General features: G+C 41.3%; 1 protein-coding gene across 2 annotated transcripts; it reads right to left on the bottom strand.

Moving 5' to 3' along the window:
* Nucleotides 1-15,792: 15,792 nt before the first annotated feature.
* On the bottom strand, nt 15,793-42,396 carry LOC137279147 (leucine-rich repeats and immunoglobulin-like domains protein 1). Of its 2 annotated transcripts, XM_067811624.1 has the most exons (8): nt 41,920-42,360; nt 30,636-30,769; nt 21,286-21,499; nt 20,846-20,875; nt 20,321-20,362; nt 18,940-19,230; nt 18,550-18,573; nt 15,793-18,251 (listed from the first exon to the last, which is right to left on the bottom strand). In XM_067811624.1, exons 1-8 carry the CDS (start codon nt 41,975-41,977, stop codon nt 18,136-18,138), a joined length of 909 nt encoding a protein of 302 aa, XP_067667725.1. In that variant the 5' UTR covers nt 41,978-42,360; the 3' UTR covers nt 15,793-18,135. The 2 variants fall into 2 exon arrangements, with proteins under 2 accessions (XP_067667725.1, XP_067667726.1); XM_067811625.1 differs by lacking the exon at nt 20,321-20,362 and having other exon boundaries at nt 41,920-42,396.
* Between the last annotated feature and the right edge of the window lie 29,693 nt (nt 42,397-72,089).

The raw sequence follows: 72,089 nt of genomic DNA, 5'->3' as shown, positions 1-72,089 counted from the left end.
ACCCGAAACGGACAGTGATGTTTCAGACAACAGGTTTTCAGACATGATTTGTACCACTCATGCGTCATATTTGGAGATATTCCGGATATGTCTTCTGTTGAATTTTTGGAAAGCTTTGCTAAGTCTTTGAATAAAGTAATCTTGATGTAAAATGTTGCGGGAGAGTTGTAGGATGATCTTTGACATGTGTGCAGAAAGACAATGCCCGTCTGTACTACAGGGGTTATGAAATGTTTGAATCAGAGGGCGGAGCGTTTGGCTGGAATGCTAACATCTATCGGTTGTGGAATAATGTAAAAACACAATCGGAGAACCTCGTTCATCTTGTGATGGTTGTTGTTGATGACGACGACCATCATCATAATGATGATGATGATGAGTTCTAACTATAACACTTTTTATTAGTACGATGCTTTTTTACCTCAGTTGCATTGCCCTTCATACCCCATGTCTCCAACATCACGTTTTGCGCAAATTTCATAGGAACATGTCTTGACAAACTGCCCATAAAAAATATATTTATTAAGTACCAGCATACTGCAGATTTGACGCAAGTACAGTCTCCACAGACTATCTCTATAGTCGTATTTACAGCATGTCTACAATCTGCTGAAGCGGCATGGCTAGACATGCCGATACCCCCATCTCGTCAAACTGGGCTGTTCCTAGCGAGACTGCTATTATCGAAGAGGTGACTCTCTTTAAGTACCATCATCGCAACAGACCGAAGTAAAATGAACCGAGATATATTTATTCGATACCTTAACCCTTACGTTGCTAGCTGGTTACTATCCCAACTTATCAGGTCCAAACGTTAAGAAAAGCATAAAAGAAATTACTGAAGGATACAATAACCGATACCATACCACGTGGAATAAGGAGGGTCGTTTATACCAATCAGACAATGATGATGAGGCGGATACCTACAAACAGCGATGGACCAGGAAATGGTGAGTGTATTCCATCCACCTGGGGGCAACTGTCATAAACACATGGAGCGCCAAAGCAATATCAACATAGGAAATATCGATGGCCGTCAACCCGATTAGATAAATGTTAGACCGAACTGATGGTCTCCTAATGTCATTTTTAAACCGAGCGCTTAGCTTAAGTTTCTGAAAAAATAGATCTCTGATGCATATATATTATGATCAATAGAACATGCTAGATTGTTCCTTACAATTTGACAATATGCAGAGAAAATGAACTATGTAAACGTTGAATACATCCCTCTTGTCATGGAGACTTATGGAGAGTACCATGTCAGTCAAATATGTCCACATAGATCCAACTATATACTGAGTCAAAAAAAGAAACTTCACATTCTTTCTTCATGGCACTATAAAAGAAAAAGAGATGGTAAGATGGTTGAATTGTTATTATTGCATTGCTGAGATCTGTGTGATGTACTCGATACACTGACAATGCCACAATCAGCTCCATTAGGCTACACCGCCGTTCCAAAACATTGGTATACAGAATGTCAAGTCACAAGAATAAAATTGGAATGGAGATTGGCAGCCCGCAGCCGATTTCGAATGGTCTGTGAGGACAGTCGACCTCTAAACATCTCAGCCCTGGTTCGTGTAGCCGACAGAAATCTGCCACGTAGGTGACGTAGGACGATCTGACGACCCGACCTTGGACGATCAGAAGTGGTGCCAATTTGTTGAAGACGACCTCGCAAGTCAATAACTGATCTTCCCGCTGTCAAAGGCACGTTCACGTTGCATATTTGACAATCGTGGCATTTTGAGTACTCTTAAGGCCAATGCAAACACGTGCAAATGAAGAAAACTTCGTTGCGAAGATCACGTGATCGAGTGCACGTGCAAAACCTGATTTGGCACCAGCATCATTTGCACGACGAATGGATGGGTTTTGCAAACGTTTCGGATACTTAGGTGTATCATCACAGAAAAAGTAGTCATTTTTAAAAATTACATTTTGTGAAGTTTCTTTTTTACCTCAGTATATATGAAACAGACGAAACATCAGCGGTTTTGTGGATAGGGTTAGGTGGCTAGATCAGTGGAAGGGACTTGGCTGTTTGATGACTGGGAGATCATCTATATACATAAGGCTTCAGTTTGATTCTGGTCATAAGTATTTTGTTTTGACTTTGCACGTTGAGCGTCCGAATCAATGTTCATGCATATTCATAGAACATGGCGAACTCTGCTTCGTGCAACAGAAAACTTGAGCTGACTCGTCTGGATATAAACCGTCAATTACAATTTGAAAAACATCCTCACGAGGACTACTCATGTCATCGGTAAGAAGATGTTATATGTGGTCTGTTCCGATGACCATACAAAACGCTGAACCCATCGAAAAAACACTCTCGATTTAGGAAACATGCGTAGAAGACAAAACAGGAAGCAAAATGCCATGTGTAAGTCAATAAAGACAGCATGGTGTGGTAGTAACATAAACAGGACATCTATAGTAACGATTCATTTCCATGTAGGTTGGCTTGATGTCATGCGCCATATCATATTGATATGTAAAACTATTAAAGTACTCAACCCGGGCCAGACAATCGAGTCGCTTTTTATGACAGACGTGGGTTTCTCAAGACCAATTCTAACTCCAGGAGACCCTATAAGTCCTCAATATGTTATAGGCCATGAATTGATAACATATGTACTGTTTGCAATGACGACCATTTTGTTAATGATTAGTGTTAGGAGAGTCGGGGTGCTAGACTCACATTACAAGCTGAAGGAATACCGCCAATCTCCCCTCACAATGGCGGAAGTCCTCGCGTCAGGGTTCCCAGGAGGCTCCGTGTATACCACAAACTTCAAAGACTATTATCATTACACGACAGTGTACACAGTTAATCTTTACCCTCCATGTGTTGGTGGCGTGTCGACGTAATATGGTGCCTTGCTATCCGAATCCCATACCGTCTCGGAATACAAATTCATCGTGGGTCAGTCAGTGGGTATTCGTGTATCTTGTGCTGCCACTGTGACGTCGTGGGTCAGTCAGTGGGTATTCATGTATCTTGTGCTGCCTCTGTGACATCACTGAACCAGTAAATAACAAGACCTATGCAACGTGACATGAATGTTAAAATTTAATAAGATCATTCCATAAATTAGACGTTTGCGAGTCTCATCAATATAAATAATTGCAGAACAGTTTCGTTTTAACCTTTATACACTCGAAGATGATATCGGCTGAATATGGCGACGAATTTCTTGCTCGGAAAGGGTTAAGTGGCTTACGTGTAATTCACTTACACGAAATGAACCTTTGATTGTGAGAACTGGAGACTTGGGCTACATTTAGAAGTCAAAGCATGCAATTTGCTAGATGGGCCGTAACCCGCCCTGTCGTCAGCCGTTTATCTGGCGGTGTTGAGAGTGGTCGGTTTGGAGTCCAGCGTTAGGGGCTCATACCCGTTATCAGAGGGAACATTTCAACACGATTGTTTTCTTTGCTCAACTTCATTTCGTAATGTCGAGACGTTTCGCATTGATGCGTCGATCAAAAAGCAAGTATCGATTTGCATATATGTGAGTCGCTTTAGTGTTGAAGTCAGATTTACAGCAGTGGCCCGGAGAAGAATGTGATCAGAAGATGTTGAAGCAGTTTTCACGAACAACTGTTTAGTTACTCTCCCGAGAACAGGAGCTGTGAGCCGACTCCTGGCAACTAACAGGGGTTGTGTGCCTAATAGATTATAGTAACACAAATTCAGTTTTGATCATATTTTAGAAAATTGTTTAGAAAAACGTTCGGGCTAGTTATAAAGCACGCAACACAGTTGTCATCGTGTTTTGGTGAACACATCTGGAATCCATTTATTTTGTTTCACGACCAATTTGAAAGCTATTTTTTTCAGACATAGTTTTGCTCGGATGATTAGATCTCCACGTTTCTGTCCAGTAGAATCAACGAATGAATGTGCTCCTTCACACTGAATTAGACAAGCTGCTCTTTCTAGTCCAGTTCTTTATTATACAAAGATGCCTGTGTTAGGACAAATTGAAGTTGAAATAGATTATCTGTGAAAAGTGCTGGTTTACAACACTCCTCCCAAGGTAGTACCAAGTGTTTGATATCGACAAGTCACCGACAATCAGTAGTTACAGGGGATAAGAGTGACAGACCCAGACCTTATTTACCGTCCACAGGGAGCAAGCTCCAAAACCGATATTACCATGCTACCTTGGGGATTGATCTTCGCTCTCACTATAGCTGGTCCTACTTAGGTCGACAACGTTGTTGCCTTGACCTTCTGCCTCCCACCATGCTAAATGATGCTAGTTGTACCGCCCTGTCTTGGTGTATATGTGGTTAGAGGGAGAAACAAATTTTTCTCAAGGCATTATACGGACCCTATTTGTGCGCCAAGAAATACCGAATTTCGGAATTTAGAGAATCTGAAAAAATAATCTACAACTAATAGCGATTGTTTAGATGGGTGATAACCAGTCACCATAACTTAGAGATAGCAGCGAGTTCAGATGAATAATATCTGGTTTAAGGCTACTCTTGGCTGGCATGTTTAGATGCATGATTACTGGCGTGTTAAGATAAGTGAAAACTTACGTGTTAACATAACGTGTTGAGATGAGTGACTGCTAGCGTGTGTAGATGCGTGGTAGTTTGCGTGTTTACAAGAATGAAGCTAGCGTATTTAGGTGCGTGGTAGCTAGTTTGTTTAGATGCATGGTAGCCGCGGTACTAGCGTGTTAATTAAGATACGTGGTAGCGGGCGTGTTCAGATGAAAGTTGGTTTCCGTTTGAGAATGTTAGCATTCCTGGTGTCCATTCCTGGTATATTGTATCATCTTCACTTTCAAATTATGTACACTTCCTGATGTCTACGACGCCGTATTGTGTGTCCTTCCTGGAGTCTAGTGCCACTGTCTTGTGTGACCTTCCCGGTGTCTCGTGCCACCGTCTTGTGTGCCCTTCCTGGTGTCTAGTACCACCGTCTTGTGTGTCCTTCCTGGTGTCCAGTACCACCGTCTTGTGTGCCCTTCCTGGTGTCTAGTACTACCTTCCTGTGTGCCCTTCTTGGTGTCTAGTACCACCGTCTTGTGTGTCTTTCCTGGTGTCTAGTACTACCTTCCTCCGTGACCTTCCTGGTGTCTAGTGCCACCGCCTTGTGTGCCTTTCCTGGTGTCTAGTACTACCGTCTTGTGTGCCCATCCTGTGGTGGTCTAGTACCACCATGCTGGGTGCCCTTCCTGGTGTCTAGTATCACCGTATTGTGTGCCCATCCTGGCGTCTAGTACCACCATGTTGCGTGCCCTTCCTGGTGTCTAGTACAACCATGTTGTGTGTCCTTCCTGGTGTCTAGTACAACTGTGATGTGTGTCCTTCCTGGTGTCTAGTGCCACCGTCTTGTGTGCCCATCCTGTGGTGGTCTAGTACCACCATGCTTGGTGCCCTTCCTGGTGTCTATTACCACCGTCTTGTGTGCCCATTCTGGTGTCTAGTACCACCGTGTTGTGTGCCCATCCTGGTGTCTAGTACCACTGTCTTGTGTGCCCTTCCTGCTGTCTAGTACCACCGTCTTGTGTGTCCTTCCTGCTGTCTAATACCACCGTCTTGTTTGCCCTTCCTGGTGTCTAGTACCACCGTCTTGTGTGTCCTTCCTGGTGTCTAGTACCACAGTCTTGTGTGCCCTTCCTGGTGTCTGGTACTACCTTCCTGTGTGACCTTCCCGGTGTCTAGTACCACCGTCTTATGTGCCCTTCCTGGTGTCTAGTGCCACCGCCTTGTGCGCCTTTCCTGGTGTCTAGTACTACCGTCTTGTGTGCCCATCCTGTGGTGGTCTAGTACCACCATGCTGGGTGCCCTTCCTGATGTCTAGTATCACCGTGTTGTGTGCCCTTCCTGCTGTCTAGTACCACCGTCTTGTGTGTCCTTCCTGCTGTCTAATACCACCGTCTTGTGTGCCCATCCTGGTGTCTAGTACCACCGTGTTGCGTGCCCTTCCTGGTGTCTAGTACCACCGTGTTGCGTGCCCTTCCTGGTGTCTAGTACCACCATGTTGTGTGCCCTTCCTGGTGTCTAGTACCACCATGTTGTGTGCCCTTCCTCGTGTCTAGTACAACTGTCTTGTGTGCCTTTCCTGGTGTCTAGTACCACCGTCTTGTGTGCCCTTCCTGGTGTCTAGTGCCACCGTGTGGTGTGCCCATCCAGGTGTCTAGTACTATCGTATTGTTCGTCGTTCCTGGTGTCTAGTACTATCTTCATTTCCATTTTGTGTCCCCTCCCCGGTGTCTTGTATGGCGGTGGCTTGCATCCAGTATTTCGTCAAGATTCTAACTACATGCCCGGAACCTATTTCACTCAGCGCTGCTGGTCTTTCTTAGGGGCACATTTTGAGAACATAATTAAGTGAAGAAAGACTACTCCTCGACAGGAAATAACAAGACACACTCTCGGTTATCAGACATTGAGTCTCTTTAGGGTATTTTTGTAATTATACTTTTCCATGTAAAAGAATGTAAAAACACGAATTATTTGCAAATCATGCCGCCCTCTTTTACTATCCAAAACTTCACGTTTTTGTAGCTTGTAATTTTGTCTTTCTTCTGAATGATGTATCGATGTGTTCCCATGTAATTGAGGATCTTGTTTCTGGGCACAATCAATCGTCTTGCAAAACTATCAGCTGGGCACGGAAGGACTCTCATGAGTATCACATTGGCTATTTCCATCAAACCAGCATATTTCTTACAGGATTCTATTTCAAGGATGACAGAAGAATTGTAATCTGGGGGGTTTGTGAAATTTAACCACTACACGTGTAATGTAACCGCTGCAGCGCTGCGTCGATGTACGCTTTATAAAGACTGTTTTCCTACATGGAAATAGTCTTAGATTTGTACAAAGACATACAGCTAGTCAGATTCAGCAAATATATATTCCAGGGTGTTGGACATCTCTGAATATGTACGTCGGCATCCTTCACGCCGATGTTTGAGTGGTATGTACTGTCGAGGTAGGGAAACGTCAACACCAACACAATTGTCAGCAAAGAGGAGACGCACCAACATAGACTAGTCGACGACAACTGCTATCCGTTAACATTGAGTTTCGATTCGATCTCAGAGAAGTTCAACATGCATCAGCTGTGTAGCCTAGAGAGAAGGTCCGTGATTACTTCGCCTGATAGAATACACATTGCCTTGGGTGGTGGAGGCATTTAAAGTATCACCGTCCTTTATAGTTCATTGACCTGCTTGAGCGTTATGATGTTAACGTATTATTTGGCGCATGATAACACGTCGAGTCGTGAAGGCATTTGGAAACATTTTATTGGCCCTTGTGCCCATAATGACAAATTATTTTATTGTTGGCATTAATGCCCATGACACGGCGTGTTACACGTTTACGGTGTTGTGTAAATCAAATTATTTTGGAATCGATTCAAACACAAGAGTTACTGTTTCAGTCTCAACTGTGTATCAACAGTCCTTCAACAAGGGTTGTACGCAATCTGATATGCTGATATGAAGACAGGCGTAGTTATCAGTTCAAGGTATGTATGGCTCTCGTTAAATGTTTAATACTTAATCCCACCATCAAATCCTCGCGGGAATTTCCGGAACTTATTGAAACTAACCAAGCAGGAAGGAATGGATGGATTGAAAACTGCGATACACGTGATTTGTTCTCGCATACACCCCAGGACAGTTGCTGCTGCTGGTGACATATATGGACTACCGCGCGCCAAGGTCAATGTGACTCAATATGCAGGAAATATACAAACGGATTATTTCCTGCATTCCACTGGGTTACAGAAGATGATCCCAACTTTGTCAGATGCTGCGACCTGCGACTTCTCTCCTGCCTACAGATGTATCCTTGTATGAATTTCAGATAAAAAGATATTAGTGAAATCGACTGTTTCTCGTATATACAGTTTAGTTTTTCATGTGCGCACATGTACATAAGCCCTGAAGGTGTAAACAATTAAGTTATAAGCTTGTTGTGGGAACATTTGTCTTCACGAACATGTATATTTCTGTCAATGACAGTCACAACATATGACGTATGCTTGTCGACTCGGTCCAGTAGCAGTGAAATAGATCTCATCGGAATCCACTTAGTAAATGAAGCTCAAGCTGTGCGTACATTATCAACCCAAGCCAAAAAAGAAACACGAAAACGATCGATCCATATTTGAATATAGCTGTGGCACTCTACTTTCTCGGCTATGTAGCAGAATTTGAACAGGCTGGATGTACTGATAGAGGATTGGGTTACCTTTGTGTTGTTAAAAAATGTTGTTCAATGTGTAACAGTTCTCATTTCGTAAAACAACTGTAAAACGGGGTTTTATTGGTCGCATTGAAGGTTTCAGGTTGTAATGGGTTTATAGTTTATTTTCACGTGCCGCTTAGATTTAATGTATGAAGTTAGTTACAAGTCAATGTTCCATGTTTTCTTCCTGTGTTGGAACAATGTGTTCTGTCACAAAAATCAACGTTGATAAGTTCTCATATATAGATTAAACAAAGACTCCTGCCACCTGGTCCAATTCGATAAGCATTGTCTTGTCACAAACCTCTATAGCATTAATTTCTGTTATGATGTATTCTCTTCAAGCGAATGCCTTTATCACCCGTGTTAAGTATTTCAGTAACATGTATCGTGCACACTAAATGTTAAATGTTACAACGTCGTGAGAGGGAAACTGGTTTCTAATAACAAGCTTGTTCTTACAGTAACTTAATGTGCGTGTTGAAGTTGTGTGATCTGAAAAAAATGTCAGGGCCACAAAATTACAAGATTTTTAGGCAGACATCTGAAGCCATTTATCACGTGAACACTTGTTTTGGCGTCGCATGTGTTTTGACGGGTGGGTTTAATTGCACCAGCATTTTTGCGAGCACCTGCTGTTATCACTATTTGAGAATGATTCAGATGTGCTTTTGAATTTTATTCTGGTACTGGTATTCTGTTACATAATATGCAACTCGAAGTGGGCGGTTGATCACTCATGACTACCTGTGACTTAGCTGTTGGCTGGACACCGTGTGGAACGTCAGTTGGCGAGTACACGGAGAAGCGTTGCTCCCTTGATACCGATCGAGCTCAAATTTCAATATCATGAGACATGGGTATTATACGGAGAAAGGATTAATTACCAATTCCCTTAATAACATGTCGAGTGGCGCGGTGGCAAGGCCATTGACATAGGGATAATTCAAGTGCACGCACCATCGATCACGTGACAAAACACAACTGTCACCCTTTGTCAAAGCTGATAATATCCACTGTTCCAGTTGTCAGATGTATTTAAATGAGCGAAATTATCCACTATGAATTTTTATGATAATAACAGTTCCGATGATTAGACATTTGAGAAAGTTTAGAAGTTCTTGCTTGATCACGACTGGAGGTTCTTCACACATTTATCACACTTCAAAAATCGAACGGACAGGATCTCATTCAAATATTCCTCATGGAAGTTATCGAACAGAACAATTGTTGGTTTATTTTCACTGTTCCCGCAGCACCAAGAGCTGGCTGGTCGGACGCTGTGCAGTTACTTGAGGGACTGTGAAGACTGGGCGCATGCTTCCATAACATCTTCAACGAATTTCTCAAATATGAAACACAGTTTTTCCCGATGGTCATCTCGTGTTGCTAACATCCGGACATGTGACTAGTTCGTACATAACTTGATTATTATATTACTATTCGTATTTGCAAATGCCAGAATAACTCCCAACTCATACCAATACAAAACACCATCTGGAGGTTATGATGTAAAAAAATCTTCTAAAACGAAAATCTTGAGTATTTCAAACGTATCGTAGTTTCGAGAGAGACACTGTGTTTTTGTTAATTTGATCTATGTCCGAAACAAAGACTTTGATAAACGTGTTACATATTATTTTCGTGAAGATTGACGTCTCGCAGTGAAAATCGATTTTTCTTTCGTTCAGCTTGTTTGATGGACTTAGACCGTTGGGAAGGCTTCATGACATCACGATTTACTATAACAAGTCAGTGGGAAATGGTGTAAAGTGTAAAAGTAAAGTATGAGACTAAAAAGATCTATGCCTTGGGGGCATTCGTAATAGCATTAATTTCATATGAGAAAGAACAGAGGACAGAGCCGGTTGACGCAAAGACACAAGGGGCACGAGGCGCTATTAGAGTAACACTCACGACTACTGAACACTAGGAAACCTCTAGTGCTAACGATGGGACCGTATACATATGCAGATAAAGGTCAACAACAGCATGAGAACTGGCACTAAAATTATCAAATAGGTACAGTGGAATCGTTCAGAATAGAAAGAAACACCTGACAGCCACATATCTGTCAATTCTTTTATTGTGTTTGGCCATTTGTTAAGATCACTTTGTTACTGTCACCTTAAAGTCATACATTGCGCCTTCCTTAAGCTCGACAGGATTGTGAAGATACATGCTAGGATGGTTCAACCGCCATCTTGAGTAGTAGCAAATAACGATGTTAGAACACCGAGTAGAACAAACAGCTTAAGATTAGCCATTGAAGAACTATAGTTCCGGTGCTGGTGATATAGGAAACGTAAAACAGAGCTTCACTGGGGAGAGATTAGTGCAGAAATGAGCAGAAATGAGCCTTAGACTTTTCAAAGTCCAAAGTGACTTATTTAGAACACACCATGACTTTATGCAAATTAGTGTGCGATGAAATTGCATTACAAAAAGTTCTAAAATCATATTTTGAAATTAAGCTTGGCTTAATTATAAAGGACAGCTTACGATAAAAAGTAATAACTTTAAGGCTGAAACTATTACATTTGTAACAACCATAGCGTCTCACTATCACTCTAAAAAGAAACAGGCAGGCCGGAGGGGTCGCCTCAAAAGCAAAACTTGGACGGGTGTAGCAGACGAGTATTGGGTCGGGCTGGGGTATAGAGGTATATATGATAATCCCTCAGGGGAATTAAACTATGGGAGTATAAGGCATGATGTCCAGTCCTGACGATCTTCGGTGGTCATGCCACCTATATATTTAGGGACATTTAATACGGTGCTTTTCTATGAGTGTCAGGTATCATACTCTTTTACATATCTGAACATTAAAAACAGGTTAATTAATATATGAGTCATATTCAGCACACATGAAAAATCACAAAGTATCTTTGAGATGGCCTCCTTGTGCCTGTAGGCAGCGCATGCATTTCCTGCCAGGTGAGGTGACGGGTCCGTCATCATACCTCAATACAGAGACTGTATTTTTCACAACGTGTCCAATGACCTATACCTAGAGTTACACAAACCGTGTTTCTCTGTCATGTTTGTTGTGGCCTGTGAGCAGAATTACAAAGATCGTGTTTCTTTACCATGAGTCCCGTGAACTTTACGTACCTAGAGTTACAGCTAAAGATCGTGTTTCTTTTATGTGTCCGTTGAATTGTACGTGTCTAGAGTTACAGCTAAAGATCGTCTTTCTTCACCATGAGTTCAGTGAACAGTACCTATCTTTACTGAGTTCGTGTTTCTTTATGATGTGTCTCATGACCTATACCTAGAATTTCAGAGACCATGTTTATCCGTGTGTCCAATGCCTGTACCTAGAATTACAGAGATCGTGTTTCTTCACCATGTGTTCAATGACCTATGCCTAGAATTACAGACACCATGTTTCTCCGTGTCCAGTGCCTAAAGAGATCCTGTTTCTTATCAAGAAACACACGTAGATAAATAAAGTAGTTTAGGCAAGATGCTGCATTATCAATGCTGCGTTATTGTGTGTTCAACTACGATTCCTTTACTTAATGTGATTTGTTTTGCCTTCGTAGCGTTGAGCACTTTGAAAAGAGTATGTATTTGCATACAGGCTGACTGACTGACTGTGGATGATGTGTAGAGCCATGTGTCATGTGGTCAGTTTGGGCAATGTGTAATGTAGTGGTTGTCTACATATGACGCAATGTAACGTTAATATGTTTATGATACCTGGAGATCCGATTGCCAACTCTTATAAGGCAAGGTACACTGTCTTAACGCCGGAGTCTGAATTAACATTATCGCTCTATATTTTACATCCCGTGCTGATTCATGATCCCAGGGAGTACCAAGAAAAGTCTCTCATTTATACATCTCTGTATATAACGTTCTAGAAAGTATTTTCATACATAAGTGAACAAGCACATGCCTCTCATTTCTCATAGCATCAGTAACAGAGATTGTGTGAAGACTTTTTTGCAATAGTTATTTTTACTTTCTTCATAATTATCGTCAATACTGCTACTGCACTTGACTTTATTTTTTTAATGGCAACATGTTCTGTGAATGTATGATGAGTGGTAAACCAAGCTGATTTTGCATTACATTACGATAATGGGGGAGAGGGGGGTGTGTGATAAAACGTATAAAGGTATTTTATATTTAGGTTTTGTATTGTGCGGTCCTTAATATATAGTAGGTTCAGCTGTTAGGCTTAAGGACCAAACCGTTCAACTCCTAGATGTACAAATACACACACCCTCCACAAATATTCAGATATTTCTGCGAGCAAACAGATGAGATCACATGCACTCTCTGTACGTTACACAACTTTGATACACCGTGCTGGGCTATCTGTTCTTTCATCTTGCCATACTCCATCTTCGTCAAATGTCTTCTTACATTGAAACACTTCCGTCTATTTTGGTCGACATGCTGACTCATGCACGTCTGAATACTGGTGCTGTACCTTTCAGACCAACAAAGAAAACTTAATTTCAGTCAAAACTATCCCTGGCGTAAATTACCAATAGGAACAAAACTCAAACACTGCGTAGTAAACGTTGCATCTTATCAATACTTCTATGTTGTAATCACTGTACAAGATTGTCTTAGATATCGGCATGGCAATCATGAATTCTGTTCTGTTTTGTTGCATAGGTTCTTGAGCTGTATTGTTGGGAGGGGGGATGCACTCTGTGCGCTACGTGATTTGTCTGAAGACGACGACGGTAACTACACGTAACTACTCTCGCTCATCCCTGTAAACTTAACGGATCTGTCACGAGATTATATCACTTCTTTTGATTTGATTTTAATACATGCTTCTGGTGCGTATGCGAGGTATTTAGTTCACTTGCTTCTACAGAAACAAACATAATCGTCACGGCCAATAAACCTTGTCCTGATTTCAGTCTAAATTAAAGATAAGAAGGTTATATTCATCACTTTCGGCAGTGCTGTGCAACTTCTAACCGTGAATTTGACATTGTTGACTGCAGATGTGGATTATGTGATAAATTTATTTATTTATTTATTTTGTTTTGTTCTTTTTGTGTAACACTACTGAACAATACCGGGGTGGGACGATCCGCTATGAACCGGTTCTTCCACCACCAGTCGCCACAGACGGGACAGTTTAGTGCACGTGCCTTTCGGTTGTGATGACACACACGTCTGAATCCCCGTATATCCAAAGCCATGTTCGGGAAAATGTCATATGTTTATACATTTATACATGTTACCAGTGCAATACACCCTAGGTGCACCTACCAGGGTTCAGCTAGACTGTACTTGTAACATCTTGATTAAATCAAGTTTTCTTCCAAACGGCAACACCAACTTTGTTTAAATGATGAAAAATAATGAAACATGATTTACTTGTTAAAATTCTGTTTGTGTACTGAATACTTCAGGTCCGTAAACCAGAATATACTGAAACTCATTTGTGTTGGATATTAAAAGGTATGGCCACCTCGGGGCGGGTGTTCAACCAACTCTATAGCACATTGTAATCCCATTTAACAGTCACTTCGATTCCCGCATGTCGAGAAGTGACAAGTGCGCAATACATTCAGGAATTGCCACTACTTGAATAATTCACAGAAGCAACGGTTCTGTGTACAGATACTGCAATTTCAGCTGCATCTTATGGAGGAAAAAACTTTGAGCACTCCTTGTAATAACCACTTGGTAATCTCCTGCATCAACGTCAGGCATATTTCAGTGTCCCTGGCAGCTGGCTGACAAGGTTAACCGTATGTTCTGGAGAATCTCGGCATCGCACATAATATGTAAATTAAATGTTTACATACTGATACCCGACATTAAAGTCCCACCTCTTCTACCTGGAGTGTAGGGCGAAATGGATGAGAGGGTGATCACCGTGTGACAGGATTGGCACAACTGGGTCTTTTTAACGTTGCATTCGGTAAGTGATGCCTGTTGCCTCCATGCTTGTAATGACATGGGGAATCATCATACCAGCGGTAAGGATTAAAGCAATTTGGAACCATTTGCAACGACACTAAGACACGAAAGTTGAAGCTGAACCTTGAATGGTGAAGCTAGGTACTCGTAACACAACACAATCTCGCAGGTGCGTAATAAAAATGTTGGCTGCTGGATCACAAAGTTTGAGATGGTATATGATCTATAATGACCTATTAGGTGTATGTGCCAGCCCGTTTTCTTTCCTGACAGTATTTAACTACATTTTAAAAGTCATGGACAGCCAGTGAAGTACCCTGGTTTACACTGGTATTGCCTACTGTACAAACCTATGGTAATTAATGCCGTTTATATACCAGACAAACAATTCACACCTCATAAACAGTGTACCTTCCAGGCATGAAGCTACTTAGCCGACTTTCGCCCTGTTCTGTAAAACATGATTACTGATCATATGCTAACAACCTGTTTCCATTATCTATGTACTCTATGTCCAGGCCACACTGGATGTATTTTGACAATACACTGTAGACAAATATCATCACTATTCTCAGAGCCTAGGCTGCGACGGTGACAGTTGTAACAAATGATTGAAGACGCAGACCTCGACCTTGCAGAACCCCTTTAGAAACGGGCCACGTATCCTGTGTCTGCAGACATCTCTTAGTCTATGCATCAAGATCACATGTTCCCGGCGGATGAATTAGTTGTACAGGCATCGAAAGCATGTGCTGAACACACACAGCTTAATTCCGATCCAATTGTCATCAAAAAAGCTTGCTTTCCAAGCAAATGCTCCAGAGTGCTGATGTAGCAGTGTACCTTACCGGACGTCGCGTGTGGCATAGCGGTAATGGCTTGAGTAATGATAGATTTTCAAGAAGTGACTGTACACAATGGCAAAGTTGGTCTCGTGGGCATGCAATCGAGTAAATATACATTAGAAACTATAACAGCATTAGGCACAGGAGGGTACTAAATGTATCGTTTTTGCAAGAAACTTCAGAAGGTTAGTTAGTTCAGAGCGTAAATGTCCTTGCGTCTGCACCAGGAGAATGTGATTTCTATAACTTTCAGTTCTTTATTCAAATAAGACAACTGACGTTTATATATCCAGGCCGGCACTGCTGTCCACAGATCACCAGTGATGTCTGATATCTGCATTCAGCAACATCATCATCAGATGCACAATATAAATAATTCCTGGGTAATTCCATTGTATGATGTATTATCCGATGGTGGCAAGGGGCATGCATTAACATGTCTTTGACTGGCATTCTAGAAGTTGGATAGATGAAGAATAAGGACTATTTTTATGGATATACAAGTTCTTTATTCTGTACAGGCGACGTTTTGATACAGATTCCAGTATCACTTGCTTGATAACGAAATTGGAATCTATGTGGAAACGTCGTCTGTACAGAATGAAGACGCAGTACATCCATAAAAAGAGTCCTCATTCTTCATTTATTTACATAGGACTGACAATGTGTCACTTCTAGATCGGCATGTTAAGGCAACTGTGCACTGCGTTGTTGATTGTATATATGCAAGGCCATGCAGCTGAGGGCCTTCGCTGCCTCGCAGTAACAAACACACGAGCTGGGTAAATACAGAAACAACATCTGTCCATTTCAAATTTTATTTTCAGTGTATGACAACTCGAGTTTTGATGAGGATATTTTGTTTCTATCAGCAACATGTGTGACAATCGAGAAGGTGAATGTCACAATGCATACTCCTTGAGCACTGAGTGGACTAATAATTATTCAGCTGCATGTCTACAAGTTAGATTATTGTTACAATTCAGCTTAGTCCAGGCCACACATTTCGGAATCACGCTCATCGGCAAGTAACAAACAAAAGCATTGTTTGACATTTAAAACTCTTACGACACAATATTCGAGATATTTAAACCATAGAAGGAAATCATTCCTTGAGGAAATCATACATTTTATGTGAAATCCTAGATAAAAGGAGGGTATTCTAACCGAAAAAGAAACAGGATTCAAGCACAGTATTCTTAAGTTGTCAATGTCCACTTGGTGGATATGGCTGTATCGGAATATACGAACCATCCACAGAAAACCGTATGTGGCATAGCACACAGCATTAATGTCATATACTAAAGTCGATACTTGTGACATTTCGATTTTTTCTGATAGCGAGCGTGCTGCAGTTTCACTACTATTATCTGAATCAGAACACCATCAGCTCGCGCACACGCATCACATTCCACAACCCTGTGTTGTAGGAGGCCGGTTTTGTGATATACATGGAAATAGTACACTGTCTGGAAGTGTTGTTTTTTATCTGGATGGTCATGTTCGGATTATTTCAAGAGACGCATCAGTAATAAATATCGCGATACAGAGCACATTCTCGACTGCTGATTCACAGACGGCACCGGATATACCATTGGTCAGAGAATCGATCAAGTCAACTCTCCCTGTTGTGAGCCTCACTCTGCCCATGATCACTGACCAGGAGTCACACAGACAAGTACATAGTTTCATATATACACATTTGTCTACGTTGTAATACTGTGGTATTTTATCGGCGCAATGACAAAAAGACAATAAATTATAAAAAATGAAAGGACATGTAATGACTGAAAGACAGACACAATGTATATGACGGCTCAACCACTAGTTGGTCTGTATATACAAATATGCACTTTGTCATCGAGTTCCAAATGGGGTCGACGTTGTTGTGACAGTGTAAGTATATTGGCATCTGTTATCTGGAAATGTCTGGGTTTGTTTCTGTTTGAAGTACCAGTATCTGGAACTATCCTATCAAATATTTTCGTAACCACCTAGACATACTTGGTACATAACAAAAAATGGGGTTGATATGTCTCACTTGTTATTTATCGTACAGGTAGAAATATAAAAGAAAAACGTAATTTGTCTATCTACGGTACATATTCCAATTTTGTGTTTGACCTATATCCCGTGTAATGACAGCTTGTGAGGCAGTGTAACAGCTGCTTGACGGGGCTATGTGTGCGTGTTAGATTCTATATTTCTGATTTGGTTATTCACCTTCACAGCAGCACTGTTTATGAGTTGACATCAGAGGTCGTGATATATCTGTTGGAAGCTCTATATGCTATAAATAGATCGGGTATTCCATGAAGGAGTCTGCGAGGTGACCTCCATCTGATTGATATGGAAATGTTTTGTAGCTCAGCTACACCACGACTGTGATATAGTCATCATGTCTAATGTTTAAGTATTGGTCCGTGAGGAACACCACGAAAACACTGAGACTTCCATTGTCTGAAATATTGCCGTCTGGATCATAAGTGGAAATCATGACATTTCGACGGCAAACATAAGTTCCCAATAGATGGCCGAATATAATATAATTTGAACGCTTGTTCTTGACGTCTTCGATGACAATGAGTGTCGGCGTGCAATCCTTCTAGCTAAGATTATGCCAAATTTCATGTCGAAACCATCACTTAAATTGTCTGGTATATGTCAAACGTAAATATGTGTACAATGACGGAAACCTCTCTGTTGTGTTTCAAATATTCTGTTTTTGTCAGTCACATGTCTTGTAACATAAAGATGGCGGCTCACTAATGTGATGGCGACACACTGACCTGATACACGACACATGTTTTGATCAATGACTGTACATGGATAAACAGGAAGGCACAGTGTTCATGTTTCATATTCAATATTGGAAGGTCTACAAATTCACAACGGCGACGACAACCAACCACGTTTCATGTCCTGGCTGACAACGTCTCATTTGAACATGACGCGTTAAACTTCCGTGACGTCACAGTCCAGTCACTTCAGGCACTGCTGATGACAAGAGAACCTCTCTTCTATTCGAACATTTTTCACGGAGTATATCTCTGTATTATACATCCAGGTGTTTTGTACCGCACGTTTCACAAGACAGCGAAACCAAGTTTTACCAGCGACCAGCAACTACAGATAATTGTCGGTATCACGTTACTGTCGTCCACAGGGTTAGCAAGTAGACCAGAGTAATCAAATCACCACACATAACCGGAGCTGTCGAATCTCCCGTAGATCCAATCCAATTGTATTTATCTGATTTGTCTGCAACGGAAATGACAGTAGTTGAATCGATCAACACAATAGATTGAAGGCAACGATAGGTGTACCATATGGTTTAACAGCGATCACTAGTGGGACTACCTTCAGTTTGTAATAGCAGCACGCGAAGTTAAGTAATTGTAGACCACATTCTACTGCAAGTCAGTCACACAACTCATATTCTCCACCCATCATGGCATTTACAAGTAGACTTAGAATCGAGGCAAGTGATACAAAAAATCTCTCAAGTTGAAAATTAATACTTTCATTGCAAAAAAGATCTTTGAACGTTAATACTCACGTCTTTTGACGTTGTTTGTATGCGCTGAAAGAAGAAATAAGGATCAGTGAAATACATATTATGGTCAAATCACAAAACCCCACATAACGGTTAGCTTGAGATTGAAACGTGCTTCTAATAAAGAGTAAAGTGAATGGCACACTTGACATTTAATATTATCCACCATTTGAAATTCAAACCTGCATTGTTTTCATCTTTCATCTGGGGAATGTAGTGCATATTTAGACATAAATCTAAGGTGCATTTTAACCTTTGAATTGCCATGTTTATTGACAATAGAATACATTATGATAGGCAATTTAAACTGGCTATCCTTTGTTGTTGGCCTCTCGATACATGCATTTCTTTCCGCCAAGTACACGGCGGTAAAAAGTGTGTTTTCGTTATTACCATTCAAGACATTGACCCTTAAACTGGTGATCTGGAGTCCCGAGGTTCGGCATATGTAGACCCCTGCATCATTCATGTCGGCGTTCTTGATCTCAAGAATGCTCACAATTGTCTTTGTTGTCAAGGAAACGCGTTTTTGAATAAATATTCCGTTTCCATAATTGGTGGAAAGTTTATCCCCGTTTTTAAACCAGTCCAGATCATCGGGTGGATGCTCTTCGCCCGTGGCGTTGCATGTGAGGTTTATTTTCTGACCTTTCTCCACGTACTTCTCTCCGCTGATGCGAATGTCTGAAAAAACACTGTATCGTGAATATCCAGAATAGCAAAGACAATCTTTTATGAATACAATAAGTGTCGTGGTATAGGTATATTTTGGGCAGTCTCCTTCTTCAGCCAAGCGACCGCAACCATGCTTCTTATGACGGTACCTGAAAGTCGCAGGTTTCCTGATCACAGGTTCGCTTGTCGTTGCAGTAATGCATTCGAAGGCCAAGCTAATGTAAAGGTATGGTATATATCTGACACAACTTTGCTCGTGTAATACTGTAAAACACAACAGACTGAACGCATGCTACAGGAGAGAAACTGATATACTACAGGACAGAAACTGATATACTACATTAAAGAGACTGATACTACATGACAGAGACATATATACTACAGGACATACTGCCCTGGACCTGGGTCCCGCACTTTGTAGGTATATATATACGCTGAACAAGATTACTTTGTCTCACGAACACGCTACCAACGAGGGTATGCGTATTCATGCAGAGACGGTAATCGATGGAGAAAAGTTTCAGTACAAGCCATGCAAATACTACTTACTGGGCACCACATGGGACAGATGATATGTGGAAGTAAGGTTGCCAGTGCTGTAGAGACATGAATACAGTGTGGAAAGGAGGAGGGGAAGAAACATGAGCCTTCGTGTTTGGTACAACGGTGTAACAGTTCACCTAACTGCAGATTTGCTTTCTAAGTTTACACTTGACAGTACGTGCGCCGTAATAACTGGCCACGTACTGTGAAACAAGGCGACAGCAACAGCTGAGAGCAGAATATGAACTATATGCGGTCTTCTTTTATGAGACGATTACATGAATAATTATCTTTCAAAATTTACATTTGGTGTTAAGAATGTGGTGAGTAGTTCCTGTGACATTCTACGTAGTATACAAGCAGATGGTTCCGTGTGGATCACACATGTAGGAATGTGACAACACAGACAAACATACACACGCACACCGTGCCCTCTACAGGCCATGCATAATAGCATGCATTAGATAGTACCACTGTGGGGATCCATGCGATGGGAGCTACTCAGTAACATAGCCAGAGAGATAATCCACTACTGTTTAACATGGGAGAGAGTTACCGTAAATAACACCACTTGTGTTTCGGTGTTTTCGTGCTTCATCTGAAATCAGCGTCAAATTACTGGTGGTCATATTGCTGAACAACATTCCTGATTCTTGACATATGAATCCATTATTAATGCAAAAGCGTTCCCTACATGACGTGTGTTCATTGCTCTAGTTTCCTGTCGTTATTCTCAACATCTCTGATCACATACTGATGGCGTCTAAGAAAACTATCCATATACTGGCCCAGTAATTGTCACTGCAGTGTAACAAAATCCCTTCGGTTAACATGAATCCCTGTGTGACAAGTTAGTGTCATTGTGTTCACTACAGTTTAACACAAGCACAGGCAGTTGTGGCCAAAGACACGATCCCAGCACAAGCGTACGTACCTTTAGTTTTTGTCATCAGTATATATTTGATTAACTTCCATGTACACCTCTCCCAGGCTACTGCACTGGTATTATGACAGCGTTTAGATAAATGCTTATTAGTATAACTAAAATATGAACACAGTGTACTGTTAAATGCTGTCTCACCTGGATTTCCGCTGTGTGGTGTCTCCGACACTGAAAAATAATGTTCCGAGGTAAACTTTGTGTCGCAATCTACGAAAGAGTTCATGTCATAGGTTTAAGTATGTAGTAGACCTCGACAAGAGACGCTGGAAATGCCAGAGGTACCAAAGATATTATCATGGTAAAGGCCATCTGACGTGGAGGAGATTTCTCCCTAGCTTTATTTGCAATTGAATAATACAATGTGTACAAGGTACTGTGGTAAAGAAGAGCATATATGTTTCCACATTATGTTTAAGTCATAAACGCCTGTGTCGTTGGAAGACAACATCGTATGAGGCAAAACAAGCGGAATGAAGTGCTTTTTTAATGGTTACAGAAATGGCATATCCTTGATGAACTAGAGTGCCTCATATAGATGGGACTATGAGCTAGAGGTAGGGACACTGTAACCGACTGACCTTCCACTGTGAGGTAGACATGGTGACGGAGATGGCGGGCCTGGGAGCTCACCTGGCACTCATACATGCCTTCATCATCAACACGCACACGTTTTATCAACAGATTCCAGTTCTGATGAAGCGGAGTGTGCTCTATCATGACACGCTTGTCGTCCACAAATGTCCGCTTACCAATCGTCAGCGGGTTGGACTCGGACCCTCGTCGCCAAATGACCTGCAATTCAAAATGGAAACATTGGATTCATTTCATGAATATACAACCTGTACAATCACAAGTGACACCGTGACGTTCTTTGAAAGGCATTTCGAAGTTAGACGACCATGAATTTGTGACACGTTTAATGAATACCAACTTGAATTGTTGAATGTCGGATGACCATAGATGATCACCAGAGAGTCCTGCGCGTCATCTACTATGAAGAGACAAACTCCTGAATATCACGTGATACCGCCGCTATTCTCAAGTGAATCCCCTATTCCACGTGGCCTACACCCGATCAAACTGCCTATGTCAACGTGGTTAAGTCCAGAGCAGATCTAAGTCCGATGGAAGTGGTGAGTGTTGAGTTGTGGGTTGATGCAGACAGCGATAGGTACGCCGCCCAAGGATGTGTCATGGGTGGCAAGCATTGGCGGATCCAGACAGGGATCCCCCTACCTCCCTGAAAATGACTTGATCACATAGACAATGACCATTGAAGGTATTTTTTGCTCCTTAGCGAAGCCACAGTGGGGTCCAGGGGCATCAAACCCCCTTCTGAACCCAAAACCAAACCCCCACCCCACCCCCGCAACCCCAACCACCCAAGCCAAACAACATCCCGTCCCTTTCCCTTCACACGCCTCCAACTCCACCTCCCCTTCATAATACCTGTGTCCGCCAATAACAAGTCTTTACTAAGTGACTGTCCCAGTAAGTTTCCGTGTCATTCCCAGGAGGACGACAGCTGAAAAAGGTATTATTCGTTGCCACAGTAACCGTATCGCTAACAATCGTGTGACATCATAATACTACGCTTCCAGAGGCGGAGTTCGAAACCGTTCGATTAGCTGGGTTTTGAGTTCACGAAGTAGACATTTATTTAACCAGCTTCCACAAACTGATTTAAACTAATTTATTCATGGGCTCGTTTGCATACTCAACATAAGCATAACTAACCATTTAACCAGTGGCACTAGATTGTAATATTTCACTAATTTTCAAAATCCAGTCTACAGCCATGTTGTTTACATGTCATATAGTCGGTAGCGAGCTTCCATATAACATATAATGATATTTTGTACATTCAATAAAGCAGTAAGATAAATACGTTGTATGCTTCTCTCTCGGGTAATACAGTCTGATGTATGCCTCTTTTGCTACAGTGTTATTCCTCGTCGACCGGCTCGGGTGACACTGCTACAAAGACGCGTACATCAGACCGCAATACCCTCGAGTGAAGGCTACATCTTATTAAGGGATTGTGCCAGTGACAGTGATTCTCTCCCCCCCCCCCCCCCCCCCCCCAAACAGAACAAACGTTCTGTCTATGTTAACTATTCCGTCCATGGCACAAAGTCTTGGGCGCCTGTCAAAGAAGTAAGAGCAACGACAATTGGTCGAGCACTGCCGCTGTTGACTGCACCGAAATAGTCCGGGATAGAACACTGGGTCGTCATACATACAGGTTCCGCCCCTGCAGCCGACAGCATATCGCCTCTGTACTGTCACGTACACCTGAGAAACACTTTGCCAACATGAGACACACTTTGACATTGGTTTAGTAGCCAGTCGTGTTAATGAGCGCAAGTTGTCGGCCTTTCTTGACCAGATCGACTTCTGTCACAATGACATTTGTATGCAAATTTGAGGCTGTAATATGCAGCGTACTGACTGAACTGAAACAGCAAGAGCTTTGTCCGAATTCAAGCATGCCAACTGCACAGACTGCATGTCCAAACCCGTTTAATTGAGTTTAAAACAATATGACAATTTTCATCGTGTAAATGAACAACCATGTAAATTTTCTACTGCAAATTTCGAATTTTAAACCAACATCGTGAAAATGCACATCGTGAAAAATACTTGCACGAAACTGACGTAATTACACAAAATTCATAACGTGTTTAAAGGAATCATCATTCTCTAAATCGATATACAATCATACAACTTGGATCCGAAATAATACCGGTCCAAACTTGAAATTCCCTACTCTTTTTCAGAGTATACAAATGCAGTCTCCCCAACGAAAGAAAGGCCACTGTGTGTTTTTAAATATTTAATACTTATACGAATAGTTTTAAATATATAATATAATTTCCAACCAATAACACTAAACACTGATCTACTGATTCGGAAGAGATAACGCTAATCTACTGATAATAATGTTCAGGAAACATATACCATGCTCCAGTGACGTCTTATTTGGCCATGAAAAGTCAAACGAACACACAGAAAATGTCACTGTCATAAACAGTTGTGAACATGTAAACATAAGTGAATCTACCTGAAGGCCCTAATCTACAATTTTAAGTTTTATCATTGCGGTGAGGTGTATACAGGGTGTTAATGGGTCATGTGTTTTGTCTAAGGACTCGGTGACACGGAAGATACAAAACTCCGTATACCCCGAATCATTAAGCAGCCTGAAGTTAGCAGCGGGTTCGTGTTTCGTTATTCGCTTTTCGAATAACGAATATCGTGCTAACAGCGGGTTCGTTATTCACACGCTCTACATGGAATCTCTATAGTAGTTCTGTCATGTACACTGAACCTCATGTAATAACACACTGCGGGATCCATTCACACGTGTACCAAATGTGCGTGAGGTGTTTATTATTCACAACCTCTGAATAACGAAAACCTTCACTGCTTTCATTATTCGATGTATGCCCATCAATTCCTTCAAATATGACATACAAAGTATGCCACACCGTATGTACAGCGGGTTCGTGTTTCCTTATTCGCTTTTCGAAGCTAGCCGCGGGTTCGTTATTCAAATGTCCTACATGGAATCTCTACAGTAGTGCTGTTATGTACACATAAACTCATGTAATAAAACATTGGGACGTATATTCCCAGGTAGACCAAATGTGCATGAGGTGTTTAGTTATTCAGAACCTGCGACAATAACGAAAAACTAATTGCACCTATGTTCATTATTCAATGTATGCCCGTCAGTTCTATCAAATCTGAGACAGAAAATATGCCATAGTACTGTTTAGTTTTTCATTATTCAGAGATTCTGTATAATTCAACAGCCATGCACATTTGATTCACCCGCAGTCTTATATTTCACGAGTTTATGTGTATATGACCGAACAGCTATAGAGATTCCATGTGCAGTGTTTGAATAACGAACCCGCTGCTAGCATGTTATTCGTTTTTCAAAAGACGAATAACGAGTAACGAACCCTCTGCAAATACCGTAGACTGTCATTGTTTGACATTTGATAGAACTGGTGGGCATACATTGAATAAGAAACCCAGAGCTGCTAGTTTTCCATTGTTCAGAGGTTCTGAGTGATAAACACCCCATGTACATTTGGTACACCTGTGAATGGATCACGCTGTCTTTTACTGCATGGGGTTCAGTGTATATGACAGCACTACTATAGGCATTCCATATACAGCGTTTGAATAACGAACTCACGGCTAGCACGTTATTCGTTGTTCTAAAAACTAATAACGAACCACAACCCTCTACAAATACGGAAGACTCTATTTGTCTTATATTTGATAGAATTGATGGGCATACATTGGATAACAAGCCTAGTTATGGTCCGTTTTTCGTTATTCAGAGGTTAGGAATAATTAAAGACCTCATGCACATTTTGGTACATATGTGAATAGACGCCTCAATGTTTTGTTACATGAGTTGATGTGTACATGACAGCACTTCTGTAGAGATTCCAAGTAGAGCATTTGAATAACGAACCCGCTGCTAGCACGTTATTCGTTATTCGAAAAGCGAATAACGAAACACGAACCCGCTGTAAATACGGTATGGCGTACTTGGTATGTCATATTTGATAGAATTGATGGGCATACATCGAATAGTGAAAGCAGTGAAGGTTTTCGTTATTCAGAGGTTATGAATAAAAACCATCTCATGCACATTTAGTACACGTGTGAATGGATCCCGCAGTGTGTTATTACATGAGGTTCAGTGTACATGACAGAACCACTGTAGAGATTCCATGTAGAGCGTGTGAATAAAAAAACCCGCTGTTAGCACGTTATTCGTTATTCGAAAAGCGAATAACGAAACGCGAACCCGCTGCTAACTTCAGGCTGCTGAATCATCATTATACTACACGGAATTCATCTTACCGAAAGTTTAAATCTCCCATTATGTAAATACATGTATATAACATTAAAACAAACTGAATTTCAATCATATATTTTATAAACATGGTACTGACAAGCCGATCCAAACCACTGGTTAACGATTCAATGACTGCCGTGGATGCTTATCTTGTTTGGTTTTTGTTTTGTTTTTTCTTTGTTTGTTTTTTTGTTTTGTTTCCTTGCTTTGTTTTTTCTTCCATTGGCGGTGTATAAATGATTTATTCCCACTCGAAGAGACTTATACCCGTTTTAGCGGTGCACCGGGCATAAAGGGTAATTTGTTCAGGGTCACATGAACAAATCACAGAAGGATATTCTTACATGAGGTAGGATGACATGTATTCCAAAAACACGGGTAGACTAAAAACATACACAATCCTGTGTTCACGACAAATCCCCTATTGACCTGAAAGGTTGGACAGTGAAAGCCAATTACCTTCAGCAACGTTGATACTGAAACTGTTGAAAGGGAATCGTGTTTCAAACAAAGTTACCATTAGAATGAATGAAAGCACGATAACATGGTAGTTGGGCCCTTTGGCTGCATTGACTTACCTGTCTTAAGTCAGTCAATTCAGCAACAATAAAAACTGTTTAAAAACTAAGTTGCGCGGACACATCCTGATGTGAAAGGAACTCGTCCGACATGCCTCTCGAAGATGCACCTGCATGCCATGTGTTCGATGACTCAAGAATTCCATCACTTCCTGGATGCAGGTACGCTTTTTGAAGATACATTCCTCTTTTACAATGATGTAAGTTGTGCCGTCAAAACAATTTTGTTTATTGATTAATGTGATAACAGTCGTCACACTGTAATTAGGACCACCCCTCAGTCAAGACGCAAATACTTAATACTGTATACCCGAAAGTAATATAACACCTTAATTCAAGCTGACAAGACAGTTGTTGTATTCCCACCAGTGAGATTACTGCAATATTGTGTGGTTTTATCATTGATGCAAAATTAGTTTTAGCTAGATGGGTGGAACACCGGATTTTCAGATAGGTAGAACACCGGATTGATAGATGAGTGGAACACGGGGTTGCTAGATGGTTGGTGTATTGAAGTACTAGATACATGGAAGTATGAGTTGCTAGGTGCGAGGAACGCCGGGTTGCTAGACACTTGGAACACCAGGGTGCTAGACTGGTGGAACACTGTGTGTTTCCAGATGGGCGAACAACGTCTGTGTTGTAGGGGGAAGATAACCAGGTACTTTAGCTGGATGTTGTAAAAGTATTCAACAATCGAGTGGCAAATAAACATATGCGATGATGGACATTCTCACTGACACGTTGTTAACATGCCTAACAGTGACCTACGCTTAAACAGATCAGCGGCGCAGTCCCTCCCCGTAATGGCTTTGTCTGCACCCTGACAGGGAGAGCAGTGTGGTTTCCAGTGGTGATCTCTAAGACTTTCCCTGTCGTCAACGATGCGAGTCTAAGCGCTACTCGAAATCTCATGGCAGTTTTATGGAACTAAAATCTGTCTTGAAATAGTATTGAATGAATCAATACCAAATCATTTCTCTCCTCCAAGGTGACATGCGCCATGATATTGTAAATCTTTGCATACACTAATAACATTTACCAAGCCGCCTCTTCTATCACAAATACAAACACAGACTGCCAATAAAACAACACGGGACTACAAATGAGCAAGCAATGCTATTAAGAGGTCCGAAATGTATATGACAATCGAGAAACTCGCATCCAATCATTCATCTGTGTAGATCAGGAACACGCGTGACCTGCAATAGGTTGATAGACATGGCCCTATCATTGTCCTGAGCTCAGAAAGACCAGACTTCCTGACGAGTCACTGAAGGTATTGGTAAGCGAGCCTGTGCAAGCTTTAGTGGCTTTAGGGTGCAGTGGTCTACTTGGTACTTAATCAACATTGGTCTGAGTGGCATAATGAGTCTGTAGTGTATAATGACTCAATAGCCGACTGACAGTACTGGAACGTAGTGAAGAGTGACATTATTGGAACAGTGTCCTGACTGACAGTACTGGAACAGTGTCCTGACTGACAGTACTGGAACAATGTCCTGACTGACAGTACTGGAACGTAGTGAAGAGTGATAGCATTGGACCAGTGTCCTGACTGACAGTACTGGAACGTAGTGAAGAGTGACATTATTGGAACGGTGTCCTGACTGAGAGTACTGGAACAATTTCCTGACTGACAGTACTGGAACAGTGTCCTGACTGACAGTACTGAAACAGTGTCCTTACTGACAGTACTGGAACGTAGTGAAGAGTGATAGCATTGGACCAGTGTCCTGACTGACAGAACTTGAACGTAGTGAAGAGTGAAAGTATTGGACCAGTGTCCTGACTGAAAGTAATGGAACAGTGTCCTGACTGACAGTACTGGAACAGTGTCCTGATTAACAGTACTGGAAGAGTGTCCTGACTGACAACTGGAACGTTGTGGAGAGTGACAGTGCTGGAAGAGTGTCCTGACTGACAGAACTGGAACAGTGTCCTGACTGACAGTACTAGAACGCTGTGGAGAGTGACAGTATTGGACCAGTGTCCTGACTGACAGTATTGGAACGTTGTCGAGGGAGACAGTATTGGACCATGGTCCTGAGAAACAGTATTCCATCGTGCTCTAGACAGTACAAACCGACAATACAGTGCTGGAGAGTGACAGTGCTGGAACAGTGTCCTGACTGACAGTACTAGAACGTTGTGGAGAGTGACAGTGTTGGACCAGTGTCCTGACTGACAGTACTGGAACGTAGTGAAGAGTGACAGTATTGGACCAGTGTCCTGACTGACAGTATTGGAACGTTGTGGAGAGTGACAGTGTTGGACCAGTGCCCTGACTGACAGTATTCCGTCGTGGTCTAGACAATACAAACTGACAGTGTTGGAACGTTGTCGAGGGAGACAGTATTGGACCATGGTCCTGAAAAACAGTATTCCATCGTGCTCTAGACATTACAAACCGACAGTACTGGAACGTTGTCGATGGAGACAGTATTGGACCATGGTCCTGACATGCAGTATATATTCCGTCGTGCTATAGACAGTATGGAGGTGTCAAGGTTTTGGAACGCAGTCTAGGAAGACAGTGTTGGACCATGGTCCTGACATGCAGTATATATTCCGTCGTGCTATAGACAGTATGGAGGTGTCAAGGTTTTGGAACGCAGTCTAGGGAGACAGTATTGGACCATGGTCCTGACATGCAGTATTCCATCATGCTGTCGACAGTGTTGACTGAAAGTATTAGAACGGAGTCCAGAGAGACAGTATTGGACCATGGTCCTGACATGCAGTATATATTCCGTCGTGCTATAGACAGTATGGAGGTTTCAAGGTTTTGGAACGCAGTCTAGGGAGACAGTATTGGACCATGGTCCTGACATGCAGTATATATTCCGTCGTGCTATAGACAGTATGGAGGTTTCAAGGTTTTGGAACGCAGTCTAGGGAGACAGTATTGGACCATGGTCCTGACATGCAGTATATATTCCGTCGTGCTATAGACAGTATGGAGGTTTCAAGGTTTTGGAACGCAGTCTAGGGAGACAGTATTGGACCATGGTCCTGACATGCAGTATTCCATCATGCTGTCGACAGTGTTGACTGAAAGTATTAGAACGGAGTCCAGAGAGACAGTATTGGACCTTGGTCCTGACAGGCGGTATTCCATGGTGCTATGAACAGTACAGACTGTTGCATGGTAGTGCATACTGACACACGGACTATAGAAACTGACTGTATTGTATTATGGTCTCGTCTCACAGTGGTGTTGATCAAGTCTTTTGTGTGACGTCTAGTTTTGAAGTGAGTATATATGAAATGCTTTCTCCCAGTATCCCTGACTTGTGGTGTTGAAGCAAGTCATGTATAAAGTAGCACAGTATGGCTGCATATAATCTTTCTCTGACGCCGAAGTTGTTGGTATATTAATGCAGCGTAACAAAGCACCAAACAGTCCCGGTAATTTTACACCCGTGTACAATGTTATGCATGCGGCCGCTCACACAGTCACACTACATTATCGATCTCGTGTTAACGAGAACGTCTAACAACCACGTCACGTGACAATCAACTCTAAATGAGATTTAATGATTTAGTATAATTTATATTTGTATTTCCAACGGGTAATTCGCATTACTTCACTTTATTACTTTGTGAACTGGCCATCAAGTACTACCACGCTGGCCCGCACTTGCTGCGAAGCTGGGATGCAAATGTAACCGTTGGTGGTAACAGTCTATCGCCGAATTATGACGGGGCAAGTTTAATGAGGATCTTTACCCTTCAGCCGGTGTTGTCTCATTTGTTATTGTTTAAAATGTTTCAAAGTTTTGCTTAATGTGGCACGACGTTGATACCTATGATGTCTGTTTCTAGTCAACTATTTGTAATTTACAGTAACACTTAATAATTGCACATTCTATTTCTGTGTATGCATTTATAGATTTGAGCGATTATGTTTCCTTGAGAACTGTTCATGGATGTTTACAACATGGATATGATAATCTGATGGGTTATGCGTAACAATGGCAAAAATGCCACGTGCAACACATTCAACCAGTAGTGATAGTGAGTGAGGCAGTCAGTGAGTTTTTAGTTTTACGCTGCACTCAGGAATATGCCAGCCAACCTGTGACAACATTCATTGCCACGAACCAATCTAGAGTGATGTACTTATAACCTCCTTTATCCGGCGAGTTGGTTGTTTCGTACATGAAGAGCTTGTACATGTAGATGTAACACATTTTACATTTTAGAGTACACTTTAACAGTAAAGGGGAAGTCGCTTGGGTGGGTTAGATGGCTAACTTTGCTAAGATTATGAAGAGTAAATTGAGAGGAAGGCACCAATTGAAGGGCATGGAATTAGTTTATATGTGTACAGGCGCGCATGTGTGTGTGTGTGTGTGTGTGTGTGTGTGTGTGTGTGTGTGTGTGTGTGTGTGTGTGTTTGGAACAAGGTGACATTGACTGCAGGATGTGCACAAACATTCTACTCAATGTCTTCACTTACCTTTTTGGTGCTCAAGTTATCGACCGCACACTCCAGCCGGGCAAGTTCTCCAACTTTAAACGTAAAATTACCCTTTGTTGGGATAAATTTCGGAAGCGGCACAAGTGTGGTCCCAATATAATCAAGTCCGATTGCTGCAAAAATAGGACACAACTGCATGTTAACAAACACAGTAACAAAATGAATACGAAGTGTGCGATGTATGAATAAATCGTAAAGCAATATAAAATTGTATATGTTTGGGTAATTACGGTAGACACTGGGAATATAACATGACACAATATCAGTACATGAAGTGCAAATTATATCCAAATTAAATTCGTTGTCCATAACTGAATTACAACAGGCATATGCGTAGGTGCAAATCAATACCAAGCCATATCCCATCGTGTATTTTCAATCTCAGGTTTAAAATAATATTTCGACACGTTTTATTCATTATGGAATTTGCCTCAGATTCTAGTTAGTGTAGAGTAGTTTACGTATATGTTATATCTTGAACTAAAACATATTGGACTCTCCACTGTTGATAGCAACAATTCTAAACTCAACAAGAAATACCTCTTTATCTCCCCCACATCACGAGGAAGCTACACCCCCACAAGACCATGTATAAACATTAAAGATCTTAATGACACACAGTTAATTGTTTAAGAACATCAGCATGTCATGCGATCAGAATGCATCTCCTCAAGCTAACCAGTATTATTTCAGAAATGTACTACCAGCACCTATATCTCGAGGATGGCGTCCACACATACCGTACAAAATTCCATTGGGAACCTGTCGCACGACATTTAAAGATATTTTACTTGGAAATGACTGAGCAATTCCAGTTTCCTTTTACCAGTTTCCACACCACATCTCATAATATTACAGCCGCATTGGTTGTACTTGAGTATCAAAGATCTTCAAGAAAACAGAATTGTCGATTATGTCAATTTTAGTGAGTCTTGTGGATATTTCTGAAACTGCCTTCTCATCTCTGCTTGATAAATCACCGATGTAGTTAGCTAGTTTACCTGCAGGCTAAAGAATCAGACTCGTGTATCTGTACCTCTTTGCTCTTACAGAACCAAACCACTTGTCGAGATGAACTATTCCCTTTCATTCTAAAACATCTTCCTAATAAGAAACACTAATGAAATCCCCATATACATGTCTGTAATATGCTTTAATATACCTTCTTATATATAATCATAATTATAATGTATTTCGACACAATATATGTCACGATTACAGTTACACTGACACATATTTCGAGTTTTCTTTAAACACAATGGCCGTTAATTAAGTAAGAAGATCGATATACACAGGTTAAATAGAGGGAGCCCCATCTCGTGTCCCTACAAGAACTGACATTTAGTAGGCTAGAGAGTGTCATACTGCAATCTGTAATATTACAGTAATTGTAATGAAGTCTGGGTGAGATAACCAGCGTTTGATGGTAGGGATAACGACCCCTGTAATCCTGGTCTGTTGACGAATCTCCCTGAGACGGGCTTGTGTATGGCTTGGGACTATGTATGGCTTGGGGTTGTGTATGGCTTGGGGTTATGTATAATAAGCAGGTGCGCCGATCTCGCTGTGGGTTTCAGAGAAATGTGGCGAAACTGATTTTCATATATCACACGAGACATCAGCATTTGTTACGCGTTGATCACCATGCATGGAATAAATTTGAATCCGATAATGAACAAAGAATCTTTTGTCTGCATGAGAATGTTTGAATATCACACCATGGTTTATACATTACTCAAAGAAAGATTACTCACGTCCACAATTCTCGACTGAATACATTTCACCTCCTCCCCTTCCCCTACCTGTGAAGCATATTGATACCTGTATTAAAAATACCATTTCTATTGTCACTAACAACCAAACCTGTTGTGCATGTATACAGTATGAAGTTACTTAGTATTAAGTATGTTTAGTGCACATCTTTTTGAGCTGGAAGTTAAGTTTTTATAAATGCGTCTTTTTTCAAAATGTTCAGACTTGAATAGAACAAACTTCACTATAAGGAAAGTCTCTGCGGTCTATGAATGTCTTGCCCATTATTTCTACAAGTTTGTATTTACACGTGTATTTTCGTAAAGAGGCAAAGGAAAAGTGGCTTCACAATACAAAATAAACAACATATTCAAATAAAGTAGATTGTGTTTATGAATATATATTAAAGGAACATTTTCTCAGCGGAAATCAATACATCGTGGTCTGAGAGCTAATCGTCTGTAAAACCGACTCATGATAAACTGTTAGAAACGAAAAGGATTTGGCATCTTGTAGTAAAATCAATTCTAATTTATTTTTTGTGCAGCTGAAAACTTGATCTTCTGTTTCTATTTCCGACAGTGCTCAAGACCTAAGTTGCATGTGGGCAAATCAAACTGTAAAGTTGTGCGCAGAAATTCAATTTAAAGCCGAATTCCCCCTGTAGTATAACCATTGACAAGATCCACCTGTTTCAGTAATCATTATGGAGACCTCCGTGCTATGATCTACATGTATATACGAGTGATGTAAGGGCCCTGCTGCTGCTCTCACCTAGGATACCTGCAGCATCACCACACTACCAAAAGCAATGGAAAAACCCAACGCGTCCATAAATCCACAGCCTAAAACCATTCCCTCGCCGACCCCAAACCCAGCTCTCAATTTCAGTAATGACAAAATTGAATACCAATTGTAAAATGTTCTTGCAGTGTTGAGAAACAGTAGCGCGGCCGCCGCCACGCCGTTCTTTTAGCCACGAGGGAGGACGTAGCCGTTTACCCCAATCGATACCGATAGGAAGGGGAGCTAGCCTTTTGCTCTCTCTCTCTTCAAAGATCAGAGGGGACTTGAAATCTAGTCGTGTTAATTTCACAAGTCAGCTGATAGTTCATTAAAGACGAATTGTGGAACTGAGGCATTAGTCAGTGTCCACAGACATTCGAGCACCTCCGATATAAAGTTTCGGGTTACCATGAGCAATTGGCTGCCCGTTATTGATTTCTCAAGAAGAATACGGGTCCCTAAACTGGGCCTCGCATTGCAATAAAGAAACTTCTTTTTGTTAGTTTGGTACCGTTTTTCACGAGGTGTTTGTTTTCGCTTTTCGCCGTTACTGAACCCCGCTGTGGGCAAAAATATGGATCTCTATCTAGACTTGGAAGTTGAAAAGCATCGCGGTTCATGGTAACTACCGGAATAACAGGGTATCCGTAACTGTTTCGGGTCTTTATGGAACAAACCACAATGACGATAAGAAACATATCATTGAATGTCAATAGAGGGTTGGATGGGGGTGCGTAAAGATTAAATATTTTTACCAGGGTTTTCTTTAAACTAAAATTTCATTGATCTTTTTGAGCGAAACGTCCTTCTGCGAGAGTGACGGAACACACAAATGTATATATAGTGTCAAGTGTCTAATTATTTTAGCTGTGTATACACAATATACAGAAGAACACCGCCGCTGGGAATTGTTTGCTGCGCACCCAAGTCTCATTCAGCGTTATTCAAGCTGAAGGAGGGCAATAATCGCAGCTGGACCAGACCATCAGGTGAATGGCGTCATGGACATCATGCATCAACCAGGTCAGCGAGAATGACCATCCCATTAGTCTGCTCTTGCGGCATGCATAACAAATTCCATGCCGGACTCCTTCTCTGGATATTTCAATCTCTCTTTATCATTCCTTGAATAACCTTTGCTCCTCTCAACTTCCGGATTAGACAATAATCGACGAATGACGACTGTATGTTTAATGTCACCAACATATTATATAGCCATTATAACACAACAATATGTCATGTTCCTCTCAATCAGAGATTACAATATAGCAAACAAGCCTCAACGTACTTATAACATACATTTTGATATTTGTCATTCCAAGGCATAATGGTCACATGTGTAGTTATAATTCCGAACAAAGTCCGCGGCCTGGTTTACGCAGAGGGGGACGGGGGTCAACGTGCCTTCCCGCCCAGTCGTTCGTTGACCTTCACACTAAGGCAGCCTCATGCGTTCCGTATCGAAGGAGGGATTGTCGAACGGTAAACGGAGAATACACTAGTAGTGTGGATAAAGGGTGTGTAATTGAAATGTCTGATTTATCAATGTCTTTTTTCGGAGATCAAATTGGACATTAATGGCATGATAACAAAAACCCAACTTGTCAATATCACACGCCAAGACATGGTTTAGCACTCATTGCGATTTGCCTTCACACACAATTCTAACGAAACCGAAACAGAAAACACAGTGCTTGGTGTTGTTCCAACTGTGAAGAGTGACAAGACCAAACCTAATGAGCTCAATAGAGTAAAAGCTTGTGTAGAATCAGACCGACAATTGATTGCTGTGTATAATACGCGCGTTAATGCATTTGTTGAGGTTTTTATCTACAACCTATAAAATGTTATTCTATGTTATTGGTTTTTCGTAGAGCCTTTGAATCCACGACTAAGCCAAACATGTCACCTTGTTAGTGCAATACCTGGTACTAATCGTAATTGTATTAGTTTAGGAGTAGTTACTGTACATTTACCACAACATTAGCTGTGAGTGGTGTGTCTAAATATGCAGCACTGCTATTGGTAGTACACTGTGGGGGCTCCAGATACAATATCCCATCACAAAACCATCATAACACTGCAGTGTAGCTGTAACCTTACACACATGTGTGTGTGTGTTTATGTGTGTGTTTAAGACAGCTATTACACGCGCCTTACACTAATGCATTCATTCACACATGTACCTCTGTCGATTGTGTAGTTATTTTTACCAGGTTAAATTAGTTTGAAATTCTTTTCTATGCTCGACTTAATCTAATACTCTCGCGGAGTTCCAGCCGAGCAGTAGGCATCTCTCCCGTACTGAACACATCTCTCTGAAACCAGTCATGTTCTGGGCATCACTATAATCAGAAGGCACCTGGCTACAACATTCAATGGGATGTGATCAATGTTTCGTTGAAAGAATTGATCGTTGACTATATTTGGAAGGGCGGTTTATTTTGAAAAAAAAACACCCATAAAACCTGAACTTTTGGGGGAACTTTTTAGTACGTATTTACTAGTTCTTTAAAAAAACGACAAAACACGTGCTTACAAGGAGCGATAAAAGTCAGCTGAATTGACATGCTTCCCGGTTCGCTGTAAGCAAGAAGTTGATAACTTACAACACACCTTTGAGACGACTGTCTGAACTTTCAAGCAAAACAGCGACTATCTTCAACAAGGGACCATGAAATATGACGTCATACACTGCCACATGTGACGGGCAGCTGATTGCAAAGGGACACTTTCCATAGCATACACTTCAGGAAAGGTTTCAGGAAGAACAGATATGAATACAAAAAACGCAAACACCCTTCACCAATCATATATTTCAATAAAAATATATTTATACAGACGTAACGATTTCTGCTTTACCTACGAAGTTAAGGGATTTACTTTAACAAATGCCTCAAACTTTAACTCCTGTGGTTTTCGAAGCTGAGTGGTTCGATAACGATGGTCGTGTAAAAACTGGGCTGTACGTCACATCGGCATTATCCCAGACATATAGTGACGAGATCACGTTTGCATTGATTACCGTTCTATACGTCCATGGTCGAAAATATAGTTTTGTCTCAAAAAGATTTATTTTCATTTCACTACCATTCTATAACAGAAAATGCCATAGCACAAAATAAAGAAGGAAGCAATTCGTTCTTCCCTTTTCAAAACTACAATTTAGGTTACATGTCAACTTCCCTCAGGTGATTTACGATCAGATGTCTGCTTATACGGGTACACAGGTCTTTCATATCTCGCAACATAATGGGATTTCCTTGCAGTCGAAAAGTCCACACAGTCCGGCAACACATGCTTGATGGTGAACACCCCATCGACTCACTGGGGAGACCCACCTCAGTACGTTTGAGTAAGACAGCTGACCAATACAACATCGTCGTAAAACTACCTCATCGCGTCGTAAATGACACCCCAAGTAGGTATAACCAGTTGTTGGCTTCAGTTAAGCAAAAGCAAAAAGATATGGCTACAAATGTATAACGTACGTTTATGCATGAAGTGTATGGTCACACACGGCCGCTCAAGTCAGTGAGTGAGGCATTCAGCATTGTTGTCGTATTGTCGCAATGTCGTAACAGTAGGTGTGAAACACAGGTTGGTATATTCAACATATGTCATATTTGGGATTTCACTTTCTTAGTAATGGCCTAAAGCTTGGTATAATGTCGCGTGGTCGTAACAGTGTGTGTGAAACACAGGTTGGTGTATTGTCGCAATGTCGTAACAGTGAGTGTGAAACACAGGTTGGTGTATTGTCGCAATGTCGTAACAGTGTGTGTGAAACACAGCTTGGTGTATTGTCGCAATGTCGTAACAGTGTGTGTGAAACACAGGTTAGTGTATTGTCGCAATGTTGTAACAATGTGTGTGAAACACAGGTTGGTGTATTGTAGCTATGTCGTAACAGTGTGTATGAAACACAGGTTAGTGTATAGTCGCAATGTCGTAACAGTGTGTGTGAAACACAGGTTGGTGTATTGTCGCAATGTCGTAACAGTGTGTGTGAAACACAGGTTGGTGTATTGTCGCTATGTCGTAACAGCGTGTATGAAACACAGGTTAGTGTATAGTCGCAATGTCGTAACAGTGTGTGTGAAACACAGGTTGGTGTATTGTCATATACGTAACTTCTGAACTAACTTACTGTTCTCGTGACCTGAAAAATTATGTGAAGGTCACCAAAATCGATTGGATGAAACTTGGTTTTGCATGTGAAAAAAATCAAGTGAATGGTACTTGAGATATCTCACGGACACAGGTAAAACGTTAAGTCCCTTCATAACCTTGAAATGAGATCAAGGCCAGGGATAATCTACAGCTATATATATAGTCTCACTGCTAATACTTTTTCCCTCAATGCGCGCGGCGGGGTATTAAAATATACTCACTCATCTCATACGACGGGTGATGCAACAGTTTATTATTATTTGTTGAAGCGATCTGGTTCGACTGGTGGCTACAATGAAGTGTTCTGGTTTGACACAGAAGTCACGACTACGCCTCTTTCCTAGTCTTGTGTGTATCAGTCACTGGGACACAAACATACTGAACACAGTTAAAACATTTGTCTACAATACAGGTTTGATGACGTCATCTTATATACTTAATATGATATTGATTAAAGTACGAAAGATTGCATATTAAAGACTGAATAGTTCATAGAATCAGCAAATAAAAATAGCACTTGTTTTGTATTTAAATTTTATGAATTATCTCTGAATAAGGAAAATAATTCCCATCATATGACTGCATAAACAACTTGATACAGCCGTAACATTGGACCCGAAGGTCAAGGTAGCTCTCTGTGCTGATTGAAAAATTAACAACAACCTTTGCCTGTTCACAATATAACCTGGCCTTTATGAGCAGGGATTTGTGAATCAGGGACTTTTTTATCAGTGGTCTGTATTAACGTCTCGAATAATGTTCAGCATTCACCAACAGAAGGGTTTTGATCGATTGAAATACAACATGAGTCGTGTCACATCTCAAGTTTGACTGTACTTCTCAAAGTAATAAGAAACTTGTTACAAAGTTAAAATATGACGTTACATCAGATAAACAGGGATCAAAACTGCCGATATTGAAACCACTGTAAAACATCTTAGGGTTTATTTAAGCAAAGCAGATCATCTTATAGTCTGAATGCAGATGTTGGTGTGCACGTACTAAACGTTTGAGGGTTCACTTTACATTCAGGTGGGAGAGGATAAAATTCATGTTGACAAGTGTCTACAGTTTTAAGTAGCAATTCCGAAATGATAAAGTTGGCCCATCCTGTGAATAAAATACCTCATACATAGAAAAAGACAAATGAAAGAAACCAAAACTGATGCTCACTAGCGACTGGGGACGCATACTCTGACGTGCATTAGAATATTCTGATTTTCTCCAGGCGGCACCTAATGTTCCCACATGCACATACTCCCTTTAAGAAAGTAGGGAGTCTTCATTTGTTTTTATTTACGATTAAAATATTTAGGAGATTTATCGGAGTCAATCAATATTGATATGATATTATTGAAAGTTTTGAGAGTGCATCACCATTTGCACTTCCTTACAACCATAGTTATTTGAAAGACCAGAGAACAACCAGTCTAGAGTATCTGTCACGTATAGACCAGAAGTAAATCTACATTGACACACAATCAGGTACCATGTTTACCCTGCCACCAGAGAACAACCAGTCGAGATTATCTATCAAGTCTAGACCATAAGTAAGTCTACAGTACCTTCATTATCGGCTATGAGAATGACAACCGCCCCCAAGGTACTATCCGGATATGACAAGTGACAACTGCCTTTAAAACGTTATCGGGGATATGAGAATGAGCACCACCTCCAACGTATTATTGGGATATGAGAATGACCACCGCCTTTACAATATTATTGACCACCGGTTCCCATTCATCACCATAGGCAGGGAGCAGGTATTGAGATACGTTAGGCTTCTATAGACAGAACACGTCCTTGCGTTTTGCTCTAACCTCATCTGCATCCCCTACCGAACACAGCAGCCCTGGGGAGGGACAGCACCTTTAAATCCTTCCCGTAATTCTATGATTAATCGTCTTTGGTTCATTAGCAGCTCATCCGTGTGTTCCACATGTGTTCAGTAGGTGGTGCTGGCTGTAGGCTAATAAAGTTGCCTCACTGAACACCTCAGGGAAGCGAAGAGCTGCCGTCTACAAGGCATACATAACCAAGCTGTATGTGGGAGAGGACAGACATACATGTAACAGATGTTCGGTCGGCTACTACCTCTGCTGAAATACACCGGTGTATTGTGACCATGGTCTCGTGGGTCGGCTACTCCAATTTTAGTAATGTCTGTGAAAATGTGAACAACACTGAGAAGCAAGACTTGCCATCCTATCATCATGTGGATGTTCGCTTCCACACAGGCGCGTAATGAACCGATACTGCGTCCTCAACTCAATAAACAATAATTGAACATCACAGCATCAGACCCAACCGAACAACTTCTGAAAGTAGGTAATTACATGAAATGTCAAGACACAGGGAACGGATTCCCCAGGTGATATATTGTTCCCCGCCACTAATATATACTTGACCCAGGAACCTCTACCAATCTACACAGATCCTATGTAAATGAAGCTTTTCATGCATATCAAAGTGAATTTAACATTCAGTCAGTTTGAGATAACTGATGAATCGCTTATCAAGATGCGAGGTACACATATATTGAGACAGAGGCATGCTTCACTAACTTGACCCCTATATCTGGTAAATAAAACCGCGATAATCTATTAGCATCTCATCTGGCGGCTAATCTCTGTTGCCCACTTCTGACTAAGATGAATGTTCCACCATGGTCCATAATTCCAAAAAGATTGTCGTTTTTTGTTCTTAATCAAATATACGGCGACTTGACAAATTGTAAATTAACGTAAATCCCGACTACAAGCCATTCATTTCCCCGATCTTCACTCAATCTGCACACATTAGACAGCTATCTTTTTTTCATTTGTAGGAAGCAAGAGTCATTACTGAATAACAAAGACTGTAAGCCTGACAAACTGATGTATAACGTCGACAGAGGCACGCGAACAAGATTCTATATTTCATCGTGGTTGATGGTCTGCAGGCTTACAGAAGATTTCCCTGTATGTTCCAATTCTTCTAGGCCGTCAATACTGAGACATCTGTCTATGACGAGTTCCAACATATCGGTGATAACATATGCCTTGTGGCACTCCGCTGCATACATTAAAGGCTTACAATTCCATGGCACTATTTCACCATAAAAATAAAAGGACATTTTATCACAGAGAAAATTGTTTACAAAAGACCCGTATTACTACTAGTTAAATATGTACGCAGGGCATTTATATACATATGTAATTAAAACATGCAATTGTTAAACTTTATATTGAAACGTGTCCAGATAAACTCAGATAAGAGTCTGCGTTTGAGACTTCCGACACGAGATCTGTGATGACATGGTCAATGGTAATCTAAGTAAAACATTAGAAACTTCATAAGTCATAAATGGGATAAATGAAGCATTTCTTGGTGAGATTACAGCCCCATTGTGTAGCTCTGCGGCTCGGATAGTAAGCAAGCAGTGGTGTATTGCTCTTGTTATATACCTGATGAGCATTTTATGAACGCTCCTGTGACAGGGATGACGTCGATGACGGCATGTCGCCTGACATGTGCTTAATGACCGCGACGTGTGCAGAGAGTGGCCCTAGCGGCGAAGGTACTAGTCGGTTGCAGCAAACTTTACTTATTTTACAGGACTGCTATCTCTGATATAATTTCGGTATTTCCGTGAACTGATAATGGTGTATTAGGACTCAAGTCTCGCATGTTGAGCGAGAAGGTAATATGAGGAAATCCTATTATTTCAGCACTAGACAGAACTAATGAGATTACGGTAGTAAACAATGTAGAAAATGAACATAGTTGATGTGTTGTAATATCAGGTAGACCCTTTTACATGTCTGGGCTTCGTGGGGTAGAAAGGAAATTACACGATCACATTCAAAATCCGTTATCAGGGTTGCTAGCGATGTCGAACACAAGCTAACAGGATCGCCTTAACGCTTGGCGATCACCTAAGGAAAGTGTCCCCCCGCCCTCTGAACGATTTCTCTATTACATTGGAGGTCTGTAGTTCAATATTGGACAAGAGTGCTCTCGCAGTAACCGTAATGATCGCAGTTCAGGAAAGTCGACAACAGGAGGGCGGAGGTTGTGGTGGGTATTGACAACTAGTTGACGTCTCCACGAGAATTATCATCGTGTGTTGTATCCAGCAGAATGACCGGGAAGTCCGTATGATCAGGCGGATTATTACCATCCGGTCTGTAAGCTATACATTATGGAAAGTAGGTTTAAGTATACATGACTGTTAATGCAGTGGCCTGCATATTACTAGCTAACTTGAGGCCTGGCAAGGATGAGTGAGTTTAGTTTCGACTAGTGCGTGTCTTTTGTTTGTTTCAATATTACGTCGTTTCCCACTTGTTTGATCTGCAACAGCTTGTGTACAACGCAAGGTAATAAGCAGTTTTATCTGCTAGTGGCGGAATATAGTCACTGTACACATGGCAGTCATAAGTTAGGTTAACAAAACAAGCAAATAACTTTTAACATAACTTAATAGACTGGAACTCTGACAGTGCAACATTCGTGACAAAATGCGATGTGGGAGATAGCTGTTTTATAAGTGATATTTACACAAACATACCTGTCACTTGCTCCAAAGCATATATTACTAGTATCAATCCATCAAAGTGTAATTCCATCTTGATGTGACTCTCTAGAGTGAGTCCCACGCCTCCGTCATCATCATCATCATCATCATCATCATCATCATCATCAACAACAACACTGAGAAATCAACTTCACAAGGAGCGCTGCCAAGATAATCCCTCACAGGTATCCACTGCGTCTATTATCCCGTTTGCGGAGCTCCGCCGGCAGGTGAGTGAGCATTCCCTCGCTGCCTCTATTACTGGTAAGTCGAGGATTCCGTTTGTGCCGCCAGTAATTAAGTCAGTTTCGTGTAGCGTTGACTGCTCGAGTTTACTGTATGAGCAGTGGGGCCCAATGATACAGCGCGCGGCGATCGGGTAAAGGCCATACCTCAAGTGGCGACCTTTTAAGTCGGTCTAAAGCGGCGACTGATCTAAGTTACTCGCGCGAATCGTTCGTATCTCAGAATAGGCGAGTCCAAGTTTTTATGCGGGGGTGTTACTTCAGCGACTCATAGCATTTGCAAATACCGGTCTGATGTTCGTTGAAATGTCAACACCGATTGATGACAATGCTGTTGAAGTCCTTTAATTTTATGTAACGAGTTCAACATCCTCTGTGAAGTCCTTCCATACAGTACAAGGAAGGTGGAGTTTGGATGGAATTATTAAGAGTGAGCGTGAAAAGAGAATTGAATCAATCAGCGCTTGGTAACGAAGGCGTTACCGGCAGAACTATTCCAGACGGGGGAATCGACCCTGCACAGCAGCCGTCTTCACCTCACCCATAGGAGGCTGGGAGACCAGCAAGTCAAACTCTCTTAAAGTCTCCAGAGTTGACGTGCCCAATATTTACGTTCTACTTAAACGGTGTCATCTGCACATGTAGGTGTGTTTGGGACGTCGTCTGTGTTGATCGTGTGCACATGGAGATCTCTAGATAATCTTCGCCGAACTAGTGTGAGTAGATCGTCATTATAGGAGGCCTGGGAGTCTCCGATTATCAAACATATAGATAGGTTCACCTACACGAAGCCTGTCCAGGCACGCCATATATTTATTATGTAATTTGTATGGGCGAGCGAATGTTTGGTCAAGATCAACAGTTGGGCCCACGGCCCTGGTGTCACGCTCAGATGTGTTAGGGGATAATACTTACTGATATTGGATTCAGTCTGTAGAGGTCGCGACCATTATTGTAAGTGTGTTCTCAGTACCTCAGTCCTTCTTCCAGAACCAGATATTCCAACTGCACTGTATTAGAGCGAGTATGGGCGATTGTGTGTACGCGTGTTCGTGCTATGTGTCTGTGCGTGTGTGTCCGCATGACTAGACTGGTGCGCGTGTGTGTCCGCATGACTAGACTGGTGCGCGTGTGTGTCCGCATGACTAGACTGGTGCGCGTGTGTGTCCGCATGACTGGACTGGTGCGCGTGTGTGTCCGCATGACTAGACTGGTGCGTGTGTGTGTCCGCATGACTGGACTGGTGCGTGTGTGTGTCCGCATGACTGGACTGGTGCATGTGTGTGTCCGCATGAGTGGACTGGGGTGTGTGCAAGTTGGAATGGGTAGGTGACGGTCTGTGTTGTGTCCTGCAGAGAATATTTTTCACATTTTCTTCACTACAGACACTTCTCGGATTTCTCCACTTGATTAAATGTTATTCACGTCGTCAATCGTAACAAAAGATATAATAATCTACGTATATGTATCGATACAACACACTTCGTGTCGAAGGGATGGTTACCGCCACAGAGTGACTGTACAGTCTTCAATATCCTAGACACCACGCCTGCTGTATTACTTAGAAACCGGGATACGCTCATCTCTATGTATATAAGCGTACCGTGATAATGTCGTCGAAACCATACACCATCCTTGGCTGAGAAACGTTATTGCTATTTCATGTCATATGTGTTTTTTTATGATACAAAATAGTGATTTTATGAAGGATTGGTGTTGAGTGGATTTCACTGAAACAAAGGCTTGCTCCATAATCGTGATTAACTGATCTATCACACGGCGGCATGTTGGGTGGGAAACAAAAACTGTAGACGTCCGTTTAGTTGTTACACATTCACATGATTGTAGGTTGTGTTCTTTTCACAACTCGGTATCAGTAACAATTAAGCACAGCCTGTGGAGGAGCCGCGTGACAGCCTAATAATCTCCATCATCACACACTTAAAATCATGTCTACCCATGGTGTCAACCAGCTTTAAATGACTGCTCTGTTTCACACCAGAGACCATATAATAGATATTATATGGTCTCTGTTCACACCAAACAGGATCAGCAACAAATATTCCTCAACACTGCAAACAAAGACGTTTGGTCCTCCTCTCTACTCTGTGGCATCCGGGCTATAGTAGCTATGTAAGTGTCTTCATTCACAACAAAACAGTCGGTTACTGTGTGTATTACTGGCGTCAGTTCACACGCGCGGGGGTTGTGGCAGGTTTGGACGCCGGTATCTGTCCGTGGGTCGTGAGGAACTGCATGCTGGGGCTGATTGCCCCGGTGTATTTACTCTATAATGTACGACGTATTCGTCTGTCTGATCCAAGGTGATTACTTAAGTGCCGTTGTTATGCTGAATTCAGAATTACCCACCGTTCATTCAATCACGTATTGCGAGATTACCTACTTGCGTTTATAGATTTTACACACACAATGTATGGTTGTGTGTCGACAGCAGTATAATCATATGATGTAGATTTCGCGACGTGTGTAACGTTGTACAGTGGGAATCAAGGCTAGATCGGATATGGTGCCAACGAAGAAATCAATGAATTCTTCAAATATGTTTGTGGTATAGTTGTGTATATAGTGATTATGTTTTATCATTTAGTTGTTTTACTTTAGCATGTTCAAAATGGCATTTGTATATTTCAGGTAATACAGTAATTAATAACCATATATCCATTTCAGTTATATGAACCAGTCATCATTACTGGTTTATAATAACCAGAACTCTCGTTTCAGGCTGCGTAAGATATTTAAACAGTTGTAAATAAAGTAATAACATTAAAGCTCATTTCTTGTGTGAAGATATTTCATCGGGTAAGTCCACTTCAGTATCCGATAGTACAGTTAGCAATCAGAGTGTAAGCCTAGATATTTCAGTGATAGGCTAGTTTTGTATTAGGTGTCCTACATTCCAACCCTTTGTTTCCACATATGTTTTTCTTGTCGCTGTCCCTTGCACTTGGACACTTGGAGACACCCACAGAAGAATCAATTAAAAGGGTTAGTTATTATTATGTTTTTATGCTATTGTAATGTATAAAGCGCTTCATGTAGATATATATATGTCAGATTAATATTATGTCTCAACATGTCACATATACTCTGTGTATGTGTGTGTGTATGTGTGTGTGTGTGTGTGTGTGTATGTGTGAATGTATGTTTGTGTGTAAGAAATACCATATTTGATCGTATGTACGGTTTTGTTGATTTGGTAGTAAATTCTACTGTTTATCGCTGAATTGACAATAGTTTAGGAGAAATATTTAGGTGTGTAAAAAGATTAGTACTCGTGGTATGGTTGATACAAGATTGAACAGGTTGATACAAGATTATTAGTCACGTGCCAGGACAACAACACCCCAGTGCGAATCATAGGGTATATATATTTATATCTATTTGTACGGTATGTGATATACACATATTTATAAATGATATTTATGGTATTAAACACATTCCAATCAATTGAGTATAATATCATGCACGTGGTAATACCATATCCGTATTGCATGTGTGTAACTGCAATCATAATGATGTGCTTAGCTTATAGCAGTATCACTTGTGGTTATGTAAAATGTTGCTTGAATATGTCCACCTGCGAGATGGATTGTACTCTTATTGTTCCATTCATTGTCACAGGGTGTCTGTTTGTCTCAGTTTGTCGCCAACAGCGATAAACATTTCTCACCCCCTAGCCAGTGTTATCGTGTGTAATTCCGCAAGAACACTTTGATGGTTATTACATTTTGACCACTCGTGCTCCCTGACCAGTACAAACAAGGTGGTGGACCTCCATCTGCGTCACCACATACACTGTCAGTAATGATAGTAGATACATGTGGAGGCGGTTCCATTCAGGTGCACTCGGAAACACTAACACACTGATATTGTGGATATGAAGATGTTTTCTATTCAAGAAAGTCGTTAGGCGTTCCTTAAAGTATATGTGCTATGACAACTTCACTGACTACAGCATCATCCAGTGAAAGCTGATAGCCCTATTTAGATAAATTATTTAGTCTGCGTTGTATTTAAACCCATTTGCATGCACTTAGCACATAACAGTACCGTTGGCGGCGCCTGTCACGCGAGTTTGCCATGCAGTGTTGGCACTTAGAAATGAGAAACTATAGCATGACACCATTCTCGACGTTGGCCTAGTGCTTATACATAATTGCAAGCGACAACAGCCAGACACATTCATATTGCTACACGCTACTGCAGTCAGTGCCCACCCAGAGCTGCTGAGGCTAGAGTCAGTACCCATCCAGAGCTGTTAAGGCTACAGTCAGTACCCACACACAGCTGTTAAGGCTACAGTCAGTACCCATCCAGAGCTGTTAAGGTTACAGTCAGTACCCACACACAGCTGTTAAGGCTACAGTCAGTACCCATCCAGAGTTGTTAAGGCGACAGTCAGTACCCACACACAGCTGCAGCTGTTAAGGCTACAGTCAGTACCCATCCAGAGCTTAAGGCTACAGTCAGTATCGACCTAGTCCTGTTAATGAATACAGCCAGTACTACTGAAGACTGCAGGAAGTACGTACTCAGTGCTACTAACGGCTACATCCAGTACATACCTAGTGCTAGTAACGGCTAGACCCAGTACGTACCCAGTGCTAGTGACGGCTAGACTCAGTACGTACCCAGTGCTAGTAACGGCTAGACCCAATAGGTACACAGTGCTAGTAACGGCTTGATCCAGTAGGTACCCAGTGCTAGTAGCGGCTAGACCCAGTAGGTACCCAGTGCTAGTAACGGCTAGACCCAGTAGGTACCCAGTGCTAGTAACGGCTAGACCCAGTAGGTACCCAGTGCTAGTAACGGCTTGATCCAGTAGGTTCAACTGGACCGAACGTTTCGACATAGCTGACATGCGACGTAACGTTCAGATTCACTTGCGCACGTGCATGAGTTCAGCTGAATCACCCCGGCGAGTCGAAAGAACAATGTCACATATGTCTCCCACTGGTCAGTGTGTAGGGGCTGAAGCGTGGTCATCAGTGCAGTGTTCTTCCGTTATGGCTCGGTGTTGATCTCAACACAAACTTTCGAGTTTCTTTCAGCAACCAATCAATGGTGTTCGATGGCTGTGTTATAACCACACTGGTCTTTCCTCGACAGTGCTATTGCTTTATCTGCTCTGGAACGAAGTTCACAAGAAATACGCTTTGATAAAACCAGTGTCGAAATTACACGGATCTGAAAACCATTCCCAAACTGTTGATCAGATGTTAGGGAAGGATGAAGACGGTTTATCATTCCAATAACTGTGCCCCCACTATTGACTTTGGTATTTGCTCTTAGGATGGATGGAATCGCGTCGGAACTGAGTAACGAGGCGGCTACAGCCTCAACCTGCCTGTCTGAATAAGCCGCTAGAGTGACGGGCCACCTTCACGATGGCTTTTGACAAGACCGTTATGGGGAGTTAAACATGTGGTCATTTCAGCCGAATTTATTCTCATGTGAATTTCAAATCCGCAGCTGACTTTACAAAATTAACTTTTCACTTGTGGTTACCGACAAAAATCGAGATTCCTGCTTGAACCGTCAGGTTGAATCAACGTGACAGCAGCGCTTAAAACTAGCCGGGATGCAGCGATCAACTTGAATCATTTTTCAGTGGCTATGGTCTTTTTATTGATAACTGGTCTGTAACAGAGAGTTTCACCCTGCATTAAACATGCATAGATGTAATAAGGCAGCGTGTGTACAGAAGGTGATACTGTAAATGCACGAGAAGCGTCTTCTGTCTACCGTCAGATCGATATCTTTCTTCATTGATGATGCCACACAATACCGCCAAGGTCGCCATGTCAGATGTGTCCTTAACGGAGGGATGTAAAATCTAATTCATTCACCAATAATCCAATAATCTGTCAATTACTCTCTTGTCAGTCAATTAGTAATATGCTATTCGCCATGTTAAACTGGGGTCAATAGAAATGTAAAATAGTTCTTGGAATTGTTCTCAAAAGAAACGCCTTTCAAAGACGATGGGAATATCGAGTAGCTTGATTAATGCTATATGATCATGGATGAGAAGACTTTTAACCAGTTTTCATATAAACATTCATTGTTTGAATTCCCTTGAAGACTTTACAGAGGACGTGGTATTTCCAGGTTACACCTGTAACACAAGCAAGGTTTTCACTTTTCTAGATGTCATCCAGTTTACTACAGAAACTTCTTATGTAAACTTTGAAGGACACAGTAAGATATGTAGCGCTTGTTTTTACATCACATCAGTTGTTAAAGGGTCATGGATTTCCATCTGGTCGTTTGCCGACCGAGCTGGCCATTGGGCAGTAGATTCTGGAGGAGCTGACCACTGGGAATTCATGGAATGGACAGGGACGCGGGGATGTTACAGCCTTTTTATTCATTGATCAAGATATATGAAAAGATCGCTTTCAGCAGGATTGAACAAAGAATATTTAAACTGGAAATTGTTAATATTCGTTTAACTCTGTTCTTACATCATTTTATGCGTGAAAAGTATTAAACTACTTTCGAGAAAAGTAAAAGTATCACTCTATAACATTGTCGATGCGGTTGTTATCATCATCTAATGTATGGAGATGGTGTCATGCAACTGAGAACTAATCCTGACAGTGTGTGACAGTGTGTGACAGTATGTGACAGTATGTGACAGGATGTGACAGCGTATGACAGTAGTTACATTGAAGCTAAAAACAGTTTCCCCTTATCTGCCCACAGAATGAAGTTAAAATCAGATATTATATCCCATCTATGTATACGCACTGTCCCACAATTCAAAACGTTTTGATACCATTGTCAACTGATAGTGTAGAACTTCTACAGGGTGTTCCTATGTGTATGCACTGTTAAAATGGGTGCCGCTCACTCATTACGACCGTTTTTACTTGCATTTTGGGCCTCTGCACAGGTGAGAACTAAACACACTGTGACACTGTGAGGAATCCACTTTGAAAACGTTTGTATTCATTTATGGCCTATCTGCAGGTAACAGGATGACATATCTGAGCGTGTCCTGTAGACGATATGCATGTTGTGTGTGGTAAATGTGGAATATCAATATGCTGCCATGTGGAACAACCTGTAAGAACATGTCCTCTACATGCCAGTGATGACGAGGGTTGTGGCAATGATGTTGATATACAAGAAATGTCAGACTGATATATGACGAATACTATTCATACATTAGGTTAATACTATGTATTAGAGTTGAAGGCTGTACAAAACATGTGCCCCTAGAACAAGGTGACAAAGTCCAATGCATATTTTGACACCACAGAAGTGGCATGTTTTGAAACCAGTCTTGAAAAAGAAGAGGCGTTTTTATCAAATGTTGATTTGGATGACCGGAGTGCCCTTTCGATACTGACACATTGACGAATGTTAATCTTCTAGTCTATCTGCCTTTTGTGCAGGCATCTTGAGGCTAAATTTTCAAATTTTCACATATCATCTACTTGATAAAAAACGAACTTAGAATCATGAGATACATGGAGCGGTAATGCATAGGAAACTACTCCAGATGAGTACCATTAATACAGACCCTGCCTCGGAGGTATTGCTGTTTGTTGCTGGGTTTCTTTGTAAGCGAATATTATTAAGAACTGTAGCGAATACATCAAAAAACCTTTGTCCTCCTCATTTGTGAAAAACGATGCTGAACTTTCAGCTACATCGGTTCTTCAGTACATGTGATGAGGCCGTCAGGTCCTTGCTGTCATCATGATCTACGAACACGCATGGCCTAATGTTATCTCGGGTTGGTTTTGTACAGGTGAGCCGATAAGAACACTGGTTTTGTCTCGTACACTAAGCTTCGCTCACAAACGACACGTTCCTGGTGTGTTGGGTCTCATCACAGCAGGCAAACCTTAATGACGACGCACCTATTCCAAGCCTTTTAGTTCAAGAAAATTTTCAAACTTGCCAATTTATCGCCGGAAGGCTCCACAATTGCAACTGTTCTAATTACGGACAAGGAAACCTAATTTCCGATCAAGAATTGTAATCTCGACGATGAATCACCTAAAGTCCTTCCTGGAAGATCTGGACACAACGATTGCCGTCGATGTTGTTCCGGAAAATGGGAGCCCATAAGAAATTTCACCGTGTTTGGAGATAAACGGTGTTATCATATTTATATCCAATCTTGGTAGGAATGTTATGAGCGCAACATTTTAAACGCACGTTTTGGGAGGTAAAAGTTGTAACATTCAGTAACAAGTGGGGTTGAAACAACTTAAGAATTTGACGTCCAGAATACTCCACAGGAAGCGCCAGAAGGCTCCTGGGGAACAGGAAGCACGTGGGAACATGAGTGAGTGAGTGAGTTAAGACTTTAAGCCACATCACCAGTATTTCAGCCTCATCGCGACTAGACCTAGTTTGAAATTTGAATATAAAAGATATAAAATCCCGTCAGCAAAGGAAGGTAAAGCTACTAGATTATCACATACTGATTTACAACTAGCCTACATATATCTTAAGTGAAAATGGGCTATCTAACGCCAACAACTGAAGGTAGATCACTATACTAGGAACCAGGAAGCACGTGGGGAACATAACGCACACAGGGACAGGAAACACAGGGGAACAGGAAGCACCAAGGAACAAGACGCACAGAGGAACTGGAAGCACAGAAGAACACGAAGCACTGACCGTCCTGAGGATTCAGTGTGTAGTGCCAGTTATTTGTATTGACAGCACTGAGAATGACCTACAGTATAAGGGCCGGAGGCCGCAGTCATTATACTTATGGGATTGCCCATATAACTATCTCAGGATATTTGACACAATACCAGGGTGAACGTTCCCTTCAAGCCGTGAGTTTTGTTCACTATGGTGGTGTTATATATGACATTTAGAACCATCGAGTGATACAAGTTGTTTCACACACAGATAAGTTTCTTTCACTTCCGTGGAGGTGTCTTATGATGCTGGTAAAGTGTATCAACATTTTCCTAAAGAACACCAGTTATGAAAGCAATCAATAATGACTCGATGGCAAAGAAAGATGTTTGATGCAAATATGTCAGTGACCACGGCGCATATTTCAGTATTGACACAACGGCATAAAAGGTCCATGAATGAGGTGAGACAGGGGTCAGCTGTTAAACCCCGGCGGTTGTGTAAGGATGCCTTTGTGGGGGATGGGAACGGCGTTATTAGATGCCATCGATTTCTACATCCCAATTTCAAGCAATTTGTATTCCTGGTTAAGTCAACCAGCTAATACGAGGTATTTGCAGGACATTTAACGTTTTCTATCAATATAAACCAACATCTGCGTGAAAGGTTTCAGTAACAAAACAAAACATCAAATAGATCCAAAAGTTTATCGCCAGGAATATCCATATGACGAATCGCACTGTCTGTACGATAAACATGCAAGTGCTCAGACAGCATCGTGATCTCCATTAGACATAATTATATGCATATCGACATTGTACTTCACGAAGGCCTATGTTCCTCTGCATAAAAGCAAAAAGGCGCGTCTAAGTGTCACGAACACAAGGGTAACTGCTGAAGAATACTATGGACATGAAAACCGGAAAATAGCAATAGATATAGGACCATCTCTGTCTGTACTTGTCTCTGTCGCCTTATATTCTCCGTATTCTCTATTGACGTGAACCCAGCTCACACCAAAGTTCATGCTGAGGTGTCGAGGGGAATGGGACGCCTCATCAACTGACATGGGTGCAGTATGGATAACCATACGCACTGATATTGAAATGAGATGAAATAGGTATGCGTAGTTGCTTTGATATTGTCTGTTGCGAAACCCCTTACGTCTAGTACAGGCTGTGTGATTTACCGCTCCCATCACAACTGTTGTTTGTGTAACCGCACACATTGTGTTGTGTTAATGACATCGTTGTGCTTCACGTTTCAGCCTACACAGCGTTGTAGCGAGTTTCACCTCTCTCTAACAACACTAACTACTATTGATTTTTAAAACTGAAATGAATGTTGTTCAAATGCTCGAGTCAGATCTTTCGACACCAAAATTGAATTATAGTTTCTCATTCCCGTTTTCTGAAATTCATTTACGTTTTAACCGTATTCTGAAACCTCGTAACTGATAAAGATTTGTGTACAGTGTGAACATCTATTCAGCTCAGCTCCATACACTGAAATTAGTCTTAATCAAGAAGCCAGCTACCCTGGTAACGATGACGGCATGCACTCCGAAACATTACATTTAGCACGATCTGACATGTTTACAACGCCATTTTAATTGTTTGTCATGAATTCACGTGACCAGCATGACACTTACCATGACATCCAATTACAACAGAACTACAGTCCGTGCTTTTAAGTGCGATCACTGGTTTTAATTAAAGGGTAGACCAAGAGGATATTGTGAGACTTCTATTGTTAATGAAATGAGTGGCACATAATTTAATGAAACAACAGAGTGTTCTCTCCCGGCGTTTTGACTATTTAATAAAGAAATGACCACAGCAGAGTGATTTTGCATGATTTTCAGTATTTATTGACAGTTTCAAGTGTGGAGTTACAAGGCGGCAGGGTTCGACTCAGCAAAGGAGGTGGTCCTAGTGGTCATCTGGCGGTCAAAGACACACTGTGAGGTCAGTGCTGATGCAGAACGTGTGCGCCTGTATCTATTATACATATGGGTGCACCAGCGACTGTGATCGTCGAGCGTGATGGGTCACGGAGAAACAATATATTGTGTCCTAAAGCAACATTTGCTGTCCCGTTACTGCATTTCGAGACGACTGACATTTCTCTATTACACAGATGAAAATGGCATTTTAATCAACCCAAAGCACCCTATTTCTAAACAACATAGGGACAAAAGATATCACTCAACTTCATATTCTAAGGTATACATTAAATATGAGACGCTTCACATCAACGCAAAAATTAACGACAGCGGCGTCTCTTTCGTTCGACTGAAACCTACAACAAACGTAATAGTTCCAACAGACACACTCACACACACATCGATAGTTTTCTGATTTCATGGGAGAGTCCAATATAACAGATTACATTATAAAAACAATAAAAATACTTTAAAAATTTGGGACATCTAAATGCGTCAGAGTCATTTCACTAATCGAAGGAATTCTTCGCTAAACCCTAGTACGGTTACGATTTCGACTATATCGTAAGCATGTGTTTATGAATCACCATGAAATTTTTATGGTAATGGTTGTTCGCCAAACTATGATATTGTCTTCCGCAGGCGTTTTCAAAGGGTTCTGGAAACCATTAATTGAATTTCGGACAGGCGCTGATGGAATTAGATTATGATGTTTTCGCTCAAGTGATCACAATTATCTTGTTTCATGAAGGCAAGAAATTGATAGCGGCATTTATACCGTCGTTTAATACATTGATTGTTGAAGTTGGGATGGACCGACTCACTGTTTTGTATTTCTTGTGGAAGTTTCGACATTCAATGTGCAGCACACAAATACTTCAATACGCCAACTATAGCACCATGTTTACATGATCTCCTGAAATATTGTGAGTGAGTGAGTTACTACTTGTATGGGCCCTAGTTGTAGTTACACCAATACCACCGCTGCTGGCGACTGTAGGAATAATTGTGCCGAATTCTGAAAAGAAATTTTAAACAAATCCTACATTTAACAATGCTGGTAAGCTGAAATTTGACTTTGAAGGTTTGGGGACTTACGTAGCCTCTCAGAAGGCCAACAGTTTGACTAGTGTACAGTCACTAGCGATCGCAAGTGCTAATCCATATAACTATATTTATTATACCATGTGTCTGTTTACACAACATATTATGCAAAATGTATCTAATAATTCTGTTTCCTCTGAAAATGATTAAATGATAATGAACATTAAATAGACACTTAATGTTGTGACATTAAACTATTTTTCCCTTGTGATGGCACAATTTACTGATATATAAACAACATATACACATACACAAAAGTTAAGCGCCACCCACTATATATATGTTTGTGACCTGCTACTTTGGATACTCAGTGGTAACTATCACAACGAGATCTATGCCTGTCATTGACATCACTGGTTTGATTACGTTTGGCAACTAAACGGGTGATGACGCTGTGATGACGACCCATTTGCCTTGCAATGGCCCTGCATGACATGCCAACATTTTTCATGCCTATCACATGCCATCTCTCATCGGTAGTTAACTTTCTCCTCACCATGACTGATTTTCTTACTCTAAAGTGAAAGGAGAATCTCACAAAAGACCGGTGAAACCAAGTGTGTGAAACCTGATTTTCAAGATTCAGATGGTAGGGAAATGGAGTTGCACCTGCCGATGGTTTTCCTTGTCATATCTTGACAATCGCAGGTTCAGGAATCTATGGAAGGCTAATTAAGTCATAAACATTTACAGTTTGTATATCTGACCTTCAATGGTTGAAATCAAGACACTTTGAAAATAGTGGCGCTTAACTATTGTGCATGTGTATATGTATAATTTACAGTGCGCAGCATGAGTTGCGAGGGGGAGTTAACTTCCCCTCCTCGCTCCTCTTACCGGAAGCCTCCTACTCCAGTGAACACGAGCAATATGAATGTCACTTCTTATTACACGTTGTTATACGTGATTGCTCGTCTTGTGTGATCTATCGAGAACGACAGAGTGCGCGTAACCCCACGCCTTATTGGACGGCCAACAGTACCGACACATATTAGATGATTGGAAACAGGAGCATCAATGGGAGGAGGAAGGAGGATTAATATACCGTATCGGATAGCTTGTTTATTAAAAACCTGATAAACTAATATGTCTTTAAGACGTGTCGTTACAAAACATTTATATCTGTAGACGTTCGTTGTATTAAGGGTACCAAAAGTTCGTTTATATCACGCAATTTATAACAGGGCAAATATTATCATGTATCGGATGCAGGGATTCTCTGCTAATTACACAGCAAGCTGTTGTAAACCGGGATCAAGTTGAAATAAGGACATTTATGATTCCTATTATGATTCACAGGAAACACTAAACACTTTGGGAACGATCAGACGATGAGAGTTTTCAATTGACTGTTTCATATGATATGGTTGATACAGAAAGTTAATGAGGAACGTGGTTGAGTGACTCCACCATGCCCAAGAATGAGGTGCAGTATCTTCACGTCCACATGGACTGATCACCTAGTTTTGATGGTTCATTAACAGAGTTTATTAACAAGAGGTTCAGTCATGTAGTTGCAGGGGTAAAGGGGTATGCAAGTGTTCGCGTGTTTGTCTGCACTCCGTGGCACTCTGGTTAATCGTCTCCCGCAACTCCGTAACGAAGCTGTATAGTTAGTCAGGCGTGCAGCATTCAATGTTGCTTCCGCTAATCATGTATTGACGGTTATTAGCTAGTGGCATTATCAACATCGATCTTCACTGTGTCCATCAACTCCAAACAGGGTATTTTGGCTGGTAATTAGCAACATTTCAGCCAAGACACGTTCAACATAATTTGGAATAACTGAATCATAATGGAGATAACATGAAATAATAAACTGTTGCTCACTTTTTATCCCGTGACGTCCTTAAGAATGACTGCTGTTTTGACTTTCTTCAGTGCCGCCCTCAACTCACAGTGGAACTTTAAAATTCTGATTGACGAGTAATGCATGCACTCGGTTTCGGCTGGCAAACGTACAACCGGTTTCAGATTTATGTTAACTGCTTTGTGTGTATTGTATAATTGATTTTAGACGTTGGTGAGTCAATAACAAAGGTTATGTTACACTGATAATGGTGTAATAAACAGGAAGTTGTTATCCATTAAGCTGTACCCATTTTTATTTTCATTTCTTAAGCAAATGTTAGACAAGAGGAGGCACGGGTTGTGTCTTTACCTTTAGAAAAGAGCCGAGTCTGTCCCATTCTAGATCATGGGTGAGCTCATCAAACAACCGCTGTTTTCCCCGTTCACACTAAAACATTACACAACCAAGTGTATACTTGTCATATAACTGTACTAAGTTAATATCCAAGTATATTTTATCTGTGGTACTATCTAGATGCTGCTGGTCCGAGGTAGTGTAGATATTCAACATTGCCTTCATTCTCCCTGTTACTGAACTATTTACTGTCACACAAACCCAAGGAGGCGTTCCTTCGGGTATGCTTTAATCCTGATCAGATGTGAAGAAGCTGCACTATATGTTAACCACAGCATCATATACCCAAATATCTATCACTAACTCGTCACAGTTAACCACAGACTGTCACCGGGTGGAACCGGACACAAACAAGGTGTCTGCCTGTTGTTGGGACAAATCATAACAAACAATCAACTGGGCAGAATTTGCCTTACTGTTTTACCCCAAACTGTCAAGAACAATGTAGCATCCAAGTTTGCTGGGAGTATTGTAATGAGATAGAATTGATAAAGATGAACAAAAGGAATATGTACGTATCGAAGGCCGTTACAGAAATCTTACAAGAACCGACGTTGATTATGTCCAATATAGGGTGTATCCATAAAGTGATCAACAGCCACTGTCAGCACATGACGCTGAGTAATCTCATTGAACGGATGATATTTACCTAGGAGAGACAGCCCCACACACCTAATCATACATGTGGGTCAGAGTAGACTGTAGGTCAAGTCGTTGCAATATCCGGTCACTGGCTGCAGCCTACAGCCTACAGCCGACAGCCTACCGTGGTCTCGTCATCTGTCCAGAATCTGTAGCTAGTAGCCGACCTGCAGGCATTGCCTCTTGTTATTTAACTCATGCTACTGGACACTCCACTACTGTAACGACAGCGGCGATGAAGACGGTGTGCACAAATTACACATTTCGGTGGTTTTATTGTCTTTAATATGTTAAATTCCCCCGCGTTGATTGTTGCGGTCTGTGATGCTCCAGCTCACAACCAATCTGGTGAAACAGATAATGCTATTTTATCTGCGGGGTATGTACTAAGGCATTTGATTCAATCTCAATGTTTCCCCTTTAATCATGGATTTGAAGGACTTGAATTAGCCATTTGGCTCTGATATCTATACACGTTCTTAGGTACTTTCGCAGATGGCATTGTATCCCTCATTGTACTTGAGTGAGTTAACATGGGTTTATACGGCTTGTACAGTTATATCACATGATGATATTTTGTAATTGCAGTTTATACTGTTAGTTATATCAAGGGTGTTACTTTTAAAAAAGGGTTGTATACCACTTGTACGGTTATATCAACGGGTGTTAATGTTAAATGTTTGTGTATGGCACTTGTACAGTAACTATATCAAAGGGTGTTAACGTTAAATGTGGGTGTATGGCACTTGTACAGTAACTATATCAAAGGGTGTTAACGTTAAATGTGGGTGTATGACACTTGTACAGTAACTATATCAAAGGGTGTTAACGTTAAATGTGGGTGTATGACACTTGTACAGTAACTATATCAAAGGGTGTTAACGTTAAATGTTTGTGTATGGCACTTGTACAGTAACTATATCAAAGGGTGTTAACGTTAAATGTGGGTGTATGGCACTTGTACAGTAACTATATCAAAGGGTGTTAACGTTAAATGTTTGTGTATGGCACTTGTACAGTAACTATATCAAAGGGTGTTAACGTTAAATGTGGGTGTATGGCACTTGTACAGTAACTATATCAAAGGGTGTTAACGTTAAATGTTTGTGTATGGCACTTGTACAGTAACTATATCAAAGGGTGTTAACGTTACATGTGGGTGTATGGCACTTGTACAGTAACTATATCAAAGGGTTTTAACGTTAAATGTTTGTGTATGACACTTGTACAGTAACTATATCAAAGGGTGTTTCTTTTAAGTGTGGATGTAAGATACCTGTACCGTTGTATCAAAGGGTGGTACTTATAAACATGTGTGTGCACCACTTGTACGGTTATAAAAATGATGTTACTTGGAATAGTATTGTATATCCTTTGAACGTTACATTGATTCTACGAAGCATGCCTGACACAAATAATCAAAATCAGGTATAGTTTGATATAGCTGACCAGAGCCAGGTGCAGGAGGCCACACAACTACTTATATGATTATGCTTTTTTGGACAGTAATTACGTTTTTTTTCACAGTGACTGGTATTACAAGCAACAACGATTCTCGTGATTGAGGTCATCCTCCATCAACGACCTGGCTGGGCTGACCACGAAGACCTCACTTTGTATCACATGCAGCTGTCGATAGGGATCAGTGATGCCAGTATAACACAAGTAAAGACATCAACCTCAAAACATGCAGTAACACAGGGATTGTGATGGATTATCCTACACAGCCAGCACAGAGAGTACAGGGTTTGCCCTGCACAATCAGCACAGAGTTTACATGGATTGTCCTACATAATCAGCACAGAGAGTACATGGTTTGTCCTACAAAATCAGCACAGTGTGTACATGGTTTGTTCTACACAATTAGTACAGAGAGTTCATGGTTTGTCCTACACAATCAGCACAGAGAGTACATGGTTTGTCCTACACAATCAGCACATAGTGTACATGGTTTGTTCTACACAATTAGTACAGAGAGTTCATGGTTTGTCCTACACAGTCAGTGCAGAGTGTAAGTGGTTTGTCGTACACAGACAGCGCAGGGTGTACTTGGTTTGTACTACACAATCAGCACAGAGTGTCCATGGTTTGTTCTGCAAAATGCAGAGTGTACATGGTTTGTTCTACGCAACCAGCACAGAGTGTACATGGTTTGTCGTACACACCCAGTGCAGGGTGTACATGGTTTGTCCTACACAATCAGCACAGGATGTACATGGTTTGTCCTACACAATCAGCACAGAGTGTACATGGTTTGTCGTACACACCCAGTACAGAGTGTACATGGTTTGTCGTACACACCCAGTGCAGGGTGTACATGGTTTGTCGTACACAATCAGCGCAGGGCGTGTATGGTTTGTCCTGCAAAATGTAGGGTGTACATGGTTTGTCCTGCAAAACGCAGAGTGTATATGGTTTGCTAAACATAGTCAGTGCAGGGTGCATTTTATTTGTCATACAAAGTGAGTGCACGGTACGCATGGTGTATCCTAGACAGTCAGTACCAGTGTTATACCATACAGCGCCATGTGTTTTCTAGCTCCTGCACGTCTCAGTAAAGACAATTAGTTGTCGGGAAATACTTCTTAGCGGACTTTGATCATGACGTATGTGTAGCATTCCCATCGACTTAATCATGCATACATTTAACCTTAGTTGAGTCAGCTGATTACTTGTCACATTTGGTGGTCGCCATTAGCAATGATTACAAAGAGCCTGTCACGTAGTGTGCTGTGAGGTATTAAAATGACCATTACCTCTGACTTCAACTTTACTGATTAGATTGGGCCAATGACCAAAGGTCAACTTGACTCGTCATGAGGAAAACCGACGTGTGGAGACACTCAAGATAGTGCAACCGTCCATCAGTAGAGCGAGCACTTGGCACAGCCATGAAACCCAATATTTCTCTTGCATCACACTGGAAGCAAGGCTATACACTAACTCAGTGTCTGAGGTGTTACAGCGTGGTGCTCAGAGCTTTCCCTCGACATCATACCTTCTCATCTTCTATCTTAGTTACAATACGAAAAATATTTGCAACATGCTAAACTATTGATATTATTTATCATTATCATTATATTTAGTGTCATTTATTTTTTAATGGTAATATTCACAGAAAATGGTGCATACTAATGAAACTGAACCCAACATGGTTTCATACATCGCAACAAAAATGGGTCACGGTGATCCATTGCCAGGAAGAAATGACCTGACGCTGTCGTTGTCCCTGTGTCGAAGCAGCGGCCGTTACTCTGTATTGTCACACAATAAAACACACGTCACACCGAGACACATTCTGCTTCCAATTGTTCACGGGATTAGGTTTATTTTTATTGTCTGTTCGTGATCAACGAACGTGCACGAAATCACTGTCAGCAAAATATAGCTTTTTCTTTGGAATAACCAAGAAAATGAATTCAAAATATTTCTGTAAGGATATTGTTAAACGAAAATCAAATTTTGTCAGTCAATGATCTTTAAACAAGGCTCGAGACAGTATTATTGAAAGAATCGATATGAAAATGAAATATTTGTTCTTTGAAAGGTTGTGTTTGATCAGCTAGTTCTTGATGGATTAACCTTTCCGTCAGCTGGCTGACATGACAAGATATGTTATGAACACTGTGTGATGCGGTAATTAGATTGACTACATTCAGTGAGAATAAAGACACACAGTATCCATGAGCACAAAAAGCATGAATAAATAAAAATGATGTTTTTTCCAGCTAAAAGTGAGTGAAACGTGTCCTGCGTTTAGCATAATAATGCTCACCAAGTTTTGTTACAAACGTTTTAACTTGGTTTACGCCAACCATTCCAAACAGCAAACACCACAGCAATCACCCGATGATTCCTCTTTATATTTTTCTGCTTGGTTTATAGGTCCGCCGAATGTTCGAATATTCAGTAGAGGTAAAAAAATCGGGATGGCAACAAAATTTTATTCCTCTGACTATAAAAACTGCACCGATAATAAATGTGGCAATGAAATGCCGCTATCAACATCAAACTTTAATGTGAATTACATAAACAATTAAATAAATGTTGTAAAATGCATTTTATTATATCAACACAATTTCATTCTACCAAGGCAGCCTCAATATCACAACCCTCCTCCAGACCTACCGTTCACGCCCTATTCTTCCCCACTCTGAAAACAAATATTTAAAAATGGTAGTGAACGGTACACGTCAACACACGTTTTGTTTCTTTGTCCGTAAGCCGTCTTGAAGCAAGAACTCTAAGGCAATAACCAGAAATGTAGCGTAATCATATTGGTACAAAATATATAACTTTCTATCTGTGCGCACAACGTGCCGCGTGTCACGAAACATCGTGATATCTTGATGATGGCATTCAAAGGCTTTCTGGGGTCATGAACAAATATGCATGCCATATTTCCATTCCCTTTTAAACTGATGCTATCTCTCACCGAGGAGGAAAACGAACCTTTTATTTCACCATAACTTGAGTGAAGAACGCACCGGCTTGGAGGAAAGTTTCGAATCGAATCGATTTGAATTTTAAAATCATTTGGAGAAATAACCGTCGATCTAAAACCCTTTAGAAAGGACGTAAAATCAATTTTCATATTCCGCACATATCTGTAGATATGTAAATATCGTCATCATCAGCGTCATAAACAAGCAACGTCAAGCGAACTGTCCGATCCGTAGGTGAACAATAGCAACACATGAGAACCACGGGATCCATGCACGTGTATTTGGATATGAAATCTCGTGGATAGTGCCTGACTCATCTGTTGGCAACATTTCATTTGTCATGTCATACACGACTAGCTGATCGACAAACGCTCTGGACGTATTCTGGTGACCATAAATGAGGTCATCGCGTTCGGTTGTAGTGAATGCGCTTCATGTGATACAGAACAAGGTGCCCCGGTATCACCAGCATGGTGTGTGTCCTGACTGTGCTTCATGTGATGCAGAACAAGGTGCCTCGGTATCACCTGCATGGTGTGTGTCCTGACTGTGCTTCATGTGATGCAGAACAAGGTGTCTCGGTATCACCTGCATGGTGTATGTCCTGACTGTGCTTCATGTGATGCAGAACAAGGTGTCTCGGTATCACCAGCATGGTGTGTGTCCTGACTGTGCTTCGCGTGATGCAGAACAAGGTGCCTCGGTATCACCTGCATGGTGTGTGTCCTGACTGTGCTTCATGTGATGCAGAACAAGGTGCCTCGGTATCACCAGCATGGTGTGTGTCCTGACTGTGCTTCATGTGATGCAGAACAAGGTGCCTCGGTATCACCTGCATGGTGTGTATCCTGACTGTGCTTCATGTGATGCAGAAGAAGGTGCCTCGGTATCACCAGCATGGTGTGTGTCCTGACTGTGCTTCATGTGATGCAGAACAAGGTGCCTCGGTATCACCTGCATGGTGTGTATCCTGACTGTGCTTCATGTGATGCAGAAGAAGGTGCCTCGGTATCACCAGCATGGTGTGTGTCCTGACTGTGCTTCATGTGATGCAGAACAAGGTGTCTCGGTATCACCAGCATGGTGTGTGTCCTGACTGTGCTTCATGTGAGTGAGTGAGTTTAGTTTAACGTCGCACTTAGCAGTATTCCAGCTATATGGCGACGGCCTGTAAATAATCGAGTCTGAACCAGACAATCCAGTGATCAACAACATGAGCATCGATCTGCGCAATGGGGAACCGATGACATGTGTCAACCAAGTCAGCTAGTCTGACCACCCGATCCCGTTAGTCGCCTCTTACGACAAGCCTAGTCACCTTTTATGGCAAGCATGGGTTGCTGAAGGCCTATTCTACCCCGGGACCTGTGCTTCATGTGATGCAGAACAAAGTGTCTCGGTATCACCAGCATGGTGTGTGTCCTGACTGTGCTTCATGTGTTGCAGAACAAGGTGTCTCGGTATCACCAGCATGGTGTGTGTCCTGACTGTGCTTCATGTGATGCAGAACAAGGTGTCCCGGTATCACCAGCATGGTGTGTGTCCTGACTGTGCTTCATGTGATGCAGAACAAGGTGCCTCGTTATCACCAGCATGGTGTGTGTCCTGACTGTGCTTCGTGTGATGCAGAACAAGGTGCCTCGGTATCACCAGCATGGTGTGTGTCCTGACTGTGCTTCCTGTGATGCAGAACAAGGTGCCTCGGTATCACCTGCATGGTGTGTGTCCTGACTGTGCTTCATGTGATGCAGAACAAGGTGTGTCGGTATCACCAGCATGGTGTGTGTCCTGATTGTGCTTCGTGTGATGCAGAACAAGGTGCCTCGGTATCAACAGCATGGTGTGTGTCCTGACTGTGCTTCATGTGATCCAGAACAAGGTGCCTCGGTATCACCTGCATGGTGTGTGTCCTGACTGTGCTTCATGTGATGCAGAACAAGGTGCCTCGGTATCACCTGCATGGTGTGTGTCCTGACTGTGCTTCATGTGATGCAGAACAAGGTGTCTCGGTATCATCAGCATGGTGTGTGTCCTGACTGTGCTTCATGTGATGCAGAACAAGGTGTCTCGGTATCACCAGCATATTGTGTGTCCTGACTGTGCTTCGTGTGATGCAGAACAAGGTGCCTCGGTATCACCAGCATGGTGTGTATTCTGACTGTGCTTCATGTGATGCAGAACAAGGTGTCTCGGTATCACCTGCATGGTGTGTGTCCTGACTGTGCTTCGTGTGATGCAGAAGAAGGTGCCTCGGTATCACCAGCATGGTGTGTGTCCTGACTGTGCTTCATGTGATGCAGAACAAGGTGTCTCGGTATCACCTGCATGGTGTGTGTCCTGACTGTGCTTCATGTGATGCAGAACAAGGTGCCTCGGTATCACCAGCAGCATGGTGTTTGGTGTGCCAAGTCACGACTCAATGTGGGAAGCGCTTTTCACAACCACTCCATATACGGCAAGGCATCCTGTATGTCTTCATGAGGCGTGGGTCTGCGCCAGACGGCCGACTAGATGTGAAATTTTCAAGAGGCAATATCATAGTACATCAACCAAAGCCTGGTGTCGAGCAAGGGTTTTCGGAATCAGCAATGAAGTGTGATTCCTAAAGAGACTCATATATAGTTACAATTTTACTATGGATTTTAGCAAACATTACTCCTCCTCATCTCGACAAATATGTGGGTTTGCTCTTTTGGGATATGTTCTTTTTCCACAGGTTTCAAACACATGCTCCCGCACGAGTTATTCTATTACGGTTATCTTTTCAGTGACTCAGAAAAGCCGTCTAACAGTTTAAGGGATGTCAGAATTTGGCACTCCAATAAATTAGCCTGATGACATGTCTATTTCTACATGTACTTTTGTTCAAGTATATTTCCATTGATCCACATACACACGCACACACACGCACACACACACGCACGCACGCACACACACACACACGAATTTTCAGGCTTTACCAGACAAAAGAAGAACGTTTTTAAGTTTGATATCTCATAAATGTTATAATTCTAATACATTTGCGCTGTAAAACTTCCAAGATTGAGAACTAAAAACAAATTAATTCCAAGCAACTTGAATTGTGGTACAATACACATTGCTATACTCTCTCTCTCTCTCTCTCTCTCTCTCTCTCTCTCTCTCTCTCTGTGTGTGTGTGTGTGTGTGTGTGTTTGTGTTTGTGTTTGTGCTGGTGTGTGTTTCTTTCTCATTCCTAACTAATCACTGTTAGGACACTTAGGTATGAAACTCTGGATCTAAACAATGAGCTGTAAGACATCCCCGTAAAAGTTTAGATGAACAGTTGTTTTAACTTCAATTGTGTTTTGTGCATGTTCCAACCATCAATATTTCAGTGTCCATAAACACATCTTTATGACACTTAGTCTGTGTTGCACATATCCGCACAACGTTTTAATGATATATTGGTAAAACTGGATGATAACGATAAAGCGACTTGAACGCTATAAACACGTCCCTGTTCCAACGTACAGACGTTAGTGACCTGCCATGTAACGGCCCTGAAACCGGTGTGTATGGCGGATCCAAGATCACACAATACTTCTCTCATTCCTATCAGAGGCCAATGCCATTCAAGCCAAGGTAGCATGAAAACTAGACTTATACCTTATACAATGTCATAAGTCAGCGTGCTACCTCTTTGGGATATCAAGATTTCCCGAGATTAAGCCAGGATGCCAGTGTGAATCACCAATCATCAATCACCAGCTCACCGTGTACCACTGTTTTGCTGATGGCAGTCAGTACTTCCGTCTTGTGTGATATGATAAGGTCCCTAATAACCAGAGACACCTATAAACGCTTCCGCCGTTGATATATTCTTACCAAACGTCATGACCAGTTATAAACAAAATACAGTTGAAACTGGACAAATGCTGTGACTTCTGTCGCCCTCGGGTGCTGGGATAACCGAAGTAGTCAACCGGAAGTCCATACGCCGCCCGGTGCACGTTGGGAATGTGGCAGCCAATTTGGGTAAAAGCTGCTTCCTGCTTAGACAAGGTTTGAAATCCCATTTGATCGGCTGAGCACGCTAATATGACAGTGACTGACAAGTTGGCGATGACAAGCACTCTTAGAGTGCTATAAATCATGTGATAATTCTGTCAAATATCTGACAATTAGGGCTGCCCCATATTTGGCATGTCTGAAACACATGTTGGTCAAGATGCTTGGCGGCAAATCATCTCAAGATTTATTACAACCTATCCCACTCTGTAGAGTGTCACCATGCCAAGTACTGGATCCTGAAAACGCACAGTGCAACGTTTACAAAAGTGTAACACATTGTTTCTTTCGCTAAGTGTCGAAATTCTCAACACCAGAGGAGACCGAGTTATCGTGGAGAAACATATCTGAAACACGTCAGGATGTCGTCTTGAAGGGAGCGGTATCACACAATAATAAGCTGGAAATAGCGTGGGAAATGAATAAAAGGAGTATGTTCACTGGTGCCTGAATTCAAATGGTTTTTGGTATTATACTGCGCCAGTAAGCTTTCTGCGTGAATTCACAGAACGTTCCCCTGTGTGTTTGTGTGATCAATTATACTCATCAAAGGATATCTGATCACAATCTCGCTATAAGACCTGATTTGGTCTTCAGATTTGCTTTTGTAATGCAACCAGTATACTAGCCTTCACGAGGTATACATCCGTTCAAACATATAAAGAACACAACAAAGACGTGCCAGCTTCAGAAATATTTATTCTTTCCAAACTTGGTTTCACTGTGGAAAAGTGCCGAACATTTTAGCTTCCTAACATTTACATTTATGTGGATGAGTGAGAAATACGACTGTTGGAAGAATCTAACGATTCATGTTATTTGTTCTTCAGAGTTGAACGAGCCAGACATCAGAGATTGTGCAGAAGCGGAGTGTAATGACACTCAGTATGGAACCCAAACAATGTGCACGGCACGTCAAGCGAGAGAGAGGGATTCGACGCCGCCATGAACATCCTGGACAATATGTTGTATCTCGTTCATCTTACTCCATTTTAATTCTAGGCAATCTACCGATTTTTGTGTAAAAGATACTCAGAGCTTTACACATACGCATCGTATGTATTCTGCCTGGTGTACGTATGTGGAGTAGTACCCAGGACTTAGCGTAACTCGCTCCCGAAATACCCAGGCGTGTGGGTATTATGTTGTATAAGTCAGTAAGACAGATCAGAAGGCAACTATGGATAGCATCAAGATCAAGCGACATCCAAAACCAAAACATTATTCTCCTTCCCGGATGACAATACTCTGAATAACTACTGGTAGTTGATCTGTATTGCTGTCAGAATCAAGTTGTTATGACGGATGGATGTCTCCTCCTAGTCAGTGTTACGCTGATGGAGACAGCCTTCTCTGGAGATTGTAATAATAGTTTGACGTTTAAATTGCCGGGAACAATGTCATATTGATAAATCGTAGAAGCAGGAAATGAGGGTATCCATAATGGACAATAACTACACAGCAATGAGCTTTTCTTTTATGGTTCTTTTATTGCGGTGTATTGCGAATCGTATATTTTACTACAAGCTGTGGCGTCTGATGGTGGTATTACAAAATGTTTCAGACATTTGAGGCTATATGGATGCCCTAGATTCACAAGGTGTGGGATATATGATCTTTATGAACACTGCGCCGCTAGATATTGAATGTAGGGATAGAGAGGCATAAAACTATAGCACAACACTTAGACTTGGGCAAGCCTTGAGCTGTTATGAGAAAACATATATGCTGAATGGCAATACCGGCACACAAAAAGGCCTTTCATCGGGAATTCATAAATCTGTGATGATGCCTTTTATGGTGTGTCATGGATATACTTATGGATTTAAAGCATTCATACCGGAAATAGAACCAGGCTTTGGTCTAAGGCTGAGCAAACACGTAGACACTGCGTAACATCCATTGTGGTCACAATGGGAAATAAGATTCATTCAATGAAAGAATGACTCTCGGAAACGTTCCTAGACTTGACGAGAACTTTAAACTCTCTTCCAAAATAACATTGAGCTAAAACCTGAAGATCAGTGAAATCTCTGCGGGAGGTTACACTGGAGTGACCGTGGGAATTGGAGACACAAAATATACCATCACCTCAACGTACTCTTCTCTTCTTCTCTGGAGTCTGTAGCTGCTGCAGCTATAAGCACAAGCTCGTGAGCTTTTATGTCCGTGCAGGCTGTGGCATAGGATCATGGAATGACACAATTCGTGATATTCTCAATTTACTCGATTACATGTACAAACAGTAGCCAGTATATGTTGAATGATGACACCTGCTGCTGTATAGCACGAAGATTCCTGGCATAGGTCAGCTTTGAAACTGACTCCTTTTATTGTTTCCCATATGCTGTCAGTAGGATTGTGTTTGTTTAAGGAGCTGAAAGTCTAACTGTTATTTTTGTCTCTTATTATACTAAAGGTCAGTCAGTTTCTTAGCAAGCAAAACCTTTCAGACATTTGTGATATTTTCACTGCATGCCAGCCTTCCATCCATCCGTCAACCCATCCGTCCATCCGTCCACGCATCCATCCGTACTCACGTGGTAAGCATTATTTAATACACGTGTTACCAAAAGAGAGTAAACAAACTTGACTGTCACTCCATGACCTAGCCACAAGACATGTTCTGTCACCATTCCATCTGATCTGTATCTACTCGAGTTTTATTTTGAACCTCCTGGAGAATACGTGTAACGCAACACGTGTCTCTGATATAGCCTGGTCAGTAACGTGAACTATCGCTTTTGCGGGTTATTTACATGACTGGAAACACGAACACATCGAAATGAAATGAGCGTGCAACATTAATTGTTGTGATATGAAAACAATTGTTTTCATTTGTTTGTCACCACAGTTGTACAGCAGAACGCTGAAACATGCCACAACTGACAGAAGATCTACGTCACAAACCCACAAAACCACAACGACACAATGACACAAAGTCACAACGTCATCGACCTACTGTAGATTGAAGATTCGGCTCTGACCGTTACTTTTTTCCCATGTACCGCCGAGCACCATTTCAAGACCATGGGTCAGACCCAGGTTTCAACGCCTGATCTTGCCAGAACCGATCAGCCACGTGTCACAACTGTAGAGCAGGACTGACACATACGGCAGATACGTGACAGACACCACACTGCCACTCTGCGACTACAGGGATACCATAATGGTGCGTAGGATTTCGGCACAGAGAGCTTACGCGCCGCATGTACCAATTCATGACGTCATTTTGACTGATCAGCTTCTTGGGCTGCGTTAATGGTGTCAAGTACACAGATTATAGCCACATCAGTGACGGAGGCGTGTTTGGTTTACTGACGAATCACGTCTTTTTGCTCCGGAAGACTGAAGACGCTTTGTTTACAGATATGGGGATGGTTGTGGTAGAAACTGCATACTGGAAGTGCACATGTTGGAAGCGATAGTGCTTGATACAGGTCCATGGCAATCTAAGTTCACATCAGCACACAGATGGAAGTCTTAGGCAACACTTCCTTCCAATTATGCATCAAGCTGACGTAATTTTTCAAGACGACAACGCCCTACTTCACACGGCAAACGACTTATGGAAGGAACCACGGCATCCAAGTACTACCATGCCCCTCAAGGTCTCCTGTTATAAACCATCGACCATTTATTGTGCTCTTGATCACGACAGCAGAAGCCACAGAACACCCAACAGTTGGTACAGACACTGGAGAACATTCCCCAGGGCAAAGGTCATAAGTGGTTCCCAAGGGCGACGATGTCAGGCAGTCCTCTGCTCTCATGGGGACCATACAGAAGACCTTCATCTTCACATTCGACTTTTGAATGTGTGCCATGATGAAACGCGGCCGGTGACAATTACCTGTGCGAAATTGGAACAACATATGTTTGAATACTTACACAATACATACGTATGAATATACTTCTGAAAAACAATTTTAGTTTTCGTTTCGTGGTACACATGCAAATGAGGTGGTTAGCTACACTTGTCGGCAAAACATTCTTTAATATTCATGTTATATGTGTAATGGCGGAGTTCCATGCTTGCCAAGCATACGAGACTTTCATTGTGAAGTATGTTAGTGGAACAGGTCCACGCCTGATGAATTTAGCCATTGTACTCTACACACGACTGTCATTACCGTAATGACCAAGGTGTTCCTGTCGTATGATCTACATAAATATAATAATATAATACATAAATACAATTAAACATACATTACGATAATCGTGCATGCTTACAGACACATATACACACACAAACACACACACTTTCTCTCTCTCTCTCTCTCTCTCTCTCTCTCTCTCTCACACACACACACACAAGCACACACACTCTCCTCTCACACATACACATACATAAATGACTAGTATACATACATATGTACCTAGATTTCAACTATGCGATGGTTGTAATGTTAAATTTGATCAGTTAATCTTACACACACAAACACACACACACACACACACAAACACACACACACACACACACTCCTCTCATACATACACATACATACATGTATACATACATATGTACCTAGATTACAACTATGCGATGGTTGTAATGTTAAACTTGATCAGTCAATCTTACACACACAAACACACACACACACAAACACACACACACACTCCTCTCATACATACACATACATACATGTATACATACATATGTACCTAGATTACAACTATGCGATGGTTGTAATGTTAAACTTGATCAGTTAATCTTACACACACAAACACACACACACACACACACACACACACACACACACACACACACTCCTCTCATACATACACATACATACATGTATACATACATATGTACCTAGATTTCAACTATGCGATGGTTGTAATGTTAAACTTGATCAGTTAATCTTACACACACAAACACACACACACACAAACACACACACAAACACACACACACACTCCTCTCATACATACACATACATACATGTATACATACATATGTACCTAGATTTCAACTATGCGATGGTTGTAATGTTAAACTTGATCAGTTAATCTTACACACACAAACACACACACAAATACACACAAACACACACACACACTCGTCTCATACATACACATACATACATGTTTACATACATATGTACCTAGATTACAACTATGCGATGGTTGTAATGTTAAATTTGATCAGTTAATCTTACACACACAAACACACACACACAAACACACACACACTCCTCTCATACATACACATACATACATGTTTACATACATATGTACCTAGATTACAACTATGCGATGGTTGTAATGTTAAACTTGATCAGTTAATCTTACACACACAAACACACACACACACACAAACACACACACACTCCTCTCATACATACACATACATACATGTATATATACATATGTACCTAGATATCAACTATGCGATGGTTGTAATGTTAAACTTGATCAGTTAATCTTACACACAAACACACACACACACACACACACAAACACACACACACACTCCTCTCATACATACACATACATACATGTATACATACATATGTACCTAGATTACAACTATGCGATGGTTGTAATGTTAAACTTGATCAGTTTATCTTACACTCACAAACACACACACACACACACACACTCCTCTCATAAATACAGATACATACATATATACATACATATGTACCTAGATTTCAACTATGCGGTGGTTGTAATGTTAAACTTGATCAGTTAATCTTACACACACAAACACACACACAAACAAATACACACACACTCCTCTCATACATACACATACATACATTTTTCCATACATATGTACCTAGATTTCAACTATGCGATGGTTATAATGTTGAACTTGATCAGTTAATCTTACACACACAAACAGACACACACACACACACACAAACACACACTCCTCTCATACATACACATACATACATGTATACATACATATGTACCTAGATTTCAACTATGCGATGGTTGTAATGTTAAACTTGATCAGTTAATCTTACACACACAAACACACACACAAATACACACAAACACACACACACACTCCTCTCATAAATACACATACATACATGTTTACATACATATGTACCTAGATTACAACTATGCGATGGTTGTAATGTTAAATTTGATCAGTTAATCTTACACACACAAACACACACACACAAACACACACACACTCCTCTCATACATACACATATATACATGTTTACATACATATGTACCTAGATTACAAATATGCGATGGTTGTAATGTTAAACTTGATCAGTTAATCTTACACACACAAACACACACACACACACACACACAAACACACACACACACTCCTCTCATACATACACATACATACATGTTTACATACATATGTACCTAGATTACAACTATGCGATGGTTGTAATGTTAAACTTGATCAGTTAATCTTACACACACAAACACACACACACACACACACACAAACACACACTCACACTCCTCTCATACATACACATACATACATGTTTACATACATATGTACCTAGATTACAACTATGCGATGGTTGTAATGTTAAATTTGATCAGTTAATCTTACACACACACACACAAACACACAAACACACACACACTCCTCTCATACATACAGATACATGCATGTTTACATACATATGTACCTAGATTACAACTATGCGATGGTTGTAATGTTAAACTTGATCAGTTAATCTTACACACACAAACACACACACACACACACACAAACACACACACACACTCCTCTCATACATACACATACATACATGTTTACATACATATGTACCTAGATTACAACTATGTGTTGGTTGTAATGTTAAACTTGATCAGTCAATCTTACACACACAAACACACACACACACACACACAAACACACACACACACTCATCTCATACATACACATACATATATGTATACATACATATGTACCT

The sequence above is a fragment of the Haliotis asinina genome, chromosome 3 (genome assembly GCF_037392515.1).
Source record: "Haliotis asinina isolate JCU_RB_2024 chromosome 3, JCU_Hal_asi_v2, whole genome shotgun sequence".
Lineage (NCBI taxonomy): Eukaryota > Metazoa > Mollusca > Gastropoda > Lepetellida > Haliotidae > Haliotis > Haliotis asinina.
This window is presented reverse-complemented; position numbering and strand designations above follow the sequence as displayed.

What these genes read in the sequence shown, in the direction of transcription:
- LOC137279147 (XM_067811624.1), bottom strand. Translation starts at nt 41,977, where the DNA reads ATGGAATTACACTTTGATGGATTGATACTAGTAATATATGCTTTGGAG. An exon ending in CACAAGTGGTGTTATTTACG is followed by an intron (nt 19,231 to 20,320) that starts GTAACTCTCTCC and finishes GTGTTTTTTCAG; the next exon opens with ACATTCGCATCAGCGGAGAG. An exon ending in TACAAACAACGTCAAAAGAC is followed by an intron (nt 18,252 to 18,549) that starts GTGAGTATTAAC and finishes TTTCCGTTGCAG; the next exon opens with ACAAATCAGATAAATACAAT.